This window comes from Coturnix japonica, chromosome 6, assembly GCF_001577835.2.
Source record: "Coturnix japonica isolate 7356 chromosome 6, Coturnix japonica 2.1, whole genome shotgun sequence".
Lineage (NCBI taxonomy): Eukaryota > Metazoa > Chordata > Aves > Galliformes > Phasianidae > Coturnix > Coturnix japonica.
The window spans coordinates 1,523,579-1,595,024 of record NC_029521.1 but is presented as its reverse complement, the minus strand read 5'-3'; the positions used below and the strand labels follow the sequence as shown (position 1 = coordinate 1,595,024).

At 41.4% G+C, this 71,446-nt stretch overlaps 1 protein-coding gene across 3 annotated transcripts; it reads left to right on the top strand.

The window, feature by feature from the left end:
- The first annotated feature begins 11,919 nt into the window (after window positions 1–11,919).
- On the top strand, window positions 11,920–68,213 carry WAPL (WAPL cohesin release factor). Of its 3 annotated transcripts, none has more exons than XM_015866005.2 (19): window positions 11,920–12,249; window positions 15,126–15,649; window positions 28,788–29,837; window positions 33,424–33,542; window positions 44,377–44,472; window positions 47,069–47,221; window positions 47,472–47,608; window positions 49,164–49,275; window positions 53,662–53,889; window positions 57,317–57,428; window positions 58,289–58,386; window positions 59,795–59,871; window positions 60,903–61,078; window positions 61,355–61,470; window positions 62,153–62,314; window positions 63,459–63,666; window positions 64,175–64,263; window positions 65,284–65,379; window positions 65,753–68,213. In XM_015866005.2, the coding sequence occupies exons 2-19, from the start codon at window positions 15,148–15,150 to the stop codon at window positions 65,816–65,818; spliced, it is 3,597 nt and encodes a 1,198-aa protein (XP_015721491.1). In that variant the 5' UTR covers window positions 11,920–12,249; window positions 15,126–15,147; the 3' UTR covers window positions 65,819–68,213. The 3 variants fall into 3 exon arrangements, with proteins under 3 accessions (XP_015721491.1, XP_015721492.1, XP_015721494.1); XM_015866006.2 differs by lacking the exon at window positions 11,920–12,249 and adding an exon at window positions 12,489–12,604; XM_015866008.1 differs by lacking the exons at window positions 11,920–12,249; window positions 47,069–47,221.
- Window positions 68,214–71,446: the final 3,233 nt, after the last annotated feature.

Below are 71,446 nucleotides of genomic sequence, written 5' to 3'. Positions count from 1 at the left end.
TTAAACTTCAAGTCTGTTTCACAAACAACTGTATTCAAGTCTGAAGTATTTTACATGGATAGAGGGAGTAGCTTGTTTTGCGTGAAATAAGTGGGCAGATTATAATTTCTTTATATATGTATTCATTCCATATTTTAAAATGGAAAGCATTGACAAGGGACAGTGCCTTTACTTCCCTACTATTATATCACATGACAAAAGTAGACTGCCTTGTCTTCATTCTTTTTCTGCAGCAAGGCATCCAGTATATGCCTGATACCTCACAGGAAATATCTTTATTTAGTGGAATGAGATTGTTAACTAAGAGCGGATTTCTGATACAGTACAGCAAAGAGTCCAAGGCCTCTGAAAGCCTTTTTGCTCATTTCCTTTTATTTTGCTGTATCCATCTTCTTCTGCATTTCTCTTTCCTTTCTTTATCATCTGTGGTGGAAAAATATACAAAAACTTTCTGTACCTATGGAAAAGTATTTTTCACCTGTTGACTCTTCATAGAGCCCATAAAGGTCCACATTTCTCATATGTCCCTCCCTTAGTTCTATTTCAGAAGTAATATTTGTTGTAATATCAATATTTTACCTCTTAATTCACTTCCTATTGCTTGATCAGAGTAATTCTCAGTGTGAAAAGTAAGATCCTTGGCAATACAGCTTTTATTGTTATGATTAATTATATTGTCTAGTAGACAGTGATTGATTGCTAAGATCTTTAGGAAATGCAGTTTTAAGCAAAGACATAAATATATATATGTAATAAAACAGATGGGGATAATAGCCAAGAATCTCCTGCACATTGTCTCATGGGTTGCCCAGTTGGAGGCATTTTGAAGACCCCTGATTTGAGGAGGACATAGACTTAGCCTAGTCTGCAAGGTGCCACTGGATGTTCTTTGAAGCAGCAGTTGGGAGCAACAGAACTGGCCACACCAATTCAAGCAACACGCAGTGCTCCTGTCATGTTCCAAGCAGTAGCTGAATGGCTGCAAATGAGCACAGTGCGGAGCTGTCACAAGACTGAGAGGAATGTGATCACCTGCTGAGACCTGTGCGGAGCCAGATGTGCAGATAACTGCCTGAAAATTAATCTGTAACAGCAAGGGAGCTTAGGTAGTCCTGTGATATCCATTTGAGGCAATACAGTTCTTCCAAAGTATCTTTGTTTTTTACAAATACAGTGCTTGAAAAACTGGATTCTCTGAAGAATGGTGGTGCTGGGTTTCTTTTGTTTACTGTAAATGAATGAAATGTGACTAACCAACCTTGCCTGGAACCCACATCCTCTGGCCCTCAGCCCAGGAGCTCTCCTTAAACTCTGTTTTAGGTCTTTGTGATCTTTAGGCTTTGTTGCATAAGTGCCGATCTCTGAATCAGTCACAGCCTTCCTGGCTGATCTACAGGGTGACTTTTTATCTTGATTTTGGGTTTTTTCTGTCATCCTGCATCTGCTGGTTACTTACAGAGTTGTGTCTGACTGTGGTTGGTCCCACTGGATTTGACCTGAACTGTAGATTGATCTCTTGGCTTGACCTTGGGCCTGCATCATCACTGCAAGTTGCTGGATAATCTGGATGCTTGATTAAATCAGCTTCTTGTTATTAAGCCTGTCCTGCTCAGGTAATAGGAGGCTAGTGCTTCTAGCCTTGTTAGTATACTTGGTGCTTGTTAAGGAGCAGCTAATCCTTATTGCATGTTGGCAAAATGAAGCTCAGCAGCTATAGAATAACTTGTACGGCTTTCAGGCATCTGCAATTATTGTATTTCAACTTAACGTAAGATCTTAATGCTGTTGTTAACAAGGCTGTATGGCTCACTGAAATCCTTGCACTTGTCTTTTAATTGCCATTCAAGCTATTCTTAGCATTCATTGGTAACGTAATGTGTTTCCACACTGCATCCTAGAAGTGCGGCCCTTCCCTTGCTGTACTAAGGTGGCTATTGCCTGCTTGTCTTGGGGTCTGCCATGAATGGACACACAGCTGTGTGGTAAGTTAACTTCTAATTAAGTACAGGAAGCTGATGGTAGCTGAGCATGAGGGGTGATACGGGCTTATTTAAACAAAACAGAGTAGAGCTATCAACTTTCTAGTAGCTTTCCTCCTGTTTTTTGGGGTCTTCTTTTGTCGCAAGTTGGCTTTTGTTGCTCTTCTGCTGTTTCTGAAAGCAATTGCACAGTAATTGCTACAGCAAAGACTTTAGTGCTTGAGGCAGCCCCTGCTGTCAAACTCTGGTGATAAAATAGTAACAGGACAATACATCAATTAGTATATGCAAGTATTTTGACTTTGTGTTACTTTAAAAATGTGAGAAGGCAGCATTTTGTTATGAATTACAATGTCCAAGCTGCAACTTGAATGTGATAACTCTTGTAGTGTCGGTCAGGTCCTACTACATCATATGAAGGAGGACTGCCAGGCCAGATTCTGTTCTTATAAGGCAGGCTACTGAGGAAGCAAAGGCTGTAACATTCCTTTCTCTCCAGTGCAGCAGTTTTCATCTTGGAATGACAGTTCTTCAGCTAATGGCTGAAGAACTCATCAGGTTGGCATTCCAACCAAGATGGCAGGAGGACAAAAGTAGCATTTTCATTTTCAAGCTCTGAAATGGGATGTGAGGTGGGTAAGGTTTGTACAGGGGTCGTCAGGAAGTCAGTCCTTAGCAGAAGCATGGGCTGTCTGCTTTCCAGCCTTCTTTAGAAGACCTGTCTGTATCCCTTCTTGCAAGCGAGAGAACATACTCCTGGAAAGAAAACAAGTTAATTCTGCCTGATGGCTATTACCAAAGAGGATGCTGGATCTGTATTAGAACCTATATTTATGGATATGAATCACCAGCTTTCGTACCTATGTTAGTCATTTCATTTTGTGTGCGTGCTGTGAGTTAACTGAACATCACGTTGCATTGAATTGTGTTGTGTTGGCAAACTCCATAGTGGAGTGGGATCAGTGGTGCCAATGCAGCCATTCCCAGTCCAACTAAATTTGCCTTCCTTATAATGTGCTGCTGCTGCCTCTGCAGGAATTGGTCTTTTCTATTTTTACACTGTTTCCAAAGTTTGTAGTTAATATTAACTGATGGAGCCAGCTGAGAATCTTGGGATTTTCTATTACGGGTAATTAAGGAAAATACTATTTCATGTACAGACATATGCCTTGTGGTAAATTGCACTACATGAATACCTTCATTGCTAATTCTTATTCCTGCTGATTACTGAATCTGTCTGATACTATGAGGTGCTAGAGGTGTGTAGCAGGCTTTCTATCAAATAGATGCAAAGCACTTTGCTGCTTTCTTTATACGTTTGTTTGTTTTGAAGTCTGACTTTTATTGTCCAGTTTCCTTAGCCCTTTTTGTACCTAAAATATGTAGGAACTTGCATTGTGAGCTTTATTAGTGGAGCTTGGAGAAGGGCTTAAGAGGCTACGGAGGACTTCTGTTCATCAACAACACTTCCAGTTCACTTCAATTATCACCAAATTGTTGTGTGGTTCCATATTAGGTTAGAATCTAGCTTCCTGCTTCTCTCAAAGGAGAGATTACTATCAGAAAACCTCAGGAAGGGACTGTTCAGTAGGGAGATGCTGCCAGGAGCTGAGGAAGGCAGGTGGGAAGCTGGCCTCACCAGCTCACTAGGAGTCACAGTCCCCCAAGATCTATGTAGTAAAAGCAGAGCAGGAGTGGTGATAGTAGCTGTAGTAGTCTGAAGCGATGAGGCATGGATAGTGATATTCCTTGCTGATCACCAGTCAGGCACAGGTTTACCTGCAGCACAGCTCAGGATTAGAGGTTGCTCTTTAGACTTGTTTAACCCCGCTTGAATAGAAAGGCCTGAACTTAAAAGCAGCATAAAACAAAGCAGAGGAAACCCTGAGTGAGGCTTCTCACTGCTCTTTCATATTGCTTGACCAAGTGTTATGGCTGCACCACCACTGGCCTTGAGGCAGTGACAGTGGGGTGGCTGAGCCTGCTGGTGCATTCATGTGGCAGCTATACACTTCTACCTAGACAGGAAGTACCTTATCAAATAGCAGAATTGTAAATTTTGCTTATAACTTAGACAATGACACACGAGGAAGGAGAGCTGTGCTTGACTTTCATCTGCTCAACAGCTTCCCGCAGGAGGGAAATGAAAACATTCACTACAGTTGCACCAGTTTGCTCTCATCTGCCTATGCTGAGGTCCCAGCAACAGGGACACCATGACAGGGCTGGCTCCATCATCCCTCTGTCTGATGAGGAGCAAGCTTAAATGTGGTCAGCCTGCAGACAGTACCTGCAGTACAGGTGTGTCTCCAACCAAGTCAGCTCTTTTATTACAACTGAATCTTATTACAACAGGGAGACTCTGCTGGTGAGTACACTGAGTTGCAGTTCAGTTGTTTAATGGAGAGTGATGTCAGGCACAGAGCACAGTGCTGAGACCTGTGTGTGCCATACGTGAATTGCTGGTGACAGGTGCAGAGGCTGATGTCTGTAAAGTCTGTGTTCCTGTAGGGATGGAGAAGCCCTGCTTGTGCTGTAATTAATTGCTCATGTGCTCAAGGTATGTAACTCAGCCAGGGTTGAGGCTGTTCCAGAAGCAATTCCATTGCATCAGAAGTACCCAAAAGTAAAAGACTTATGAAACTAAATGGTGTAAAAGTACTGGTTTGATCTTCTATAACTTGTTTTCCCAACAAGCTTCATCTTCCTCCTCTGCAATCTAGGCGTGATTTGTGTCTGTATCTGATGCTGCTTGTATCTTTGTCAAGCAGTAAAACCAGCGTGAAATTGATGTGATTTTCTTTCATTGCTGCCCAAAAGGGGCTGAATAGCAGCCCTGGAACAGAGCAGGCTTGTTGACTTCGTTATGCAGCTGCATGACAAATCTGCCTCTCAGCCTGCAGCTTCAAGAAGACAGCACAGCATCTGTTCACATAAACGGTGGCTGGTTGGTTGGTTTTGGTTTTGTTTCTTTGTAAAGGTAAACTATTGAGTTTAAATGGCAACTTAAAAAGAGGTAACTTAGGCTTCCCCAGCTTGCCAAGAAAAGCTTCCCACTTATCCTTCACAACACAGCGAATGGACAATCTTCAACTTAAATATTTTTGCTCCATGTGTAGAGCAATTAATATGTAATTTACAAGAAGCTTAAGTCCTGCTGTAGTAATTTTAACATGTGAATCCATGGATAATCAAGGTGTGGGTACAAAGTCTCTTCAGAAGGTGCTAGTGCATGAAAACTACATTCCTCTCTTTCTGTATGAATTTGTCACCATGACAGCTCCCTGGGAGTTTATCTCTCACTGTGCTCTTCAGCAATTAACCCTGGGCTTGCAAGCACAGTGCCAGGAATAACACCTGGCCATCTGACTTCCACCACTTCACACAGAGTCCTGCTCTGACATCTGATGCATGGTTATTTACTTTTCAAACTCAGAACAAAACCCTCAATCACCGATTTTCTTAAGTAATGCCAGTACACTGCATTAGTTTGTACAGTGGGGCCTAAATGGTGGCTGGAGATACCAGAAATGCTGTGTCCTCTTATTGCATTGAGCCCGTTTGCTCCAGTCAGTAGCTGCTGTGTCTCCAACTGCACATCATGGATAATGCATCTGTTTTCCGAAGCAGCCCAGTAATAAATGTGCAAAGCCCTGCATTGGGGTTTGGAGTTGTGTTAGTGTGAAAGATTGCATGGGAAGATTTTCCTTTCCTAAATAAAGTATCTCAAAGATCTGAAAGGGAGATTTGTTACCTTGGCTGCATTGCCTGATCAGAAAGATAGGTAGAAATGTGACAGCTCTATTTTCACCATGAAGAGAGCTGTTCATTTTGGTCTTTGCTAAGAGACCACTGGAAACATCTTTCTGTAACCGTGATCATAGATCCTGGCAATGGGAAAGGCAAGCAAATCTTTCTTGCCTTACTACTCAAGTATTCCAGGAGCTTTCTGAAATTCCTCAACACAAAATCTCACTCACAGAGTAAGAAAATGAGTTTTGTATCACGTAGAAAAAATTAAACAAGCACAAAGTACTGAGCAGAAACCAGAAAAGTGACTCCCAACTGTCTGTGAGCGAATGTATTGGTGTTCATTCTTTTACGAGTGGTGGCAGAATTGATGCATATACAAAACTAATAGAGCTGTGACAAACCAGTTCAGCACTACAAGTAGCAAGGAACTGTTAGAAGCAAAGGCACAGTCTCATTTGCTTGTGCTGTCAGTGAGGAAATGCTAACTGTTGGAGTCTATGCAGAAACACACAGCTGAGGGCAAGTGAAGAGGTATTAGTTACTTTCTGACAATAGTTCTGTTAATCAAACAAGTAAAGAAATAGTTGGACGGGTCACAGTGTACTCTAAGCCCGGTCTACTTGAATGACCTGCTGTCAGCAGTAAGATGTTTGATAATACCCTTGGTAATGCAATTCCAAGCAGTTAACAGCCAGGTGGAGTCTTTGTTTTGAAAAATAAGTACAGTTCTCCTTTAACCACACCGAATTGTAACGTGATTATCAGCCGGAGCTGCTAAAATGAACGCACTGTGAGTGGGCTGCAGGAAGTAAAGCTTCAGCATTGTCAAGGAATGTGTTTGGTAACCTCTTCGTTTACCAGTAGATGTCACTGGAGTCCAGCAGCGAGCTATCACTGGCTTCAAACGTCTACTTAGTTTAATTTTTATTGCAGACATCACTGTCTACACCCAGTAAAAGTGAAGAACTGCGACCCATGCACTTCCATGTATGGGATTTTGTTTTCCTCTCAGCTACTGGTAACAGTTGAATGATACTTCAATGGCTTTGGAAGTAATTCTGATACGATTATTCTTCTGTTTTTCCCCCTCTGTGCAGCATGCCTGGATCTGGTCCAAACAGATAACGACCAAAGTGATTATTCAGTGCAAAGGGGATGGCAGCAAGCAGTGCCTGTAGGATTACTCAGCCTTTTCTCAATATGCCATCAGCAGGGGGGAAAGACAATGGAAAATCAAGCCAAAAGACTCGGATCTCCCATTTCTTTGGCAGTTGCATTGAAAATGACAAGGCCTGGGAACTGAGTGGGACAGGAAGGGACCTGTACTGTCTGTCACTCACTGAGCATCTCTCTGCAAGCCTTAGATAAAGCATCTGGGGATGAAGCTCCACTTTTGCTGTCTCTAGGTACCTGCCTCTGGAAATAAGCTGAGTGCTTATACTGATGTCCATTTTTCTCCAGACTTAAAGCTAAATTATCTCCAAAGAAAATCTCAGAGGTAAGCTGTGTAACCACCTGTCTCTAGTTTTATGCACTAGTATTTCATCACTGGTATTTTTTGAAGATTTGGATCTCGTATCCTGTAACCTGTATTAGGTGATATGGATCACGGTGCTGATCAAGACTGCTTAGGATTGCACTGAAAAAGACCATGAGTTATCGTTCTTAATTGGATGAGCTGTAGTCCTTTTCTGCTATACCTGTGTGGTGCTGCGTGTATGGGGTTCCTGTGCAACAGGCTAGAAGTATTATAGCTCACTCTCAGTCTGCGCTATAACTGGAATAAAGTGGAAAGTAACTTGCTCAGGGCTGTGCTGCAGCAGGAACAAGCAGTAGCTGCTATGTTTTGTTACCTCCTATCTCTTCAGGAGGAGCTTTTCACACAGTTAGTTTTAAATTGTCATTTGATGTGATGAATTTGCTAGATAATACATTAGTTATGGCATGAGACTCAGGGATGTACATTTGGGCCTCCTTAGTCCTGTGAGTTTACAGTTGTTTGTGAGTTTGTTTTTCAGATGTATTTTGTTTTGTTTCAGAGCTCTTGAAAGCCAATGCATATTTGCCTGGGTGTAGCAGCTTCAGCTTTGAGCTGATGCTGTTATTGCTTGCTACAGAAGTGCAAAGCTACTGGTTGAGTTCTGTTCTTTCAAAAGAGTAGGAAAAAAGTACTTGGAAAATAGAAGGGAAAACAAAAATCTTATTAACATAAAAAGGAACTGAGTGAGTACAGCATCTGTATATAAAGAACCACGCAGAAACATTAAGACAACTGTGAGTACAAAGTGGTGTCGTGCAGAAGTGCAAGTCAGGTATATGCAGGTGATAGAAGCCGAATAAACAACAGGAACGGCTGCTTCTCTACTGCTGGAGAAGGACTGGAACTGGACGCTTGGTCCTATCAAACTCTTTATAAGAAAGGAGATATAAAACACCAACTGCTAGTTGTATTCCCATGCTTTTCTCTCCCCAGCAAGTGCTATTTAGTACATTTTGATGGCTTTCATTATGGGCTACCATCATGAAAACAGAAAAGTTCAATAAACAATGCAAAGTTTAGCCAAGTGAAGACCTAAGTCTTCATTATCTCTTCTAAACTTAGGCTGCATCATCCCTGTAAGGGAGGTGGTTTCTCACAGGCTTATCACCTAGGGAGAAACTAAGAGTTTAGCCTTAGGTGAATGACTGCTGTTGGTTCATCATGTAAAACTCGTATTTCCAGAGGCTTTTACAGACGATGTTCCCTCTCATGTGATTGCAACAAATGGGTGTGCAGGCTGGAGAAGGTGGAGTAGCAGAGCTTCTTTTTTTTCCTGGATAGGTGCCTGGCTTTGATTCATTGACATCAGGGTTGAAGGTGCTCCATTTACCCCTAAAACAAGCCCCTTGCTGCGCTCCTGTAAGCTTCTCTTCCTTCTGTTCAGTAGGGCTTCTTTTAACTTATCTGTGACAAAGAGCAATGCCTTGACTTGGCTGTCTCATAGGATGAGAAAGCTACAACCTGACACAAAGACAGAGAAACATGATCCAGAACTATACCAAGATCTCCTGTTGGAAGCCTTTTGGTCCTTCTTCTCAAGGATCAGTGTCAGAAAAGTAATATGCTATAATACTTGGGAATGCCTGGCTGAGAAAAGCTTTTTATTATCAGAAATCACCCTTGGCACGCTGTGCTTCAAGCCTCCCAGCCCTGCTTCTCCTGCTCCACGGTCTGCCCTGATCTGAGCACTGTGGCTCTCAGCACAGCTGCTTTCATCAATTCCCATGCAGCCACATGTGGTGTTGCTGATCTTCCTCCAGCACACATTAGTAGTGATACTAATGTATAAATAACTATTTTCAGAGCTGTTTCAGGAGGTTGACTAAAGCATGGTAATTAGTTACTTTATGTGGCTCTTCACCTATTTGCAAAGCAAATATGAAGGGGGAAATTCCAGCCCCAGTGAAGTGAAACTGCAAAGCCCTGAGTGCTCTCACCCTGTTGTGCTGGGAGATGCTTGAAGGACAGGAACAGGAGGAGACTGACGTTTCACAAAGAAAAAGCAAAACACACTGTAATGTTTAATGTTTTAAGTGGTGCTAATTGAGACTAAATGAAAGTGCTGCAGCAGTAGTGAGAGCAGCAGGACATCCTCTTCTCTCCTGCCCCTTCCTACCTGGTGAAAAGGCATGGAAAGAACCACCGTAGAAAGCTGGAGATTATGTGGGAGACAAATAGTGGCTAGGTGAGACAGGGAGGGGAGAAAAGGAGGTGGAGAAGGAGAAGATGCTGAGTGGACTGAAGTGCCACTGACTTATAGTTCTGGAGGGAAAGGTCTGTACATGGGGGAGAGCCCACCTGTGAGTTCATGTGTACTTGTTGGCAAGTGGGACAGTGGGTTATTGAATTAATTCTCCTTTGGTGATAGAAGGAATGTAGCAAGGATGTATTTACGGTGTTGCTTTTTTGAACAGTCTGGTTTGTATCTGCACAAAGAGAACTGGGAGAGCTGTAGGGCGTATTATCCAAATTAACTGTTCCCTCCTTCCTAAATGTTCTTCATCCTGTTTCAATTTTCTCTCCCTTATCCCCAGCTTTGAAGCATTTCGACTACACCTTTCAGCGCTTTCTGACTTCACTATAAATAGGAAAGGTGCTAGTTACTTGTGAAGGGGAGAATTATGGAATGAATTAGGAAAGCCTGAAGTTTTAAGACAGAAAAGCCGAATCTATAAGATGGCTGCTTACTTCCCACTGCTTTCCTCGTGGAAGCAAATGCCAAATTGAAGCGTTTTGTCTGGTTTGTTTCTTGTGAATGTTTCTGTGCTGTTTTGGTTTGTTTGATTTATACTTATTATTTTTTTTTGTGAAGGGAGATGGCAACAAAAGGAATAAGATGACTGTGGAATTCCACCCTCTACGAGAACTAAACTTACCTGCTGCTGAAAGAGGATGGGATTTGGTTATCTGCTCTGTCTTGTTGCTTGCACACTTGAGGTAAACCAGATAAAATGTTTCACTTGGTTGGTTTCACTTCCTCGCTCTGACCATCCTGTTCAGTTCTTCTGGTCTCAGGATAACTTTTTTAACGTTGTAAATAACTCCACAGAGACCAAAAGTATTTTGAGCTCTTGTTGTACTGTTTTTTCTCTCTAACAGATCCATTAGTCACCAATTAAGACTTGAGACTCACGCAGTGGACAGCTACACCAGTTTCAATTGTGAGCACTGTTTTACTCCTGCTGATTAAACAAGCTAATTAATAGCTCTGATACAATACTCAGAGGACAAAAATAAATCTTGTTATGCTCAAATGATGTATTTTAATGTTTAACCTACTTTCATTTGCTTTCCAATAACTGAGTGAGTGTTGAAGGTATAAATACTCTTGTAAATTACCTTTGGAATACAGCAGCTGCTTCTGTCCTATTTGAAATCTACTTGAGTTTCTCATCACGAGGCCCAGTTCATTTTAGCTTTGCTCTCTCTAGCAGCAGTTGTACAGTTTCTTAAAGAGCACATTCAGCATATTTGTTGTTTAGATGTTAAACGTAGAAGCCAGCAACACAGCAATGGGTGCCAAGTAGAGGCCCAAAATCCATTTATCATTTTGTTTGGTGTTCCTGTAAATAATCTTGCTTCTCCATACTGTGGGCTAATAATTTGCATTAGATAAAGATTAAGAGAAAGTGAGGTTTCTGAACTAGAATCACAGAATCACAGAATGACCCGGGTTGGAAGGGACCTCAAGGATCATGTAGTTCCAACCCCCCTGCCTGGCAGGGCCACCAAACATACACCTTTACTAGATCAGGTTGCCCAGAGCCCCGTCCAACCTGGTCTTGAACACCTCCAAGGACGGGGCACCCACAACCTCCCTGGGCAGCCTGTTCCAGGGCCTAACCACTCTCCTAGTGAAGAACTTCCCCCTAACATCCAACCTAAATCTTCCCTCTTTTAACTTAAAACCATTTCCCCGTGTCCTGCTATTGTCAGCCCTTCTGAAGAGTTTACTCCCCTCCTGGGAGTAACTTCCCTTCAGGTATTGAAAGGCTGCAATGAGGTCACCCCACAACCTTCTCTTCTCTAGGGAGACAACCCTAAATTCTTCTGTCTGATGAAAGCAGCCTCTTATTTTTCTTCCTGCTTATTACACTCATGTTGTCTGTGGCTGATGTGCTTGAAAACCTTTTATCAGATGAGAGATGTAGCTATTGTGACAGCTGTGTTCTGGGACCACCTTAAGTTCCATGAGGTTGTGGTGGTGGTGGCAACAGCTGTGTTGTGGGACCACCTTAAGGTTGTGGTGGTGGTGGGTTCTTCTGCTTGTTTGCTGTTGAAGGCTTTGTTTTCACTGCCTGTATCACTACTGTCACTCTGAGATGTGCACCAATGTCCCTGCTGGCTGTAGGCCTCATGTTGGGCAGTGCTTGTGGCCACAGTTACACCCACAGTAGCTGTTCTGTGGGACCTCTATGGAGTATTTGCGCTCTGAGTTGATGTTGGGCCCACTGTGATTAGCAGTAAGTAGCCAAGGGGGCTCCTGAGCGAGGCTCTCTATGCGTCTGGCCTACTGCGGCCTACACGCACCGCGTGCCGCCTTCCTCTGCCACAAACTACAGCTCCCGGCGGGCGCCGCTCGGGGAGGGGGCGGAAACGACGGGGCTCTCGCATGCGCGACGGCGACGCCGTCGGTTGATCGAGGCGGGGTGCGATTGGCTGCGGGCGGCGGCCGGGCGTGGGACGCGCAGTGACGGAAGGAGCGGGGCAAATGGCGGAGAGATGGTCCCGGGCCCCGTCCCGAGAGCGGCGATAATTCCGGCGCGGAGGAAGCGGCGCCGGAGGAGGAGGCGCCGGGGGCCCTAACGGTCGCGCCGCCAACGGGAGTCGTGCGGGAGCCGCGGAGGAGTCCGGTCGGGCGGCTCCTCTCGTCGGGCAGCGCCTTTCGTCGGGCGGCGGAGCGGGAGAGGCGGCCGCGTCGGCGGCGCCGCCCGCAGCGCGTCGGGCCCGGGCCCCGCCGCCACCGCCGAGGCCGAGGTACGTGCGGCGCCCGGGAAGGCCTCGGGCTTTAGCGGGCCCCGCACCCGGCGGGGAGGAGCCGGCGGCCCCGTGTCCCTTCCGGGGCGGCCCGGCTGGGTCCCACGGGCAGCGCTCGGGGCCGGGCCGGGCCGGACGGGGGTTGTGGGGGTGGCGGCCGCCTTGGGGCGCGCCGGGTCGGGCCGCGCTGCTCTCGGGGCGGGGGAGGGGGACGACGGGAGGGGAAGTGACATCAGGCGGCGGCGGGGGGGTGACCCGGTTCCGCCGAGCCCCGCGGGGGGAGGAGGGAAGGAGCTGTCACCGTGGGATTTCGTCAGCCGCCTCCCGCGCCCGGCCCGGCTCCGGCCCCGCTTATGTAAGGGTGGGGGCGGTCGGCGGCGCTGCCTGGCGGGGTCCGAGCCCCGCGGGCGGGCGGTGCTGGGCTCTGCGGGCCGCTCGGCTCCTGCACCGCTCCGAGCGGGAGCGACGGTGGGTGGGAGGGCGGGGGTGGGGGGAGGTCGGCCCCGTTCTCACCTCGCAGCGAGCGAGGAGCGGAGGAGGCTGTAACGGGCCGGGAACTCCGCTTTGGCGGCGCTCCGGTACACGGAAGTACGTCGGCGTTTCCTGATCTTTAACCCCAGTCTGAGCCGTGCGGTGTCTGTGTTTCCCCAATACTCATCTGTTAACCTCTTTTCGTTATATAGAGTTTGCGTTTGAGTATTGATCGCTTGATTCAAAACGCCTTGTGAGACGAACTTGTTATTCCCATTAAAGTCGTAATCCGTGTTGTGTAACTCTTCTGAAAACGAGGTCCTCCTGAGTGCTGCAGGCTTCTCCTTGAAACTGCAAACCACAGGCGGCTATTTAAATACATGGCTGTTTTTGCAGGCATTGAAAGTGTCAGGTGCTGGAGATACGTGAGTCAGAGGTTAGGGAGGAACGGGGGCTTTTGGGGAGTGCCGTGACCTTCTGCGTGAGAGTGATAGAGAAATTTGGATGTTACTAGACGGTCTGTTTTGTTTCTGTAGTTTTAAAAGCTGCATAAAATATGTTGGTGTTGCAGTTGTAAGTACTTTCGAACATCAGCAAAGTAAATTTAGCGAGTTTGATTTGTTTTGTTGTTTGCCGATGGGAAGACCTTAGTTTTGCTCTTGATCTGAAAATAGGAATTGAGAGCAATCTGCAGGGGAGTGAAAAATGCTGTGGTTCAGCAGCGATGTTGGGTGCAGCGCACAGCAGCTTGTGGCAATGAGAAAAGGGTGAAGGTGGGCTGAAGAGTCACTGCTGCCAGTGGCGTCAGCCATCCCAATGTGTTCCCAGTAGACACAGGGTAGGTAGGTGGGCACGTGCCCTTATCATCCATCTGCTGAATGGCCAGGAGAAGTTTTCCCTCAGTGATTGTCCTGCACCTTCTGCACTGCAGCACCATTTGGTTCTGAAACTCAGACGTGATGTTCTTTTAGCTCAAAAGATGGCCTTATGAGTTGCTCGGTTCATGTAATAGGGGAAAGTTGACCTGGTAGAAGGAGGCTGTTAGTGAGGCAGTCAATAGAACAATCTGTTAGAGTGATGTTTCTGGAAAATGGTGTGACTTTTTTTGGCAGAAGCTGCTCCGGTACTTCAGGTGGAGATGAGAACATGGTGGAAAGACAGCACAAGGCTTATGCAGGGAAACAGCAATAAGAACGGTTCTCCCTAACAAATTGTTCACATAATAACTTCAGCGGCCTATTTCTCATAGACCTTACAGTAAATGAGGGCAGTTGACACTTTGAAAGTAGGATTTCTTTGATTCTGTGCTTTAAAGATATACCCTCCCCCCTCTCCCCCACTTTTTAGCAGCCTCTTCTCCAGAACGGAGAGTGCTTTCAGACAGAGAGATGTACTCGATTAGATTCAGACTGACTATAAAGAATTCCAATTTCCTATTGATGTGTGGACCAAAATGAGAAGTAAAAAAAGAAACAAATTCTGGTTTACAGAAGTTAGGCTTGTTTTGTGTTACGTTGCTATTTGCCCTATAGCTCAAGTATTTGTTTTGGGGTGGAGGCGAAATGCGACAAACTGGTCCGTCTTCCCTCTTGAGTTGAACAAAAGTAGGAATAGAACACATGCAGGGAACTGTTTAAATTTGTTCCCGTTTAATTTGTTTATATTTAAACTTCATTCTTCTGGCTGAACAAGCTGTGGATCCGGCTGAGGTTCTGACAGCCTGTAGATGGTCGTGGCTCATGCTGTTTCATATAAGCTGGCTCCATGCTCTTGGACAGGGATTTAGAAGGGTCTCCGCATTCCTGTCGATCAAATCAATCTTACTCCAGGGGAATGTTGTGTACCAATGCTGATCAGGAACGTGCATGTCATATCTGCAAATCACGTGCTTGCTATGCGAGCCTGAGTGCAGGAGCAGAACGAGGGGTGAAGTTGTCATCATTATTTGTGGTGAATTCATATCTGAAGGGCTTTAAACGGGAAGAGTCTGTGTGAAAGCATATAGCGTTACTGTATGAGCAGAGAGCTGCACGTTTAGGTGTTTTTTCTCCTGATGTTTCATGAAATCTGTGCCATCTGCGCTTGAAAATACGAAGCTAGAACAAATCAATACCAGAAATAATGTATGGTAGGGGATATTTCATAAGGATTTATTGTGCCGTATCTTGATTAAATACTGCAAATAACTCAGCTTTGAGTGATGCTGGACAACAGACGAGATGCTGCAGAAGCATGGGATGTACAGTGATGATCATATCTAGATGAATTAGTCTGTAGAATGGAGCAAGTGATATTGCGTTGCATGTAGGTGCTTGATGCTCGTAGGCCAAACTAATGGTAGTGTTGCAGTCATTTGTGCTAAAAAGTTTGTGAATTTGTTTTTTTTTTCCTTTATTTTCCAACAGAGAATATGAAACAGGAGCCAAAATGACATCCCGATTTGGAAAGACCTACAGCCGGAAAGGGGGAAACGGCAGTTCCAAGTTTGACGAAGTATTTTCCAACAAACGGACCACCCTTAGCACGAAATGGGGGGAAACCACCTTCATGGCCAAATTGGGACAGAAGAGGCCCAGTGTCAAAGCAGACATTTCCGAAGTTCCTAAGAAACCCCGAATTGAAGATGAGGTAACGGAGGATCCGTTTGGGTTTGACAGTGACGAAGAATCTCTTCCCGTGTCTTCAAAGAATGTGGCACAGGGTAAAAGCTCCTCCCAGCTGGACCCAAATGAAGCTGCTCAGTCTGAGGACTTCGCTTCTCTACTTGAAGCCAACAGCAAAAGTAATCAGCCAGACGGTGGTGAAAACACTGCATCCAGCAAGCAAATACCTGCTGACAGTACTGCTCCTCCTGTAAAAGAAAAGAGCACAAGCAAAAATGCGGAAGACGGAGAATGCAAAGGCAGCAGTGCTAAACCCGCAGCTGCAGGTACGTCCACTCAGCTGTCCAGATAGCTTTGTTATTCAGGTTTTAGCATTGTACGTCTAGAATCAGCGCTTTCTGAAATCATTTATGTGTTCAAACTATAGGGCATCTCATAGGATATGCTATTTAATTAAAAGCACCAATCAACATCTCACATCTTGCTTATTGAGCTGAGTTTGTTGGTACTCTAGTTCTTGCCTCTGCAAGTTCAGATGCGATATGTTAGTCCACCTTGAGGAGAATGGAATAACAACCTCCTGCTTGATAAAAACATTTGCCCTGATCCCAGTGCCTTTGTCTTATTAAGTACGTGATGGGTTGATGGTAGTGCAGAATGCCTTTGTCTGTAGTTACTGGCCCTGGTTTATTGAAGGTACTCAGTCACTTTGCAAGTACAGATGTAGCTCATGGTCTGCCTATGTAATGATTTGTATGGAAAAAGCGGTCTTCTGAACTTCTTGCCTAGAGGTATGTTAATTTTCTTAATTACCACATCTTTATCGACAGGTATGTGAAAAGCTTTGCATCTGTAAAGCAGAATTCTGTTAAGCCTATTTAGGGGCTGTTTCCAGACCCAAACCTTTATGCTTCAGAGAGGGAATTCACAAAACAAGATCACATGTCATTGTATCTCATCAGAAGTTTTCACATAATGGGCTGATTAAACTGTAGCTTCTAAAATTGGGCAGAAGATCACATTAGATGAACCTTGATGAAGCTGACACCTACTGACTTGCTCTGGATTATCATAATCAACTTTAATGAGAAGTACTTATGTAACTTTGAATTCTCAGATACTGTTAACTTATCTTTGGGATCAGAAATTGGAGTTCACTTTGTAATGTAGTAGACAAGGATACCAAATAGAACAAGGTATGCACAGCTCAGTAATTTTGTGAGATAATCTTATTGAAAGAAAACCAAGACATGGTGGTGGAACTTGAGTTTGACAGATGAGTTGGTGGAATATGTAGCTTTACTTCGGTTTTACTCTTAGTTTCCTGCTGAAATATTTCTGGTTTTTGTGTGGTTTTCTGTGGAATGTTAATCCATAAATGTGATGCACTCTCATTTGCTAAATACACTTTGTTTTTCCAAGTTTGAATTCAGAGGTGGCAGAGAGTCATCCCTGGGTATTTATAAGGAGATGAGAGTGCGCTGAGTTTTCCTGGTTGCTGATAGCAGCGCAGGTTGTAGAACTAAATGGCTTCTGTGTAGAAGGCTTGTTTGATAAGTATTTTTCGAGTTTGTAAGCTGTGGAGAGAAACTTCGTGGTGCGTGAAAAGCCAGGAGAACAGACCTTAACAAGCCCTAACTTAGGGGAAGTTGCTTAACAGTTCACTGAGCGTCTGCTCGCCTGGCGTGCTTCACTGACGTGTTTGTTACTGACTGCAGATCAGCCAGAAAGCGCGGGACAAGGCGCATCCTGGCCTGACAATGCTCTTCTTTCAGACTGCGTTCTTGTGAGCAGTTTAATCTTCCCTTCATTGTATGTAGAATCCTATCCCTTCAATCTTTTTCTCGAGAAATGAAGTTCAAATGAAAATGTATTGAAGTAAGTATAAGAAAATCCAGGCTGTAACTTTGATGACAGTGTTTATTTTGGACAGGTAATATAAATGAAACTTGGAGAGTTTAAGCAGATACTGTGCTTGTGTGTAGTAACCAAAATAAACACGTGGTGCCTGAAAATGTCACCGGGAACACTGAGCAATTAGAGATAGTGGCGTAGTCAGCCAGTATAAATATGGCTACTTCAAAAGCTTCTTTGTCATACTGATTATTAAGTGAAGTTTGATGGTACCGGGCTGTCTTTCAGACCTGAAGAGGGTTAATTTTTTTATAGCCCTGTGCTATCCTAAGCTGTGTAGTGCATGTACTTCACTGCTTATGTATCCTTACCTTCTCCATAATCCTTCTCCCCTCCTTGGTGACTCTTGCACTCTACCACATTCAACCAAACTTGTTCAGAGATCTTGTAGGTCCTGGGGGCAGCAAGTTCTACCATTCCTGAAGAGAGAAGAAAAAGAAAGAACAGTGTTAATAATCCCACTGTGAGAGACTGCAATGTGAGCTCAACCTTAACCCACATACTGTGGTGTATATCTAGTATAAGAAACTAGGTTATATAGGTGCTGATGTTCGTGCTGCGCTTGTTTTAAGTGCATTTTACTAGTCCTTGGCATGATATTGAGCTAAGAGATGAGCCGAGGTCTCAGGACTTTCTGATAGAATGTTCTGTCATCGTGTCGTAATCCTTATGCTCGAATAAGGTGAAAACTGTGGCTGTTGGCAAGCTGAGAATTACACTGCAGCCTAACTTTGCTCCAGATGTACTTCCTTGCCTCAACATTAATTTCTTTGTTAAAACAAAAGTGATGCAACATCAGTTAATTTTAACTAATATTTGGTATTAAAAAGGCGATTCTTTTTTTGTTGTTGTTTCAATGGTTGTGCAATTTATTTTGTGATGCGATTGGGGATCTTTATCTTTTATTTCAAGTGGCACGACTGGTCTTTTTTTACCCTAACAGCCCTCGGCTTGGAGTTGTAACAATCTCATTTGAAGGGCTTTGAGAAGTTCTTAAGGTAGAAGGCTTCTCCTAATCTTTCCCTTCTGTTGCTTGATCAGGGCTTAAGGCAGAGTGAGGAATGTCCATCAGTAATCCTGTGTGTAAGAGGCAATTTGCAGATAGTAGTTTAGGTAACTCAGAAATAGCAGAAGAGCGTTCAGTATTAACAGCCACTGTTAGGTCACCTTTGCTAAGGTAGAAGAACATGGTAGCTGGGAAGAGATTTGAGTCATTAGAAAATAATTGAAATGGTAATTGGTCTCAAGCAGAAATGCACCAATACAGCCATTAGCGGGTGAACTTCGTATGAGGGAGGCAGACTTGCAGTGGAACCAGGAGGACAAATGTGGCTGTTGTGTGCTGCAAAGTCCTTATGTGTTTCTCAGGAGTTCGTAATGCCCCTGTTTCTCACTTGGGGCTCATGCACGTACCAGTAGCAAATCTCAATGACAAATACGTTCTTGCTTAATAACTTCAGCTTATGCAATGCAGGAGAATGTGGTACAATTTTGCTTAACCACTTCATGACTTGCCCTGTATAGAGCCTAACTTTACGTAGCCACCCAGAAAGACGAGGGACTGAATAGAGAGGGTAAGGTGCAGAAAAGGGTTGTTCTGAGAGGAAGATAGTGTGAGCCATTGGGTCTGTTCCCTGTGGACTGTCCTGATAGCGCTCTGGTGGATGTGTCTGCAAAGCCCCTGCATCCTGATTGTGTGGGTGGGGTGCCCTATCTTTAGAGCTAAGTTTCAGCCTCTCAAATGCAAGGTTAACAATACTAAAATTACATTGGGCAACAAGATTTGTCAGCGCCTTTGAAATTCTTTCATAGCTTCTATTTTGTGTGTAACAGTGGCACGGTCATTAAAGATAATAGTTAGACTTAGCGATCTTACCTTATCTTCCTTTTGCAGGGTTGTTTCATGTATTTCATTTACTTATTTGGGAAGAATTTCGGTTATGTCGTGTTCTGTCCAAAAACAGAGCAAAAAAGCTGGGGGGAAATGAATGAGGCCTGTGCATTTGGCTGTCTTAGGAGACAGCTGGTAGCAGCCATGATTAAAAAGAACTGCAGCTGTGCTCTGGCTGGCTCAGATCGTTAGGAAACCTATAGCTGGGAGGGGGAAAGGTTGGCAGAAGGTGTGTACCTGTAGAACTTCAGCGTGTCAAAGCTTATTTAGGTGGCTGTGCTTCTACAGAGTGTATAGTCAACTTTCATCCCCCAGCCCTCTCTTGTCTTGTTCTTACGTTTCCTCCTGTTTGAGTTGTCCCTTCTCCTATACATAGGGTTAGTTAAGTTTCAGTATAGTATAGTGATACTTAGTTAAGTATTGTTAAGTTTCAGTGTGTATATTGATTTGCTAAATTAGCAGTGCTTGAGAACATGTTAGTGAAGGAGGCTTCTGGTTGAGTGTTGGAAGGTCCCTGGACACGAGCTTTTCTCATTCTTAAGAAGCTGAACTGTCTGCATTCAGAAGAGTAGGTGGGTGCTCCCAGAAGGAAGAGCCTGCTATGCTAACACACGCACCTCTCCAGCTGGCCTGGCTTGCAGGGGAGTAGGAAGCAGTTGGTGAGGCAGCCATTTCAGGCTCCAACTGCTGAGATCTGTAGTACTGTATTGCTACTGTACCATTAACTGCATGGAAAATGTTATTCAACTCCAAGCTGTTAGTTCATGTTTTCATTTAAGAAACTGCAACTGTATTCGGTAAAAGGTTTCAACTTATTTATGAATGGTGTTTGAAGCCAGACTGTCTTAAAGTCTAAGGATGCATTTTTAATGGTTATTAGTGCTGCTGTATTACGATATGCTTCGTTACTTTGTTTTCAGAAGGGCTTGTAATGGTGGAAACAAGCATTTATTAGCAAGTGCCAGCTACTTGTGATGCTGGTGACACTTTGTCTTGTTTTCCCTGCAAGGGGGAAGCAGTTATGCTGCTGGGTCAGCTTTCTCCTGCTGCTCCGAGTGAGCGCTGCCCTTCTCAGTTACCGGGGAAGAGTAACATGCCAGTTCCACTGCACGTTCCATCAGAGGTGAGGATGTGAGGCTGCTCATTCAGGCTCTGAAATCATATATAAAGTATAGCAAACAGAAAGGATTAATGTGCAAGGGATCATTTGGGGAACTGAATGTGGTTATGTCAGCCCGCCCTTGCTTAGAAAGACTGAAATTTCCAATAAAATGTAAAGATTTTGAAGAAGTTTTGCTCTGGCTGATAGGAGCTCCTGTTTTTATGTTAGCATGTGACAGCTTCTCCAAATGCCTGGCAGTAGTTTGCTTTCCCAGCAGGGACAAATGTCTGTGAGGGTTTACGTCATATGGCATAGACAGATCCAAGGCAAGCAACCATAGTATGGTGCTTGGGATTTGGTTGTCTGCGGGGAGCCCCAGCCTGGGGTGTTGCACCAGCACATGGGCTGGCCTGAGCTTTTCTTACAGAGCCCTGGCAACCTATAGCAATGCACTTGTTTACTTCAGCGTTTATGCAGTGAAGATCTGTGTTCCTATTAGGATTGTGAAGCACGCTGCATGAGGCCTGAGGACGGTTTTGCATCACTAAATGACAGAAACATCGGGCACTATATGATGAGTAGAGGGTTTACAGATGCCAGCACAGGTTCTGTCCAGCTCTGCCAAGTCATGTGCTGGGTGCCTGAGTTAAAGCAGTCACAGAATCACAGAATGACCTGGGTTGGAAGGGACCTCAAGGATCATGTAGTTCCAACCCCCCTGCCTGGCAGGGCCACCAAACATACACCTTTACTAGATCAGGTTGCCCAGGGCCCCGTCCAACCTGGTCTTGAACACCCCCAAGGACGGGGCATCCACAACCTCCCTGGGCAGCCTGTTCCAGGGCCTAACCACTCTCCTAGAACTTCCCCCTAACATCCAACCTAAATCTTCCCTCTTTTAACTTAAAACCATTTCCCCATGTCCTGCTATTGTCAGCCCTTTTGAAGAGTTTACTCCCCTCCTGCGTGTAAGTTCCCTTCAGGTATTGAAGCAATGGCTGTTTAGATACTAAATGCTGTATCACTGAACAGAATGGCTGTATCCAGGTGATATGCAAAGAAACCAGAAGGTGTCTTGTGTCTAACAAGCTGTATGCTTAGAGTAACCAGCTGAAATGAGGAGCTGTAGTGTAATTAAAATAGTAAATTTGGACTTTGCGTATAAATTACTTCAGAATTTTCATGTTCAGGGTGTATGAAAGGGAAAAAAAAACCCAAAATATTTCTAAGGAATGTTGTTTTGTGATAGCAATAAATTAAATCATATTGATTTTGGGTTTTCATGGAACTCTGCAAAATAGTGTAGAACTTAAAACGTCTTCTAGGAAGCAAAACTGTTCAGCCTGAATGTGAACTTAGTGGGGAACTCATTTTGATTCAGAGTGTAGAGAGTGAGCATTACTTAGAATCTTTAATCATAGCTTTGGGAGATGGTGGTTCTGTAATTTTATCTGTTGCAGTGAGTGTCAGCTATGAAACTGGTCTTGAGAGCCTAATCTTTTGAGGCTCTTATGCATCTTATCCTCTGTTTATGCCTGCTAACAGATCTTGCGGGCATCAGTGGATAATGATGTTATCTAAGTGGCAAATTTTGCCCATTTCTTACAATTGTTTATTTTATATGCATAAGCTTTTCATTTTTTTTTTCATTTTTTTTTTTCAGTTTGCCAGCTGTTCAATCATAGGCAGAAGGAATTTAGTCCGTAACCTTTTCTCCTTACCAACCATAATATTTGATTTCCCACGTACGTTAGAAGAAAGAAACTAATGAGTTTCATTTGAATATTTGGAACAAGAAGATGGCTTTTTCTACAGCTAGTAAATCTGTCCAAACCAGTGAAGACACTGTATGTCTTGGTTGGGCTCTCTTCCCAGAAATGAAGAATATGATACAAGTACCGAGTGAAGATTAGTCTTTTCCTTTAGCTTGGCCAGCTTCAAGTTGTAAAGTGATGTAGCTTTATGCTCTGGAAAATTGGTTAGAGTTATAACTAAGCCGTAATAAATGTTCCTGAATATGGAGGAATATCAGGCATTGCTCATAATGAGCTCACAAACTGCTTCCTCCATCTTGTGTCAGTGCTCTGTTCACATACTGGATCCCATTAGTTTGTGTGCCCTCAGTAGTTAGAGATAACAGATAGCCGGGTCCTGGATGCCAGTCTTCACTTTTAATCTTCCTGCCTGCTTTTTTGATGTTTCTTTTTCTTGCTTTTGCCTCTGCCTGGGTGGTCAGACGTCATTTGGAGAGGAATAGAGGAGCATCAAGTTGGATTCATGCCACCTGCCTGCCCTTTGAAAGACGTCATTGCCTTTGACTAACGTTAACATCTATGCATTCAGAATAAATTCTGTGAATTTGTGTGACTAATAATAAAGAAACCTAGTTTAAGTCTGAACATTAGTTTCCTGTGGAGAGCAATTTAATCATGGTCTTTTCAATTTTAAAATGAAGGCTTTTCCAGGTGCCTGCACGGCAGTGAAGGTGCATAAGGTCCCATTCAGTGTAAGAGAAGGAAGGTACGTCTTTCATCCATAGCTTCAGGAAACATGGGTTAGTAGTCACCAAGAACTGGTATAAATGAGAGAAAGCTAACGTAGAAATCAAGTTAGTAGCACTAAACTTTAATATTGTCTGCACTTTGTAGAGTAAACTGAAGAAATAAGCATTATTTTTGCTTATGTATTATCATTTTGACATCTTAGCCTGTTTTAATGTTAGTGTTAAAAAATATAGGTTGTCCTTCTTTTATGTCCTAGTTAGCTGGTTTTGGTTGAATTCCAAATGCTAAGGAGAGATGCTACAGATGCATTGCTATTACAAGTGCTGTGTAGGATGGAGTTGAATTGATTCATTTCTTCCTTCACCTTCTCCTCTTTCTGCACACCTATAGACAACACGCAGTTAGCATTGGGTACCTAATCCTATTTAGAGCAGTGAAGCAGTATGAGTTGCAGGTGGGTCAGTGCTCTGCTACCCTGCAGCTCTTCTGAGCAGCACTTTGCATCAGGAGTCACTGTAGTTACACTGAGAGGCCGGCCTGAGAGTAACTTCTAAACGACAGCAAGGCACTAAAGCTCTGCTGCTTAGTTGTTAACCAAAGGATATAGTGTTTGACTTCAGGCAATTGGTGTTGGACTGGAAATGATGCTTTGATTTCATGGAGTTGCAATTGATGTTTTCAGCCTTGGAGCTAAGCTGCATAGTTTTATAAGTTAATTGGAAATTAGATTGAATTGAAATAGGGGCTGGGGTGGGATTAGTGTATAACCACCGTTTGGTGATGTCTGGTTTGGGTGATGGTATTTTTGCCAACAAGAATGTTAGGTTTCCAAAAGGATTTTTTTCCATCGCCTTTGTTTAGGGTTGTGTGTTAGTGTATGTTGTACGCTGAACACATTGAGGCTGAGAAATCATTGTCTCTTGCAGGTTGTGGAGCTACTGGCAAGACTTGAGCTTTTATCAGAACTTCAGTTTTCCTTGTTGAGTAGGAAATACCTGGTCAAATGCCAGATAGACAGTGAGAAGTGGTGGGAGATGCTATTAGTAATTCCCTTTCTGCATTATCACGCTTAGTGCTTTTAGGCCCTGCCTGGAGCAAATTGTGACCAAGTTGGAATTAGTGCAGCTGTAAACACTGTTTTGGTGTACCATGAGCAGGAACGAGGATGGTGCCATAATTGTACCCTAATGCTGGATGTGTAACACCGGGTTGTTTCAGTACAGTGTTGTTACTGTAAATATTCTGTAGTGTCATAGGAGATATGCGAGCATAGCAGCTGGAGCTGTATGAAAATTCCGATGAAGATCTCTGAAGCTGTCCAAGCAAAAGTCTAAGGAGCTGTAGTTTGTCTTAATGGAACGTGTAGGAAGATGGTAGAAATCTTGGAAACGCTGCAAGCTCCTGAGATGGCTCCTGTCCTCTCCTCTTCTGCCCCCACCTCCTCAGGCACTTCAAGTGGTTTCTGGTGTTCTCCAGCTTCATTGCCTTCCAGAATCACCAGACAGAAAGTTTTGCATGAATGACTCTGATAGTTTTTGAGCCATGTGAACAAAGTGATTTCTCAGTCCTCTTTTTCAGTTGTCTGCCCACGGTAAGACAAGGTCTGTGTTAATACCGGTGGTCCTGCTCAACTGGTCCAGCTTGGCATTTGCTCTGGAAGAGCTACTGGACTTTGTTTTTTGTTCTTTAATCACAGAATTTAAATTAATTTAACTTTAAGACAATATCTAACAAAAGATGGAAGGTAAGAAGCATACTGGAGGTTGTTGTACATGACCTTAAAATGAAAAGACAAGCAGTAGCTCTAGAGCTAGTCACTGTAACTACAAGGCCTTTCCTGTTTGGTTGGATATATGGACTAGCATTTAGGCCATGTGTCTAATAACTGCCTGTTTATGTTAAGCATGTATTTGACAAAGAAACGTGAACAAAATATTCACTTTATATCCATCTAGTCTAAATTATGAAGTTTTAGGTTTGAGTTTGTTCAGTGATTAGAAGTTATTGTTGGAAAAGCTGGAATATTACTGGAATAGCAGTGGGATTTGGAGAACTCGGTTATGTTCACACATCCAGAATGTTTTTGTGTATCTGGAGAAATATAATTCAAATATCTTGCAATACATGAACTTGATTTTTTGTGTCTAGTGATTATCAAAACTGATTGGGACATTAATCACTGTAGTCACATACCTAAAACTGAAGTTGGGTTGTTTGCATCTGACTGAGAACATCTCAGTGTGTTCAGTGAGAAGGAGCAGGAGTTGCACTTCTTATATTCATCGGCAGTTCTTAAGACATCCCTACGTTTCTATACTAGACCATAAAATAAAGCACAGGGTTATATGCGGGGGTATTATTCCTTTATCTTGTAACCTTATTTTGCCCACAGTTGGTTAGATTGGTTCTCTCATGCTCTAGTAATTAAGTTCTAGAGACTTAAACACCAAACAAATGATGATTAGTGCGTTGTTACGGTTCTTAGAAATGAACTAACACCTGGAAGAAAGACCAGTGAATTATATTGTTATGTGATACTGCTGATCCAAAATTACTTGGGAGATTATTTTTCCTGTCACATGAACCCCGAAAGAGCTTAATTGCGGTTAAAATTAGGAGGACAAATTATACTGTCTCTTTTAAACCACAGAGTATCTAATCATACACATTTAATACTCCCAATTTTTTTTCATATCTGTGCATTTTACTTCTGTGGGTAGATTGAAATGCTGCAGTTTCCTGCGGTCCCGCTGGCTTCAGCTGTAATAACCAACACAGATGGAGATGGTAGTTTTTACAATCAGGAGTAGATAATTAGGATCAGTGGTGCTGTGCACCTTTAGCAGTAGGTGAGTGGTTTGCAGTGAATAGTTCCAGGAGCTCGTGCTTGCCTGCTATTGATCTGTGCTGATGAGAGGACCAGCTATCCCTTGAGGAGGTGCTCACCGGAATGTCACCATTCAGTTTTACTCCATTTTGTTCTTAAGAATTTAGAGAACATGTTTGCATATGTGTGTTACAGGGTTGTCATGCTTCTTGGGACTCTGTAGCAGCAGGGAGTTTGTAAAATGACAGATTTGTGTCCATGAGGTTTGTTAGTTTATTTGTAAGCAGATTCCCTGTGTTTTTGTGTTTTCTTTTTCCTTTATTTATTAATTAAAGTATTGGAACTTCAGTAGGTGAGATAAAGATAGATATTTGTTTGGCCTCTTCAGTCTGATTTCCAGGCATGATAATGTACATCCTCCTGAATGAGGAAAGGCAGGGAGACCTGGGATCTTCAGTGTGGCAGAGAAGGCTGAGGGGGGATCTCATCCCTGGTTATGAGTATCTGAAGTGTGGGAATCACGTAGGTAGGCAGGCTCTTTTCAGTGCTGTGCAGCATCAGGACAAGAGGCACTGGGGCAGAAACTGGAACACAAGAAACTCCATGCAAACACGGGGAAGAACTTCACTGTACAAGTGATGGAGCACTGGGACAGGCTGCCCAGAGAGGAAGTGGAGTCTCCTCTGGAGACGTTCAAGATCCATCTGGATGCTGGCCTGTGTGGCCTGCTGTGGGGAACCTGCTTTAGCAGGGGGTGTTGGACTCTATTTGCAGAGGTCCCTTCCAACCCCTGCAGTTCTGGGGTCTTATTTTGTGCTTTATGATGATGTAGACAGTAGCTGTGACGATAATGATGGAAGCCGTCCCAGTTCAGCCAGCACAACCCAACTGTCAAATAATTCAGAATCTGTTTTTAAATGGGGACAGCTGTGGTGTGATGTGTGTGTGCTCATGTGTATTCCATTCCATGGGAAGAATTGATTTGATTTGATCCTGATATGACACGGGATAGAAAAATCACTGCCCTACCAGATAGGTGTACTGAAACTTGTTTGTAGAAATTCAGCAAAACACTGAGTAAGCAAACACTGGCATATGTTAATTGTATGTATTTTCAGTTTTAAAACTGTGGAATAGGAGTGTTAAGACTGCAAATGGAATGTAACTTAATGAGAGACTGAAAATCAAATTCTGGAGGTTGAATTTGCTGGTTTTCATGCCTGTATACTAATGTAGCCTTCAGTTGTGCAGTAAAATGTAACATGGGAGAAAGAACATATTGTATGCTGTCAGGTGCTGTAGTATTGGTTGGGCATGTCAGGTTATCACTAGCGACAAACTGAAATGGGAGTATCAAGATTTCCTGTAATAGGTACTGATAGTGGAAGACCGAGATTGAACAAGATTCCATTGCTGAGCTGGTTAGGATTGATGTTCTTTAGAGAATTTAGTATTCCATTTTATGTACGCTGTGAAGAGGGTTTTTTATTGCTAGCTGGCTGTTGAAGCTTCAATGTCAGACCTGAGGTAAACTCCCAGGAAACTTGGATGCAGTCTGAGATGCTGCTCGTCCTTTATCCCTGAGGAGCTGCACCTGTGGTTAGATCTGTTTCCTGCAAAACTCAACTGGATAGACATTTCTTATAGTACAATTCCTCTCCTTGTGTTTTCAAGTTCTGTTAGTATCAGTATGAGCATGGATGGGCATCTAGATGATGCAATTTTAATTTTAAATGAAGAAAAAAATCCTAGAAAAGTTGCTGATGCTTCCTTTCCTCATTAAGAATGTTGGAACTTTCTGGTCAGTGCAGTGGAATTTATACCGCTTGGGTAAATGGTGTCTGATGAAGTTTAGAGAGGTCAGGACTTGTGCTGAAGGCTGCTGAAGTCTTCATATTAATGGTGAGTTTGGGAAGCATTTGCTACATAACAGAGCGAAAGCTTAGGAGTTTGCTTGCTATGAGTGGAGTGTCCTCCATTACTGTGTCGTTCTGTACCTGTTTCTCTTCTAGCATTTTGTTCTACTCATCCTTGTCAGAGCTCCTTCTGTGTCTATGGTACAGTTTGTCATGGGAGACCAAAAGCAATGGTTTCTTTACTAGAAGTTTTGTCTTTCCTGTCGTTACCGTAGTGTGAGTGTTGGCCAGATTTGACAAAAACTGCTCATGACTGATTTTCTTCTTGACAGTGTAAAATACAGGTGTAGCTGTGGGTCAGACAACTATAAGAACATAGAATCTCAGTATGGCCTGAGTTGAAAAGGACCACAATGACCATCTGGTTCCAACCCCCTGCCATGTGCAGGGTCTCCAACCAGCAGCCCAGGCTGCCCAGAGCCACATCCAGCCTGGCCTTGAATGCCTGCAGGGATGGGGCATTCACAGCCTCCTTGGGCAACTTGTTCCAGTGTGATGAACTTGAAACAGCTGTTCCTTGGATCTATAGAAGTACATGGTAAAAACTGCTCTTGAGAAGTAATTCACTTAACAGTTTGTGATGAGAGTCAGTTGATCTCTTTTTCTTCGGAAGATGTGAATATTTCAGTTGGATGCAGCAAAATGAGATAACAGTTGCTGAGATGTGTGCTGTGCTGTTCAGGGTATGTTGATCAAGACTGTTAAGGTACAAGGTGTAAGGATCTGTAGCATTTTTAGTGCAGGTCTTACTGGATTACTGGTTTCAGTAGCTGTATGGTTAGTGTGGCAGGCAGGGAGTTATACTACAGTTTTCAGGAAATTAACTTAATTGGTATGTGTAGCCAATGCTGATTTCTGTTTCTACTGTTACAATACCTCGCTGCTGCTTAGTTCTTAGATCAGAACGTACAAATGAGTGGCTGTAACCTGCTCCTGCAGCCCCTTTACTGAACATAGTGGGCAACCATAATGTGTCTCGTGGCATTAAAATTGAGCATGTGCAAACTTTGCCAGTCCTCTGATTCTTATGTGTCACATGCTTAGCAGTGATGGATCCTGTGTGCGTTCAGGGCTTGTTTTTCTTCATGATGTATCTGTTTTTAAAGTGAACTTTATTTCAAACTGGGGTGTGTTTTTGGAAGTGGTGAAGATGCCTTATTATAACAGCAGCTGTAAACTGGAAAGCTTAGGAAGCCAAACAGTATAGGTTGGGAGGATCAAAACCCTTTTCCAAGTTTGTTTGCAAGCGTGATTGTTCTTTTAATAGTGCTTTTTAGCAATAATTTTGTCTTCTTTTTTTATGTGTGCAGATAAGATGCAGAATTTGAATGCAGATGATGGGAAGAACAGTCATTTCATCTTTGAGACTGCTGAAGACAGTAACAAAACAAATCCTGAAACTACGGACTCTTCTGGATACAAAATTGAAGCCAAGGACTTGCCTGATTCTTGGGACTCCCATGCTGGGAAACCAACAGACTCTGTATCGGAAGCATCTCAGACGAAGGGGCCTTTAAGAACTCACTTGTATGAATGGGACGATGAACCTGAAGACTCCAGAACTGGAGAGTATGTATTAGATCTTGACAGTGAGCATCACTCAGAGATGAAGAGCAAGGATGAGGAGGGTGATAAAGAAGATGCAGAAAATCCAAAGGAAGCCATTTGTGAAGAACTTGTGCAAACTATTCCTAGGCCAAGCAACTGTAGGACATACTGTAGATCCAACAAAGCAAAACAACAGGGGGCAACAAACTTTGACAAGCTAATGGATGGCACTAGCCAGTCTTTATCCAAAGCAAACAATGAGTCAAATAACGATGGTCTGAACCCAGCTAAAAAAGCTTCTTTAAGTAGTGGGACCAGTCATAGAGGGACGGTTGGACGGACTAGAGACTACACTGTTCTACATCCATCTTGCTTGTCAGTTTGTAACGTTACCATACAGGATACCATGGAACGGATTGACGAATTTACCACAGCAACCCCTGCTGACTTGGGAGAAGCTGGACGTTTAAGGAAAAAAGCAGACATTGCTACTACAAAAACCACAACCAGGTTTCGACCAAGCAATACTAAGTCCAAAAAGGATGTCAAATTAGAGTTTTTTGGGTTTGACGATCAAGATGAGGGAGAGGGAGACGAAGGTGCCTCTAGAAGTTCTGGGAGTTCCAATTACAAAATTAAGTACTTTGGGTTTGATGACTTGAGTGAAAGTGAGGATGAAGATGAAGAGTGGCAGATAGCGGAAAGGAAAGCGAACAAAAAAAGAACTAGAGCTGCACCGTCACCCTCACAACAGCCAACCACTGACAACAGTGAGAACTGTTCCCAGGATAATCAGGTCAATACTAACACAGGTAAGCAGAGCTCTTGTAGAATACACATAAATTACTTAAATTCAGCTGACCTTTATTTTGTTCTTTTTGTAACGTGCTGAAGAGTTTGTGAGATGCTGCCCTCGGCTCAGAAATACAGAAGTGACATCTGCTTATTTTTTGCTGTGGTCTTGCTTGCTGTTTTGCATTTGTCTTGTTATATCCCTTATGTCCCTTAGTGCAATGACAGAGGTCAAAGGATTTTCTTTCTTTAAAGAAGGTTCTTACCTCTTTCCTTACACAGTGCATGCAGTTCTCATGTCTGGAAGGCATCTTTCTCCAGAAGCAAATGCAAAAACTGCTGAGCAGAGAGCAGAAAATTGTGCTTTTTGAATGTATTTGTATGTAGCTGGAACTTTACTCAGGAGAGAAAGGCTGTGGGGCCTTTTGAGAGCATGTCAGCATGGTGGCTTCATGCGTACCTCTGCATGTTGAAGAACTGCAAATTGGATTAATATTGCAGAATCCTGTTCCTTCTCTAGGAACTTAGTGGTCCTTCACTTGGGAGCATGAAGCTGTCACAAAGTTTTTATCCATTCCTTGAAGGGTAAGACTTTGTCTTGAGGAGAGTATTCAAGTCTAGCCTTAGAAATGCTAAAGAAAGTGCTGTTTTACTGTACAATTAGTTTCTACTGAAATAATTGAGAAATGTAAGTTGTTAGGAAAAGGTGTTATTTTCTCTGTTAAAATTACAGTGTTTCCTGAGAACAGGATTGTCTGTAGGACATTTGAAGCAAAGGTAAGTATTAGTGCTGATGATTTTTGTGAACGATAGGAGGAACAACTTGATACAATACAGGAAATGTTTTCAAGACTAAGAGTGTTTCTCTAATTATGGTGAGACACTTGCATTCCAACCTCCTTAAAAAATGGGTTTCACTTACAGGGTCACTTATGAAACGCCCTATATGAGTTCTTCTCTCTGACAAGTCTTTGTTTGGCCATTTATCCCAAGGGAAAAAAGTCTCTCATACAGTTAAGGCAGCTGAGATGCTGATCCTTCAAACAATCCTTTCAGCTGCTGTGCTTTGGAGCCTCAGTGTGTCTCCAGTTGTTTGCATACAGCACTGCAGTCACAAAGGAGAATGTTATGTTCTGGGCTGTTGCAAGTTATTTCAGACATGTTTTGAAGAGGCTGCCTTGGCACAGGTGGATGTAGGTTTGTTTGCTGGAAGTTCATGGCTGGGGGAAAGTAACTGTAGTAATACAAACATGGCCGTTTCTGCAAATCAAGTTATTGGAAGCTCTAATGACCTAACGGACAGTGTTGTTACTGCAAGGGAAGATGCAGAAAAAGTCAATCAAGTTTGTTAGTCTCGGACTGTCTCATTCTAGCCACAGAAGCAGCCCTGGGATGTGAAGGCCTTTGGAATGCCAGGGGCTAAATATGTGAATTGGACCTTGCTAGATCAGGAGCAGTGCCCGTGTCATTCCAGTAGCTGGAATGCAGGATGATTCCAGTAAAGAGAAGCTCTTAATATCAAAGCGACTTAATTGCTTGACTGTGAATCAGTTGGCAGTTGTATCCAAGGGAAATCTGAAGTAATGGTGAAGACAAGGAAGTCTTAACCAAAAATATCTGTTTGAAGCTGCAGCTTTGTATGGCACACCTGCTTCTTTGGGGTGGTGGTATGCTACTGGAATAACTGAGCCAGCAGTTTGTTTTCCACAAAGGACCCTTTCTCCTTGCTCTTTGGTTTAGGTTCGAAAAGCTGGTAGGATGTGTATGCAGTGCTTTATGATATCTAGAAGGCCACTAAGAACATTGCTCCAGTAAAAGCAATCCAGATCACTTTATGAAATTGACCGTAGAAGCATTTGGTATTTGAGCAGCATCCAAAAATGCAGTGTGACTTTATAATAAGTAGAAGTTAAAACCAGTTGAAAAATTGAATACAAATGTATTTAATTTGATTGAATTAACGTCACACAGGAGCGGAATTTCAACAAAAGCTTAAATGATTTAAAAATCGTGGCTTAATCGCTCTAGAGCGCTACTAATCGTTATTGATCACAACAGCAGCTCCAGGTCTTGCAGCAAAGCACAACTGAGGTTGATGAAGTGGATGTAAACACATCCTGCATTTCTAATCACTTCCCTGTTTGCAGTCACTGTGGCCAAGTGAGTTACTGCTTAGCTTTTAATCTGAAATAGAAGGCCGTGTTCCTGGTGGCTTGTTGGGCCTTCTGTGGGGATTGCAGTCAGGGCCTTTCTTCTCTGAAGCGTTTCAGAATGTTAAGGATGCGTGTCTGAGCAGATGGATTTGATTCCTAACTGGTAAGTTCCAGTAAAATACTGAACTGAGTTCTGAGTAGACTTCAGGGTAGTTTTGCATTATTTCAGTTAAAGGCAGTTAGAGCTGCTCTGTAATTATTTCCTCCTTAGACTAAATTTATCCGAACACCTTATAGAAAGTCACAGGTCAAGCTGTGCTGACCCCAACTGAACGGAAAACAGCTGGGCTGAGTGGGCTGGGGCCTCTGCCTTCCCTGCTGTGGGTGTTGCTGGGGCTGTTCAAGTTGACTGATGCAGAATGTTTTGGGGACTTGTTTGCAGAATAGTTCTGTACACTGCACTAGCTAAATGTTGAGTAACTGCAGTTTGACACTCCGTTGCTTGGTTTGCTTTCAGGTACTTCTTTTCCTAGGACTTTGGCTGGTCTTGTTCCTTCAGTGTGCAGAGGATTAGAGTAACTGATCCAGCCTGCTTCTGGTTTTGCAGCGCAAAGCTCAAAAAGCAGCAGCTGCTTCAGAATAGATCAGTTTTCTAAACTGTTCATCAGATGAAACAGTGCTGCTCAGTGGCTCTCTTTATTGCTCTTTTGAAATTTTATGGTAGCTTCGGGTTTATGCCAAGTAAAAGAACCTTAGCTGGTCACCGAGGGATAATGTTTCAAATACAGCAGGAGTTTAAAGAAGAAAGTAGGGCAAGGATTTAATTAGATAGTGAATTACAGGTTTGCAGTCCAGAACTGGGTGATACAAATACTGAGGCCACAGGTACAGAGCATGTTGGCACAGCTTGCAGGGTCACTCTGAGCCTCCTCCTTCCTTGGATGATGGCTGCTGGTTTGTAATGCTGTTTGCAGAAGATGCAAATACAAACAGGTTGCTTTTGTGACAAGCCAACTAAGATCAATTTGTCTTTCCTGCTCTTGCAGTATGAAGTCTTTTAAATCTCATAAGTTTTTGAAGGTCCTCAGCTCTGATTTAGTTTACCTACTGCTGAGATGTGGCTGTAAGCTGCAAATACCCATGTGTGGTGGGTGACCCGGCCTGTATGGGGAAGTCATAACCTGAGGGCCACAGGATAAGGTAGGAAGTGCTATGGTGCTGTGTCTTGTAATGCATCACTGGAGTACTGCAGCATTCCAGTTGGTGAACCTGAGCTGCATGCAGAGCTATGTCTGGCTTGAAAACTGGTTTCATGATAAAGATGGTTGGATTGGTTTCTTACTTCGGAAGCTGTGCTTGTTGAAATGTTAGATGCAAGAAATGCAATTCAGTAGTTCAACAGTAGCAGTTCATCGGCTCTCAGTAAAGGCTGTTCTGTAATTTCCTTTCACAGATCTTCTGGAGTTTTCGGAGGATGCATCTGGTGTGCCTGAAGGCAATAAAAAATCCACAAATAAACAAGGTGATAAATCCAAGGAAAACACCAGGAAGATTTTCAGTGGGCCAAAGCGGGTGAGTAATCGTACCATAAGTCCTTATTTTCATTAACTCTTCATTGTTAGTGTTTCTTCTTGTACATTAAACAGGGCTTTTGTACTAGCTTATACCTGTTCTTGAGGTGATGTTGTCTTTTAACATTGCATTTTAGGCCTAGAAAAGTAAAACCTTGAAGTGAGAACATCCTTGTTAGCGAGTATTTCACTTCTCAGATGCAGCCTGTGCACTGCTAACTCACAGCCTTGATGGGTTCCCCCTAGGTGATGGATAAGGCAATGCACCATTTGATCACATGCATGTTTTTTTCTTGTCTCTTAAGGAATCTCTATCACATTATGGGGCTGAACCCAAAAGCTTAGAATTTACCATTGGTGTAATCTCTCTAAGAACAAGTGCTGTTTAAACATGGAAATGCGAAATGAAATAAAGAAAAAAGACAGGTTCTATGTCCCCACGTACCCCAACTATGTAGCATTTGGTGTCAGTTGTTCATAGTTTCCTATTGTGAACAAAACGTGCTTATTTAACTGATGTTAGTTCTTTTGTCATGCTGCCTGTTTCTATAGGTCCCTCTGTATTTTGAAGCTTTAAAAACATGCATACAGCCAAAAATTGATTGAGCTGTTAGGTGAAAAATTACAGTGGTGGGATCTGTGTAATTATGACCCGATTGTCCAGGACACCCATTTTAGTGCCTTTTAGTATGTTTGTTTCTGCATAGCGTGTTCCCATGTCTGGAATAGAGAGTAGTCATCTCACTATCATTGCAATCCAGAACCAATACACCGGGAGAGCGGAGTCTGGAGATGGAAGTGCTTTTGTATTTAAGGTTTCCTTCTGATTCCTTAAGTTTTCCAAGTCCTGGTGATACTGATTCACTGTTAAATGTTAAAGTATGAACACTTGGATATGCAGAGGAACGTACTGAGTAGTCCAACAATTCAAAGTCATTTTAAAGAAATGATTTTCCCTTGGAATCAGTTTGAAAAGAACAACAGTGGTTTGGTAACACCCTACAACTTATCGTAAAGCTGATTAATCTCTTGTTTCAGTGCAGATATCGATATTACTGGTAGTGCAAAGGAGCTTCATGTGTTACTTTGGTTAAGTCAGGAGGGGTTGGTGTTTTGTTTTTCAGAACTGAATTAGTATTGCTTGAATTGTAAGAGTTCCTCAGTTTGTGCTGATGTGACAATGATTCTCACACAAATCAGCTTTCTCTCAGTGGACGCGTTACAGCAGATTGAAACGTCACTACAGAAAATGTTAATGCAGCCAAACCTGTTTTGCTGTATTTTTCATCAGCGTAAAACATCTGTGGGTGTTCTGGTAAATATGGATTTTGTTGGTTAGTTTTAATATTAATATGCTTCACGTATTTGGTAACAATTGTTTTTTATACTTGAAATCTGTGGGGGTTTGTAGGAGAGCTGTTGAATACATACACTGGAGTTAATGTGGGGTGGGGAAGAATACCAGCCATGTTGTGCTGTATGGAGATAAATAGATTCAACTACGAAGTTCTCAGTTAGGAATAAACTTAATGCAAGTGGGAGATGTGAGAATGAAGCAACCTTTTTGACCTGCAGTGGTATAATAGGCATAGAAGCAGAAACTGCTGTAATTGCAATTTGGATTTTCAAGTGTAATGTTCTCTAATCATATGGCTGTTACATGGAGTTAATAATAATAAAATAAAAAAAGCTTGTGAAGCTTCTGATGGTAATGAGAGGCGCTATAATTATCGCCCTAAATTATACATATAAACTCTTAATCTCTATTCCTTTTTAATGGAATTTTCTTTCTGGGAATGAAAAAAATGAACTCAAAGTTCTAACCTGACCTTAGCAGCCTCATCCTGACTGAAAATGCAGTACAGTGAAGTTATTGCATCCTCACATCATTTCTTTCGTTCTTCCTTTCTTGCTTTTTTCCTTGCAGGAATGAGCAGATTAACTCTTAATTCTTTCCTGCTAGGCAGTGATGTATGAGGTATGACCCTCTGTGGCAGACTTGAGTTGAAAGGCAAACGGCTCTATTACTTGGGAAACAGCAGGTGATATTGTTCAGCTTCAGTAGATCCAGGGAGCTGAAGAGTTCTCCCAGTTTGTGACCAGCAGGGCTGCTGTTAACCTTCATGTTTTTGGAAATTCAGCTGTTCTATTCCAATGTTGAAGTCCAGTTATTGAAAGTTTGAGCTAACAGATATTAATGACTTGCTTCTAACATTAAGAGCAAAGAGCAGGTTTCTGAAAACTGCTTTTAACATAAGGAACTCGCTAAAATAATTGACCATTCATACATACAAAAATGAGCATTGGATTTGAGATAGTTTGTACATTATGTTAGGCATGTGAAGTCCTAACCTGACTTCTGCCTTTAAGTGGTTTAATTCTCTTTATCCCAAGCCTGAGTGACGGGGAATATTATGTTCTGTAGCAACATAATTATGCACTTAGAGTACATAAATACTGGCATTACTTGACTTGCAAATTATGGGTGGGAGCCTTACATGAGTAATATCTGCAAAAGTTTCTTTGCAGCTGTTTACAGTTTTAGTTCAGCTTGTTCAGTAACTCATTCTCCAATTAGGATCTTTTGGGAACTCAACATGGCTGTGATATGCCTGCCTGTATGTCCTGCCTTTCCTCTTCTGGGGATGAAGCTGATAATTAAGCATACACAAGGTTTTTTGTTGCTGTGGTTCAGATCTACTCAAGACTGAAGACTTGAAGATAGGGACTGAATGGTTTTTTTTCCCCTTGGTATTACAGCATTGTGCTTTTTACTGTGTGTCCTTGGTGGAAGTTCTTCCACCAGCACAGAATGCATTGGAGTTCATCTTGTTGTGCATCTCAGACAAAATGGGGAAGAAGAAAAAGACAAATTCAATGAGTGGTTTAGAATGAAAAGGAGGAAAAAGGCTGACAAGTAGTTGGTGAAGCTGACTGTGCTCTCCTTATCCCCCACCTGCTCGCTCCTGACCCTTTGCTCTTTGTCATAAGGCAAGAAACTGAACTGCATTTAAAAATAACTCACGGAAAGGAAACATTTAACACAAATCCTGGTCTGCTTCACCAGGAGACCAAACAATTGTATCTGCTCAGTTAGGGGAACCAAAGAAGAGGAATTAAGTCATCTTTAACCTGGTTAAGTCAACATTGCAACTGAGAAATGCTCACTAAACGCAGCCGGCGTTAGGAGGATTACACACATTGCTTTGATCAAGTGACATTAATAGAGTTAGACATGACTGTAGTGTTGAATACATGAATGAAATCATTGCCAAATGCAGATGTGGCTTAGCCCAAAGACTGCTTCTGAACTGTGAGGCCAAGACAAAGATTCGCTTCAGTCATACATTGTTTTTTCCAGCTTAATGTAGTTTTTATGAGCAGCAGATAGGTTTTGTGTCCAGCTGGGTGCAGAAATGTGCGTTTTCAGAGTGCTTTTGGGGTAGGTTGGTAGGAAGGACCAGTAAATCTCTGCTGTATGAAGAGCACAAATTTCCAGTGAGACTGGTTATCAAACTTCTGCCAATTCAGCACTTCATCGCTTTTTCCTCTTGCATAACTTCAATGTGATCTGCAAATAACACTTTGCTTATTATTTAACTGTATCTTGCCTGTCCTCCGAGGGCTTTTTTTGCCCACAAGTAGGTTGTTTTTATGGAGTTACCATATCCCTCTTTGAGAGTTCAGGCACCCTGAGGAAGCGCCAATCCTTCAAATAAAGGTGTGACTTGTGATCCTCTTGTTCTTAGTAGGGGTTGTGGCAATGCAAGTTGAGGGGCATCACCTAACAGATTTCATGGGCTGATCTGAGCCTTTTCCACTGGCGCTGCATGCTGACTGGAAGCTGGAAATACCAGCTAGAAAGAAGTGCTGTGTCTGGCTTTACTTGCAGCCCGAGATGAAGTGTTTTGAAATTGAAGCAGTAAGAATCCATGCGTGGCTCTGCTTTGGCAGCGCAGTCCGGCTGTGAGCGTGGTGCTGACGTGCGGGAGGGGATGGGCCGGGCTCTGCGCTCAGCTGTAGTTTTCCACTCGGCTCATGTTGCAGTTTGCTGTGGGTACGTATTGGAGATACACTGCAAGGAATATTGGTTTGCTTCCTAGCAAGTGAATCTGCATTTGCACTAATCAAACCGGGGATTTGAAAGATATTTTTTTGGATTTGGTTTTAGTGTGTGTGAAGGTTAAGCGCACAATCTCGGTTAGTCTTGGTTAATTATTTTTCCATGGCTTTATTTCAGCAAGTAGTCTTTCAAAGTTGTGCTCTTTCTGCCACACCCTTTCCATAAGCCTCACCATGTGGCTCTTCTTAGAGAGAACTGCTTGCATTCAGTTTGCACAACCACTGGGAGAAAGGTACGGTGCTCAAAGGACCACCTTTGGTGATTTCAACCAGCTCGCACTGAATGTAATGAACTCTTAGGGCCTTTTTGCATCATAAATTGGGATTTCAGAATACCTTTTGTTGATGGGACAGATGATGAGCTGACATCTGCAGTTCTGACTCTGAGGACTTGAGCTGATGATCCAAATACACTGTAAAACACCCGGCTGCTGTCAGCATGGCGTGGGGCGGCCGTCTGCCCCATCAGCACTTGGACACACAGCAGCAGGCGGCCCTGACAGCCTGTGACAGCAAGCTGCTGCTTCTGCAGTGCATTCCTTCCATCTGCTGGCTGCTGCTTCTGGCACATGCTCTGCCCAGCCCTGAGCTTGAGCGCGTTTGGTTCCTGTGTTTTTTATCCAGTAACTATTAGTGGCAGTGATGAATGACTGGCAAGCTGCTCTAAGCCAATGAGAAGCAATTTGTGTGCCTTGAGCAACTTTTGGATTGCTGGAATAAAAATGGATCTAGAAAAATAGTAGATTTAAAACCTGCTCATTAATGATTTGTTCATGATTTTTTCAAACTAGTCTCATGCTGATACGGTTACTTTACTCTTTTTTTTCTGTAGCTGGTAAACAGGATTCTAATGGAGGCTCTTAGGTGTTCAGATTAGTCACCTAATTTGAAGAGTGAAGCAGCCCTGTAATTCAGCTGTATTGAGCTGGGGCATAACACCTTGGAGCTATCAGCAAAAGCAGATGTAGGAGTCGGTCTGTCATCTCGCAGATAGTCATTAGACTCTGCTCAAGATTGTTTTCTTCCCACTCCTTCATCTTAAGCCCTGGCAGAGATGGGTGTGCCCTTGCAGATGCTGGCTGAGATGCTGCCCTGCTTCCTGGGCTGCCCTCTGTGTGCAGTTTGCCTCTGCAGCGGTGATGCTGACATAAGCACGTCCCTTCTCCCATGCAGTGCTGCAAACAGGGTTACTGGTTGAGACGTAGCTTTGGTTGTGCAGGAGGCAGGGTTGCAGAGTGCAGTGTGAGGATAATTAGGTCCTTGTATAGGGAAGAGGAAGAAACAATTTCTGAGTGTGGAAATGCACCTGGTGTGTACTTTACATGCTCAGGGATATCAAGTTGAGTGGAAATCATTCAGTATCACAGAGGAAGGCCTTGTGTTTTATCCTTACGGCTCCTATTGTTATTAACTCTTCTTAGTCAAGAGCCAAAGATCCACTGAGGTGTTTTGAAATGAGATTCTCTTGCCTCTTTTACAGTATTCCCCACCCCCATCCATCAGTTGTGTAGTTCCCTGTAATTAACTCAGTGTTCCAGTAATTAGGCAACACAGGATAACAGTAGGATAAATGCTGTGTTGCACAAGGCTTCAGTGCTGCAGAGAATTCTGAAATGCCTAAATACTGAAAGAGAGCAAAATAGAGCAGTTTAAATTGCCTGCAGAAGCTTAACTTATGTGCAGTTGAAATGAACGAATAAACATGAAACTGTTTTCACAGCTCGCATGTGCTGTATGAGCATGGCCTGTTCACTCAGCTCTGTTGGTGACCATACTTACATGAGGTGCGACATGAGCAGATACTGAGGGTGAAAGAGTTGGTGTTGAGGGTCTGGAGTGTGTGCATATAGCGATGATGTGGGCAGAAATTCTGTCTGGCTGATAGTTGTTCTGCTGTCTTGATTTGAAGTGATATGTTTCCAAGTATTGTGATGATGTGTCTAAACTGTTGTGCCCTCTCCCTTTTAATTAGAATTAGTGTATGCTTCAGGCCACACCACTGACAGTAGCCATATGGCTTCTGCTTCAGAGCTGACCAGCTCTGATTACGCTCAGTGTAAGTAGCATACAGAGCACCATTATTTGTGTTAAAGAATTAATCTCAAGTTGACCAAACGATCCCATTTCTTCAGGTTAAATTTTCATGTTCTATTTGGCTGTCGTCCATCTTGTCGTTCCCAATAGGTCTCCTTTGGAGCTTGAAGGATGACTTTCCTTTTGCAGTTCTTCAGAAGTCTGGAGCAAAGAAAGCTTCAGTGACTTTGGTTTCTGCTGCTGGAAGTCTTCAGCCTAGTCTGACAGCAGCCAGCTTATAGCTGCTAAGCCATGTGCATGCACAGTGGTTTTTCATGTCCTGCCTGTATGTAGGGAGAACAGTGACAAGGAAGATGCTTATAGGGAAGATGGAGAAAGGGGAGAAAACACAGCCTAAAGTAGACTGTTGTCTGGCTCTTGGTCTTGCTCCTTGGGGTATTTTCACCCCACCATTCGACTTCCTTTTCTTTCAGCCTCTTTAGAACCACCAACTGTATGCCCAGTCTAAGTACTTGTTCTTTGTCATTTTATTTCTAAGGGCTATTTCTACAGGATCATGTAGTCCATTTCTGTAGTGAGCTGCATTTGGTGGTTCTAACACCTGGCTGTATAGCCAGCGAGTCTGTAGTAACTTTCCAATGAATGGCATCTATGTCAGGTGGGTTTGCTTCCCTCAGGTGCAATATTTGGGTCACCTTCCCAAATATGATTAGTACGTAACAAAAATCAGTTAGCAAATAACTGTTTCGATGTAGGGACGTTCTCTGAGAAAATATTAGAGATCTTTTGCACTGCAGTGAAATGTCTTTTATAAGAATGTTATTGGAACTCCTTTCTGTTTAACAGGAGTAAAACAATTGGCTGCAGCAGTATTTGTGGTACCAGTGCTTTGGGGTACTGTAAAAGAGCACTGTCTAGATGTTGAAGATGTTTTTACTGCCTGACTCAAAATAATCCTTATATGAAGAAATGCAAAGATAAGTGTCAGCTTTGCAGGCGTTATTGAAAATGATGGGGTTCTGACCTGGATTTTACTAAGATGTGTCTACAGAGCTATTAGAAGTAACTCAGATTTCCCATTCGTATGGTGAAACCCAGCAGCTGTTCTATGCTTGCAAACAGAAGAGCATAATTCCCATCCTGGAAGGATGCAATAAAAGCTCAAGATCCAGATTCCAGCTGCATAAGTATTTCTGTAGATAGGGTTAAAACAAACCTAACTTTGCTTGTTGCCCTGAGTGGTCTAGCAGCTCATGATGGAGTGTTGCAGCACCCAGAGGTGATCTGTTGGCATTCATCTGCTGCTGTGATTGAGGGGATGCAGCTCACATTTGAACACTGAATGATACAACTTAGGTTCTGATCTACTTCTGATTTTTAACTGCTTGAAACTGCTGTCCCATCAGAAGTCCACAGATATTTGTCTGCTTTATGAACCTGTGCTGAACTGATATCCCATCTTCTCGTTTCAAAGCATAGGTTCTGTTTCTTCGCTCCAAACAGACATTCATTCCTTTCCCTTTCGGAAGATACAGTCAGTTATGAATAGCTTTGTTGCATAATGTATTTGTTACGTTTTTTGCCTTCTCAAAGACAGACAGAGAAGTGCTCTCAAGGATTATAAACCCTTAGTGATAAATAATAAAATAGTTCAATGTATTCAGAGGTTTTTTCAATTTATCTGTAGTTTTGACAGGTATCTGCTGCACCATCTTAATGAATGCCCTTCAAATATAAATAATGCATTTTTCAGGATATCTGTTAAAAATGTGGGTGTTTTTTGTTGTTGTTGTTCTTCTTTATTCCCTTTGACTTCTACCTAGGAAAGCGTTCTGCCTGCCAATAGCTGCTGTCTGTCTTGTTTTGCTAGCATTTTCAGCGTGACTCATGTTCCTGGCTCTTACTTTCTGCTATTCTTACATCTGTGAACGGCAGGCAGTGCTGTATCAGTACTCGTGGTGTGCCAGCTCTTGCTTTGAGGCTTGCAGGGAGGAGAGGTTAAGCCTGACCCATGGTTTATGTTGTTTGGAGATGGTTGTATGACGCTGACACTCCTGTGCATCCCTTCTATACCAATAAAGAACAGGTAGGGCTTGGATCTAGGAGCAGGGAATAGGACTACAGTTACGGGCCAGAGCTGATGTTCTGTAGGAGCTGGAACCATTGTTACCACTTTCAGCTGGTGTTCTGTTCAAACATAAGTGAAGAATTTTTTGCTGGCACTGCTTGATTTCTCTGGTGAAACGCAGCTTTCTTCTGCATTGCTCTGTTAGTACCAGAGCAAGCTGTGAAGTGCCATGTCACAGCACACTTTGGGATGCCCCAGTTTTGGGTTTAGAAAGGATTTAAGGAAAATCATGGGAGGAAAGCTCATTTTTTGATGACTAAATAAGACAACAGCTCTAACTTGGGGAGCCCTGGAACCTGACATGTTGAGGAGCTGTCTCTTTGTCCCTTGAACTCTTTCCCCTGTGTCTGCTGCATGCAGAAAAAGTAGGATGGGTGCTCTCCCCTTGCAGGAGGATGGCAGGATGCACACACAACAGTGGAGCCCAGCTTGGTCAGTGCTGCCATTGTATCTGTATCAGCCTGGCAGGTGGGCACAGCCCTGGGGTGCTGCTGTGCTCTGGCACGGGCTGCTTCTCCCCATGGCATCTCCCTGACAGGCGCCAGGCCTGGCCCTGCTGTGACAGAGATCTGACAAGCTGCCATGCTGCACGTAGCTGCCAGACAGGAAATTCAGGAACGTTACTGTGTTTGTATCCTTTAAGCATGAGTATCTGAAGTTTTATCAGAGATCTGAGGGTACTGATAAAGAATAACCTATGTTATTAGGACCTTAGCACCTGTAGTGCAGTACACAGCTGTCTGAATTGTAGTAGTTAAGCTTACCTTAAAGTTAATGAGAATTGTGCATCGTCATCTCATGAACAGTCATAGGAAGCTGAGGCCAGTGCTAAATACTTTTCTTACTTTCATGCTATTATTTCTTCGAGCTGCTCTTTACATCAGGGTGCTGCACACTGTAACCTCTTCCCAGAATAGTGTGCACTGAGGTAATGTGTGGAACAGCTGTGAATAGCAAATAAATAAAGTGACTGTGGAGGAAATACTCAGCGGTTGGTTATCATCATACCTTTCTTGATTTAAGGGAGCATCTTTCCTACTCAGTTTCATTTGTTCATCACAAATCCTTACTGAATTTCAGGGTAAGAACTTGCTACTCAGAAATATGTGGGAGAAGGAGTTAACTCCTTACCATTTTGTCAGCAGTTAACTGTGTTTGAATAAGGATCTATACAGCATGGTTTCCTAGTTTTAGGCAGGTCTGCTGTTGTAACTGCATTCCGTGTGAACTCTTAAGTTTCTCAGTTGAACTTTCTGAGCCTGGTGTGTTTGTTAGGAAACTGTGTGAGTTGGTGCTTCAGCCTCTTGAGAAAGCTCTGAATGGAAACTGTAGGAAAACCTTTAGTTATTTCTGTGTACACTCCTCGTGGCTTCATGTGGCTGCTCTGAGACTTGTTTAGAAGAGCTGCTTTGGGAATAGGGATGAAACCATTGTATGCTTGCAGCTGTTTGTTAGAGGAGCACGGCTGTAAAAACATGAGAAATAAATCAAAATTGAACTAAGGTAAGTTTCTTACAACTACATCAGAGCACACTTTGCACTTTGTAAAGAACAGAAGGGTGTGTAGCACAATGGAGTTTGTACCTCAGGAGTTTCTACGCTGCTGTCAAGTTTGCCTTCCAAAGCCTTACCATGTTTCATAGGATTGTGAAATCCATGCAGATGGTTCTGCTGGTTTGCCGCGCATAGCTTCTCTTGGGCTCTTTGAGCAATAACTTGTTTTAAGTAGCTGATGTGTTGTATTTTGGCAGAAAAGATTTTTTAATACCCACAATTTTAAATGAATTTTCCATGCTTAAAATGTTGTATAGGTGCAGGTGAGGTGTTAAGCTATTAAAGAACATATGCAGTGTATGGCATGCTGAGAAACAGTGAAAATTGAACTGACGTGTTAGTCTGAAATGTTTTTATGCAACTAGACTGGCAGGCTCTCATGCCGGAATACAGTTCATTTAGCTTCCTTCAGAGAACTGGATTGCATTTCCCCCTAGAATCATGGAGTATGTTTTCTGATTCAGCTTTGAGTTGCCTTGGCACATCTCTGGGAAGGAAAAATAAGCTTAATGTATTAATGTGGATTAAGACATTTCATTTGAGTATTTTCTATTTCTCCAAGCATCAGGATCCGTATCAAATTCCTATTTTGATTCCGAACTGTTGGTGTTTCCTACAGTCGTGTTCTTGGCTAACAGCTTTTTGCCTGTAGCTGTTTTTGTCTGTAGGAACGTTGCAGATCTTTTGTGTCCTAATAAATCTTATAAGGATGGATTAAAAGAAAAGGGAAAAATTGTTGATCTACTTGGGTGTAGTGTCTTTTGCCAGTTATCTTTAGACCTGTAAGATACTTCAAAGCCTTGTGTTATGTACAGTGTGGAGATTTTAAATGAAAACTTATGCTGCTGGGAAGCCAGAAGGGAAAGAGAGAAGTTCATTTTACTTGCAGCTTTGTTGGCTCTTCTTGGTACAGCTGTTTTGGAAATATAAAGTAGCTATTGGTGAATTTGCATTTTAGAAAGAAACAAAAATCAACAACTTGATTTTTATTTTGCAGTCTCCCACAAAAGCTGTATATAATGCTAGACACTGGAACCAGCCGGAATCAGAGGTTCTGCCAGCACCACCGGTCTTGAAAACTCCCAGTGTCCCGGTAAGTAGACTGTTCTTAGTGTGTATCTGCTGAGTTTCAGTGCTGTCTTTTGAACCTGATAAAAGTTAGTGCTATTTGGTTATGTCACAGGCATTCAGAATGCATTCAGAATGAAGTCTGCTTTGTGAGATGAGCCACTGATTTGGCAGGAAAGAGTTTGTCAGTGGAAATAACCTGGAGTGAGATCTTCCATATCGTTTCTGTTTGCAGATAGTTGTGTTCCCTGGTGTGCAGAAGTTAAGCTTTCTAACAGTGGACTCCATTTTATCTTCTGTGAACCCTGAGAATTAAGCTGCTAATACCCATAAAAAAACAGCAATTTGTAGGTAGAAAAGGAAAACTTCTTAAAGATATTTGCATTACTTTTCCTCCATAAGAACGAAGTATTGCAAATCGGTGATGGGAATCTATGGGCAAGGTGGAAGAAACAATTTTCTTTCTGTGCCTGGAAGGACCAATATTATAGGAGGGTGTATGCAAGAAGTTAGTAAGAGGTGGAAACAATACTTAAAGAAATCTGTTCAAAAAGTGTTTGATCAGAGCTTTAAGGTAGTCATCTTTGAATGCATTTAGACTCTGAGAAACCAGCATCTGTGCTTATATGCGTGCACAAGTAGTTATGGATTATGCCGGAAGGGCATTGTACATCGTCAATAAACTTTATTTCATTTGGTGAGGAACTGATTTCATATCTGAGAAGAGAAAATGGAAGTGAGGTTATTCTAGCACTGCTACACAAACACAGTGTTTGTGTTTCTTTTATTCCACCCCTGTGCGTGGCTTCTGTTCTGATGACAGCTCTTTGATTTACGCCTCTTTTGTTTGTCATCACCTCATTCACGATGGCCTTCCTTTGCTGTTAACCATGCTGCCTGAGAGCGCAGATGACTTGGACTGAAATAACTGTTTGCACTAGCTTTCAAGAGAGCACATTTTTCACCCTGAGTTTTTCCTTTAAACAAATGATTAAAAGTTCTTAAACCCTTTTCTCGATTTCAAGTGTGTAGGTTTGAACTGAAGCTTTTATTGCTTGCTTAATCTTTCTGTCAATACTCTTTTGCATGAAAGACTCTGATAGCCAGCTGCAAGACAGATTTTCTCTGTGTCTCCTCAAGTGGTCTTGGAGCAGAGACTCTTCAGGTTAGGAGAGTGTTGGGATCAACCATCCAAACAGGCCATTTTGTCTTCTGTCAAGCTTCCACTTTGGAGCCATTCATGTATTAATTCAACATGGCAGAGGTTTGACTGACACAACTTGCTAGCAGAAGCTGTAGGCGCTTCTGATGTTATAAAGTATACCTGAAGTTACTTCAAGTCATGTTTTTTAACCTTGATTCCTGTGTTTGATCAAGATACAAGAGTAGTAAGAAATAAGCCTTATTCCACATTCCTGAACAGGTGATCCTGCAGATACAGACATATTTGTTTTAAACTTACAGCAGATAACATGCAAACTGCTTATGTCAAGTACTTTCTTATGGCTTCTGTAACTCTCTTGGAATCCCTTTTGAAGGGGAAGCTGTCAACCAAGACTTGGATGAGTCTGTTTTGCTTAGGCAGATCTCCTGCTTTCCAAAGCCAATTAAGATCACAGTCTTCCAATAAATACTTTCCAGGATGGCATATTATCCTTCTACCACTGGAGCCTAAGCAAGCAAACACTGAAGTTCTGCACACTGGTAAAGGCAGTGTGTAAGGAATACTGTGTTTCATCTTGTGTTTTAATTTTGACTGTTGATGCACAAGAAGAAAGCTTTCTTTCCTCATATCCTCTGCAGCATGTAACAGCTAATACATGCCCTGTCTGCATCAAGTTCTTTACCACCTTATGCTTATTCCAGATTGGTTCGTGCTGTAGCATGTTGTTCCTGGAAAATATCAGCAACACAAGTATGCACGTGGCCAGCGTGTGGAGGAAACCTTATTAGAGCATACCCTATCGGTTTCAGGCTTTCATGTTTCATTAATAGCATGTTTTAATCATACTAAGAAATTTGTATTGGTAGTCTCCTACCTGGAGTCATTCTGGAGTGTGTTAGGTTGGTGAGCTCAGTTTCTGGTTGCACTCCCTGAGCACAGTAGTGCGGTGGACTCCAGTAGGTAGGAATGAGAGCAGTGGGCACAAAGTTTTTCAGTTCCAGCTGTTCTGAAGCAGTGATTGCTCAGTGCTGTGACCGTATCATTGCTTCATGATGGTTCAGTATAGCTACCGGCTGTACTGTCAGTCCTGGAAGCTCCAGTGAAAGGGGGGTAAAATACATCTAAGTATCAACAAATACTTGCTTTTAAGCCCTTGAATGTTTTACTTACCCTAAAGCTTAAGGGATTTTTTTCAGTTTTGGAATTCACTGGAGTGTTCCTGACTAATTAAAACTGTTTTTAATACTTTAAAATGCATGCAATTTCTGTTTTGATTTATTTTTAAGAGTAGGTACATTATCACACAGTTTAGGTACATCTCGGTAGCTTGAGGGAAGGGCTAAATTGTCCCAAAATGTGAGTTTGACAATTGCACACCTGTACTGTTTCCTGATGTATTCAGTGTATGTTTACATGCTCAAAACATCTGCCCATTTTAGCACTTTCTTATTAATAGGTAAGGCTATCTTCAAAGGAGGCAATTCATAAAGATGATGGAGTTTTTAAGGCTCCTGCACCACCTCCCAAAGTGATTAAAACTGTGACAATACCTACTCAGCCCTATCAAGAGATAGTAACTGCATTGAAATGTAGGAAAGAAGACAAAGAAGTAAGTATTTTTGACACATTTTTAAAATAAAGAATTGTTGCTAATTCTAAGTCCTGAAGGAGCACTATCAAAAAGAGATTTGGCTTTCCTCTTAAAGATAATACTCGTTACTTATATAGTTGAATGGCCTTTGTTGACTACGTAAATGTTTCCTTGCACTCAAAACTGAATAGATTTTAAACTGTACTTGCTAAGGTTATAATCAGTCCCAAGAGCAACTTACCTAGGTCGAAATATTTGTCTCTTCCAGTTGTACACTGTTGTTCAGCATGTAAAGCACTTCAATGATGTAGTGGAATTTGGTGAAAATCAAGAGTTCACAGATGATATTGAGTACTTGCTAAGTGGATTGAAGAGCAATCAGCCCCTAAACACACGTTGCCTTAGGTAAGATACCTTAATATCAAACATCAATCTGGTTTGTCAAAGTGCAATTGAATTAAATAAAGAACCTATTAAAGAATTGGCCAAACTTTAAAATGCCATTTGGTAGTTACCCAGTGCTGCTTTTGTAAAGAATGAGGTTTGAAAATAGTCTTGAGGCTACACTGTGAGTAATCAGCAGCAGTACAGAGGAGAGAAGATGAAATAAAAAGTGGAGCAGTATGGTACATCTTCAGAACTTGTTTGCCCCGCTGTAAACTAAGGAAGTCATTCTTCACTCTGATTTTAAATGAGATGTCAATTGGGTTTTTCTTTAAAGCAGAAGGTTAACTCTAAAATGAGATCTGTAAGAGTTCAGTTGTGTTGGCTACAATATCAGGCTGATTTTGATGGTGATACTGCTGAATTTCCACTGGAAGTGTTGCAGCCACGGTGCTTGTTGTGAGCTTTCCTATGTTGTCTTTAAGTACTGACAGTGCTTCTAATGTTCAGTTTACATGCTGTTTCAAAGTTAAGATCCAAAAAGTTATAGTCATACTTTGATAAAGTTTACTCACAACAGCAGTACTGGTTTCTATTGTCTGAACATCAGATTAATTGGAATGATGTTCTGTAGCCACATAATAGTTTATCCCATCTTCATACTTGTAAAATTTCCTGTTTGCCACAACTGAAATGCTAGAGAAAGGAGCAACGTGATTCCACAGGCACAGCTGATAAGGATGCTTGGAGATTTGTCTGCAGATGAGAAAGAGCTTTACGCTGGCAGGGGAGCTATTACAAACAGGATTTATTCTTCTTGTTCCCCGAGAACAGTAATGAATATTGTTGGTTTAGCATGAGCCCAAGTAATCTGCTTTCCTGTTTCTGGGCACATTATTGTGAAAATAAATGAGTACGTCAGTGGTACTTCTGGAGTGTCTTTCACATCAAGTGCCCCTGCTTATATTGCAAGCATCCTAAGGCTTTCAGTTGACTTCTGACTTGGCATGTTTATATCAAGGAGTTCAGTGTTCCTTATTAGTCATAGGAGAGTTGTTTGCAGTATCGTTCCCACATCACTCCACACTGAAAAGCAGTGTATTTTGAAGCAGTCTCTGTGCTGGGCTGTGCTGGGAACAGCAAGGCAACTTTATTAACAAAAATATGGGAGAAACTTCCGTCTATTACCACGGAGCTGGTATTCTTTTTGATTAGACTAATGTATTGACTCTGTAGTGTTTCCGTCAACTCTAAACGTAGCAATAAGTATCAGATGATTGTGTTCGGTTGTTTGTTTCTTTTTAATCAGTCAATTAAACAGATAGGGATTGGATAGTGATGGAAGCTCATGTTCATAATTCTGGAGTATTCCTCGATCCACAGTGAGCTCTCCGCTACCTCTAACTCAGTTTCGCGTTCAATCTATGAACACTTTATTTTCAGTGTAATTTTTTCAGATTTTGTTTGAAAGAAGCAAGTTGAGGCTACTCTTTCAAATTGGTTTCTTAGACTTGTTTCAACACAGTTCTTGTGGATGTGGTGATTTCAGTTCTAATCCAGAATGAATTCTCTCTAGTGTAATCAGCCTGGCGACCAAGTGCGCCATGCCCAGCTTCCGAATGCACCTGAGAGCACATGGGATGGTCGCCATGGTTTTCAAAACACTGGATGACTCGCAGCACCATCAGGTATGTATCCACTGTGTGTTTCATTGCAGTTTGGCTTTATTGGTTTTCTAATAGCTATCACAGAATGACAGAAGTTGCAGTAGAAAATTGTAGGCATAAATGTTTAAGAGATGGTATTTGACATCTTACAGTGCAGGGGGGTGGAAGGAGGAGTGTGAGGTGAGGAGAAGAGCTGTGGAGCTCTTAAGTAGCTAATTTTAGGATAATAGTTTATTTTCTCGCTTCCTGGCAAATTAGTAATGGCTGACTGTAAGACACACAAACCAGACTCAACGTATTCATTGTTCTGTGAGTGGCTGAAATAGTGCTGAGTGATGCTAGCAATAAATATAGCCACACTATTTAAGATGGATGCCACCACTGAGTTGCAGGAGATCTGCAGAGGACAGCTATGGTTACTTGGAAGATATACAAGCTTGCTGAGTATATTTTAGGCTGTCACTTAACAGTCCCCATTATTCCTTCGTTTTCAAAAGAACTGGCACATGCAGTTCAAAAGGAAATTGCATGCTATTATTAGTCCACAGTAGCAAGAAGCATCGACTCTATTCACTCCTTTCTGCCTGTTCTTCTGATGCTCCCTTCTGTCTGGGGGGGGAAAAATGGAAGTTAACTGTATTTAACATTTTAAGGTATATTTCTTGGTATATATTATACACCATTACAAAATCACTGATAATAAATTCTGAAATATGTGCTCTAAATACTGTCAGTGTATGTTTCATCCACTAAAACTGTAACTTGTTTAACATCAGAAGGAATTTCTCCACTAAATGGTAGTGTGAGGTAACTCAGTAATAAATCGTGTTACGCTGAACCTTGGTGGCTCACATTAATTTAACACAAATAGGGTCTGTGCGGAAAAGAGAACAATTAGTTTGTTGATCCCTTTGGTACAGTGTTTTGGGTGTGAGAGAGTACTGTCATAACAGTACAGCTTGGGTGTATCCTGCATTCACTTGTACTGCACAGTGGAATAGAGTGAGTGCAGAAGACTTGCTGATTTCCATAAGGGTGTAAAATAAGTAGATGCAGAGCAATTTTTCAATCAGCAAAGGAAGCAACGTAGCTTGTTATCTTCTTGAGCTGTGCCCCCAGAATACTTACGAGTACTTGTTGGATGTGGTTTGCTTACAGATTTATCTGCTGAGCTGCAATTTGATTTATTTAATTATTTATATTTATGTTGACTTTGTCTCTTTAGCCCCCATTTCAAAGTTAGAATTCTATATATGGTAGTTAATGAGGTTGCTCTTTACTAGGAGAGTGGTTAGGCCCTGGAACAAGCTGCCCGGGGAGGTTGTGGATGCCCCGTCCTTGGAGGTGTTCAAGACCAGGTTGGACGGGGCCCTGTGCAACCTGATCTAGTAAAGGTGTATGTTTGGTGGCCCTGCCAGGCAGGGGGGTTGGAACTACATGATCCTTGAGGTCCCTTCCAACCCGGGTCATTCTGTGTCTGAACCCTGTGTAATTAACTGCCCCGAACACATAACTCATCAGAGCAAGATCTTTTGAATTCAAGAGTTAAGGTTATTTAAGATTAAGCCCACCTGTCTGTAAGCAAACCGACTTTGAGGAAACTGTATCAGTAATACAACACATAGCTGAAGCAGATTTGTTCTGCAGGGTGACTATCTGAAATCGTTACTTATTTTGCAACATGGTCATTTTCCTCTTGCAGTTGAGCATTTGGGAGCTTGTTGGCCCAGTTGTCTTCGGTTTTTCCTTGTTGCAGGAATCTAGTTCTTGTTATACATACCTACTCCTCTCCTTTTTGCAATCTGGCAGTCCTCCTGTAGCCTGAAACCTTCCATGTAATATCCTGGCCCCCACCCTGATTCCTTCATAATCTGAGCAAGTTAAAACCTGGGTAGGAAAGTCTGAAGGGAAGTGGTGACAGGTGCTTACACGGAAGAAAAGCGGTTTCTCGCTGTGTAATAGAAAGTCAGCTGGATTGCAAAGAAGGAAGTCTGAGAGAAGCAAGATTTTGGTACACTTTACAGAGTTAGTCTGACTGCCCTTATCAGGCTTGTTAGTGTCTGTAAAGCAGAGTGTTCTAAGCAGTGATCCAAGAGTAGGCTGTGGCTATTTGAAATGCCTACGTGTTAGTAGGTCCATATCGTAAATTCTGCAGCTTCTCTCAACTACTGCATAGATTTCACTTGTCAGAAACTAAATGTCCTTTGGGGGTTTGAGCAGCTGGGTAGTGCTGTTCACTGGAGGGCGGTTCAGTCTGTTCTAAGAACTGCCATTCCGAAGGAACAAAAAGTGCAGTCACCTTCTGGTAAGCTGACATTTCTTACAGTTTAAACCAAATAGGATTTCTATAATTTAAATGAAAAAATTACAAGTTTACTGGGTAGAAAGTAGAAATTAAAGTAATGTCCGTCTAGGCAAGCTGTGTGTACTGCTTCCTGCCTTACATGGCCCAGCTGACAAAGCTGGAATAGGGATATTCACAGCTAAGCTTCATTTCTTAAAAGCAATCCTGTGCCTCGAGGTCATACTGTGAAAGAAGATGTAGATTTAAAAACTCCTGCTTCCTTCAGTATTCCAGATGCATTTTATTCACCTCTGCCCTCAAGGGTTTCCCTGTCTCAGCCAAGAAGGCATCTTAGCATACTTTTTGATAGACTGTCAGCTGCCTGATCCTGCTTTGGAAATGCTGGTACTGCCTGGTATGACCAGGTATGATTATTGCTTGCTTCTAAGATAGAGGCAGCTAATTATGGCTTTGATAGTTGGCTGAACTGTTAACAAAATGTTAATCTAGAAATTCAGCTCTATCCTGTTGAGCCGTACAGCATTCCCAGACTTCATTGTGTGATGTGAATTTAACTTTCCTGTATTTTAAATTTGCCAGTCATGCAAAAAAGAATTGAAATACATGCATGCAGCATATTGACTCTTCTTTCTGAATTGAGTTCAACCAGTTACTCCAAAGAAAAATGATAGATTCCCCCCTCCCCCCCCCAGATGTCTGAAAAGGTTTATGGAAGTACTGTGCCCTGCACAGCTCAATTCTCCATGTACATTTTTACTCTTTATTGTTGCTTGGAGCTCGTCTGGATAGATGTGTCTCTTGGCACCAGTACTGTGCTTGCCAGCCCTAGCGACAGATAGCTTTGGTCTGAGCTCTTTGCTCTTACAGTCATTTGTCTTTTCCTGACAGCCCCCTTCTGCTTTTGCTTTTCTGGATCCTCATGAGGATGAGTTGCAGCTCCTTGAAGAAGGTTTAGGTATTCTTTAGCCAATAAGAGGTCCTTATAGGCCATTTCTGTTAAATCTATGTAGGATAGGAATGGTTGAGCTAATAGCTTTTTCTAGTTGAAAAACTGCCGTGGGAGAAAGGACTCATTTGGTTTGTGCTCTCTCTGCTTCTAAAAAGCAAAATTCCCATGGAAATGATGTGTTCGTGCAGGAATGGTTTGGGTAGGCTACTGACTGATAGACCTGCTTGGCAGAACTGGAGCGTATGGCACCAGGTGCTTTTTTGTCTTCCTTTCCCATCCTTATGATCTTTCTGATGACTTCTGTCACTAGCTGAACCTACCTAACTTGAACGTTCACCAGCATTGGCACACTCCATGCTCTTTTTGCTTTGTTCCTCTGCCATCTGTCTCTTCCATACTTCTGTTACTGGAGATATCATTATTCAGCTTCAGCAATGAATCTCTCATGAGCAGAAAAACCTGCTTTTCAACCTGAGCTTTATGAATATATTGAATTACTTGTCTCATTCCTGTGGGTTAGTAACTACCTACAATGAATCCATTTATGTACCAGAATAAATTCTCATGCAAGTGCTAGTGGAGGTGGGGACGTGTCGGGTGTTTTCTGTTGTGTAGATAGGTGAATGCTGATGGCCTGGCAGTAGAGCTGGAACCTTTTCCCCAGCATTCTGTTCCATGTTGTTGTGGTGTGACAGATGGCAGCAGAGGGGCACTATGGGATGGTACCTGACATGGAAGTATGTGTGATGCAAAGGTGTGTCACTGCATTCCTTCATGCGGAAACAGTGGCACCCATTGACATTCATCAACACTTCCTGGATGTTTATGGGAACCACCAAGTCTCTGCAAGTGAGGCAGTGGGTGGTGCATTTCAGCAGTAGCAGCCATGGCTCACCTCCTCTTGGACAGATGTTTATGAGCACGGCATGCAGCTCTTGTTCATTGCTGGACAAATTCATTCGCTGGTGGTATTATATTGCCCGCTCTCTAAGTAGTGTTAGTGTGTTCTTTGTACCTGTGGTAGTGTCTATGGAAATAAATAGGTCAGAATGACCTACATACGTTCTCATCTCATTAAAAATCGTATAACTTGTTTAATGTGATTATTAAAAATGTTTTTCTTTTTCTTTTTTCTTTCCTTTCCCAACCCAAGAATTTATCCCTTTGTACAGCAGCTCTAATGTACATCTTGAGCAGGGATCGTTTGAACATGGATCTAGACAGAGCCAGTTTAGATCTGATGATACGGCTGTTGGAATTGGAACAAGATGCTTCCTCTGCCAAGCTGCTGAACGAGAAAGACATGAATAAAATCAAGGAAAAAATTCGGAGACTGTGTGAAACTGTTCACAATAAACATCTTGATCTCGAGAACATCACGGTGGGTATCGTGCTTTTGGTTTGAAACCTTGACAATAGTGAAATGCTTAATGAAATGGAATTGATAACACCAACCTTCATTTCCTATCTCATAACTCACAAGTCATGGCGCTATCGAATTTCTCTGTATATGTGATTGCACTGCAAGTACCTTCTGAGTTTAAAATTTCCGTTATGAAAGATTTTCAGAGGGATAAAGTTGTGTTTTTCAGCTGTCTGATTCACCATTGGCTATTGGTAGGAGTGTAGCTCATCACGGGTAGCCATTAAAAAACAATAAGATTTGAAATAATTATGTTCCAAGATTACATTTAGTTTATTTGAATTTCTTTGCTTAAATGTTTGTCTGTGTACATCTACAAACAGGGCTGTAACATAAGAGAGTTGTGTGCTAAACTGAGGAAGTGGTGCAAGTACCTGCATTTAAAAGTGAATAAACAAAGCTGTCTTTCAGAAACCAGTTTCTCTCTGCTGGAAGTGCAGCAGCAGACATATCGATAATGTGAAGTTTGGATGAGGGCTGTTTATTTTATGCTACCTTTCTCAAGCCTGCTGATGCTTTGTGTATCTTTAGCATCTGCAGAGCGAGCACATTTTTGTCTAAAAAGAGATTTGACCCTGATTTGATGCTGGTGTCGAGCTAGTCTGAAAAATAAAATGCAAGTTGCATGTCTTTTTGAAAGAGCGTGTGTAAAGAATGGGTAACAGATTGACTCGATGTGTGCTCAAAGAAGGCACGAATTACTGATGCTTTCTTGGTTTCACCCTATCTCAGTATAACAGATGTTAGTATGATCTCAGTATCTTCTTATAAGTTCTTTAATGTTTCAGAGGTCAGTATTATGTCAAGTTAGGAGGAGTTGAGATTTAAGGAAGGAAGGATAATCTTGATATAATCCTTAACCTTGGTAAGTGATTTATGTTGACAAACGATAATTGCTCCTGTATTTATTTGTTAGGCTTCTTTCCTACAAACTTAGAAGATGTAGAGGCAAGGAACTCACTGATCTTTTTGGCCTTTGAAGTTAGCAAAAAGGCAGAATACAACTGAGTCAATTTTCTCTGCTTGCAGCTTGCTCTAGTAATTTATATGATATAATCTTAAGGTACCAACAGAGCAAACTGTGCTTTCAGAGTGATGTTGAGCAAGGAATGGGTATGAACAGTGTCTCACCCTGGAGAAGACTCACACAGTGCACGATATGCTGGATCTTTTGCATTATAAAATGTAAGACAGCTCCATTTATCAAGCACAGAACAGCTGCTTACGGGTTTGTGATTGCTAAAGCATGAAGCAACACAGGCTACAGTCTTCTATGAAACTTTTCTCGTATTCATAATCTGAGCTGGCCCAAGTTTTAAAAGGGAGAGGGTGTAGTAAGAGCAACTCTGTTCTGCAGGGAAATTGTCCGTGAATAAAGAAAAATATTCTTTAAAAATCCAGGCTTGCTTTTTTTTTCCTGAGACATCTTTATTTTTTGAAACCATATTGAGCTGTAAATGTGTTAAATGCTGCAGTACCTCACAGATGGAAACTGGTTTCCTCCCTGCTGCACCATCTAGAAGTAGGCTGTGCAGTGTTGAGAGAATATTTGCAAGCCGAATGATGTGAATAGATTCTCTGCCAGTTTGTGACGGTAGCAGTGGTAAGTGGAGACAATAATGAATTTCATGTGCAGAGGATAAACTATTTTCAAGTGAATCTCTGTCAGGAGATATAAGAAGTAACCTCCATTTTGTACCAGGTGACAGACTGGCAGAAAATGCTGACAGAAAATGCAGGCCTTCTCGAGTTACAGCAAAGATGTGTGTTTTTTCTAACTTGGATGTGACCACTGAAAAACAGAAGGATTGCAACAGATGTTTTGATAGCTCCAGTTTGTGCTTTACCAACTGCACGTTACGTTTTTGAATCTCATTTGGATCAAATGAAGGTGATCGATCCAGCCCCCGCCTGTATCTTCATGCAGAACATGCTTGTGTGACTCTAACTGGAAATGAGGTTGGGCTAATTTTTGAGTACTCAGAAATGGATGCAGAGGGCTCAGCTTTCCGGCCCACTCTCAACACTGAAGAATGGAAAGCCAGAAACTGAGAAGGAATTTTTTGTGAATTGAATTTATTTTGGGCTTTTTCTGGTGTGGGAGGAGATCAAACCTGCAGAACTTGGCCGTCCTGTTAGAGAAGGGCAGTTTGCCTTTAGTGTAGCCGAGTATATGTGATACTTGAAGGTAGATCTTAACTGTAATTAAACCATCCAGAGCGGGTTCTCTTTTCAGCTGGTGACGTGTTACTGTGAGGGAACATACATAAAACAGAACAGAATACATGACTGCTCAAAAAGAAGAGTTAAGATCTGAATCATCAAAATCCACATGAGAATGATCTTTGTCCTTATGGCTGTTGACAACTAAAGACAGTTAGCTGGTGCCTGAGTGATGAAACAGCTGCAGGAGAATGGCTAGTTGTTGTTGTTTCCTCTGTGATGGAGAATTAAGAGGCTACTGGCTCAGTGATAAATGACCTGTAGTAGATTTGCTGCTGCCTGTGCTCTCCCCCCACAACACCCTCCTCAGAAGCATTACAAAGCAGACGTGTCAGTGAAGGAAGGTAGCTTGCAAGTGGTTAAATTCAGCTCACCTTAAGGAAGCCTTACAGCTTTTTCTCTAGCTGTTCATGGTTGAATTTGTGGCACAGGAAATTATGAGGTGTATCGTAGCCCAGATTTACCTGCTGTTTCTTTGGAGATTACAGAAGTTGATGCAGTTCTTTGTAGGTATAAATCTTATACATACATATGTATATGTCTAATATGTGTATAATATCTTTTATTATTACATTTGCCTGTTATACAGGCTTTTAGAAAAGCAACCTAAATAGTAATGCCGTCATTAATGGGGGGAGCTTGGTTTAAAAAAAGCTTGCAGAGGATTAACTAAGGTAATAACCTTAATCTGTTCAACTGAAGTCTGCAGGAAACAGAGTTACCATCAGTGCTGTTGAATTTAGATCTGTGTTCCTCCTAGAGAAAAGAATTCACTGAAGTAAGATGCTTTTATCAGCATTTTAGTTTCATTGTTGTCATCAGTACATTTAAAATAAAACCACACAAACACAGAAAGCCACTGTTGGAGGCAAATGAATTCTCCAAGCAGCAAAGGCATTGTGTCAGGGAATAAGGGAAGCAGTAAGCAGGTTGATTTGCTGTCTGGCTAGAAATGCAAAGAGATCTTTTTTCATCAGTAGCAAGTCCTTTTAAAAAAATCAAAAGAGAAGCTGTTTCTGTCTGTTCTTGCTCCCTCTGGTGGTTTTTCTGCTCAGAACCTCCAACTTCGCTTAAATGGCTTTTCTATGAAGTGTATTTATATGATCTGCTATATTGGCTACAGCTGCATGTGATGATTTCACTAATCCTGGAACTCTTTCAGACCGGGCATTTGGCAATGGAGACGTTGCTGTCTCTCACCTCGAAGCGAGCCGGGGACTGGTTTAAAGAAGAACTGCGTCTCCTAGGAGGCCTCGATCATATTGTAGATAAAGGTATGCTGGGGATTCTGCTTTGGTGTTTGGGGCAGTTAGTAAAAGCTCTTGGCTTTTTTTTAGTACCCATTTTCTATTGTTAAGAATTTGAAAAAGCCAATTCTAAAAATAGCGGGTTCTGTGTCATGCTTTTAGAAAACATTAATGGCATTCGTTTCTTCTTTGTGGGACTGAAAGTAGCTTTAAGGTTAAGCAGAATGTGGATAATATTGTCTGCAGTGTAAGACTAAAAATGGATTAGGTTTAGACAGAGCATCATCTGTGTGCAGCATATTGCAGTGTACGTGTCATATCTGCTGTACGGTTGTGTAGCATTGTTTTCAGGCCTGGTGATGTGTTTTTTTTTATGTGGTTTGGTTTTGAGTTTTGGTTGTTCCTACTGAAAGAAAGGAAAGTGAACTTGGTAAAAATGAATTCCTGAGCATTTTGGTTCTAAGTAAGCAGAGAGGAGGACAAAGGAAGGATTGAGGAGATGAGTGTTCATCTTGCATGTGGCTTCAGGCTTGCAATGTGTGGGGAGAGCATTCCTGTTGTATGTTTTTCTTCCCCTCTTCCACAGAACAATGCATTTTTAAGAGGCCTGGCCATATTTATGGTTAAGAAACAGAATCCTGTGCTGCATGGCATCTTCTTTGGTGTTACAAAATAAAATGTCCATGGAAATAGAACATTTTGAAATGCTGATAACATCTTTAGGATGGTTTCCTAGTATTACAGTTTCATAAAGCGTAACACATGGTTCGTAACAACTCCCTGAATAGTTAATAAACGCTTGTAATTAATAATATTTAGGTAATTTTTATGTATGGCTTTTGAAGACTTCATCTTAATTGTAGAAAATGTTATTTTTTTCCCTTTAGTTAAAGAATGTGTGGATCACCTCAGCAGCGACGAAAATGAAGAGAAATTAGTTGCTTCATTATGGGGTGCAGAAAGATGTTTACGGGTCTTAGAAAGTGTAAGTAATAAGTGACATAAGTAACAATATAATGCTTTTCTGTTCGGTTGGGCTTTTTTGGTTGTTGTTGTTGTTTGGTTTTAATAAAAGAAGGCTACTGGCATTGGAACGTTTATCAGGGTTCCTGGAACGCTTGTTGAAAATTCTGTTGTTCTTTACGAGAACATAATATTGGATATTGCAAATGTACTGCTGTTAAGAATAGCTGAATGTAATTGGACGCTTCTTCTGAAGTTCCTTAAGAAATTAAAACTTGCTGTCCATAGTTATTGTTTTCCTAGCGTGAGTTTGCATTTGTAATTTCTGGTAATAGCACATCATAACTGTGTTTTCTTAATGGCAACAAAGTGATGTATATGACGAGGATTACTGCATTCAAACATGAGCTAACTGCCTAGAAGAGAACTAGTCATGAAGTGAGCCAGTCATGGATACTTAGACAGTAAATGTATTTCAGTGAAAACTTCTAACAGAATCAAAATAATACTGTAGAGCTTAATTGACAAGAACTGTCGATTGAGGTGTGGTAAGCAAACAGAAGACGTGTAGTGGTGTTTTAGAATTGCTCCTTTACACATCAGAAAGTGGCATGCAGGTTCAAAGTATGGGGCAGCATCCGTAAACCTGAGGGTTAATAGCTGCTGTGGCTTTTTCCTCAGTAAAATAGCAACATAAAGGTACTGTAATGGTAAGTTAAAAACTGAGAAAGATGAACAAACATAAGGGTTGCTAATTAAAAGTTATGGCACTTCTCTCTTTTACTTGGATCTTGAGAAACTTCCAGATCCAGTTTCTGGTTTTATATTCAATGGATGGAATTGCCAAGCATAGTGGAGAGGCTTGCCTAGTAGCAGAATATTCATGTATGAATCTGAGGATGGCTTCTGTGTAATTGGATCTTTATGAATTTTGGGAAAGAAGACAAAAATCAACATGCCAGACAATGCGAGTTAAACATTTTCTGTTTCTGTAAATTGATTCTGTATGCCAGTCAGGAGAATCAAGGGAAAACTGGATGTTGCATAATAAGCTCTCAGAAGTGGAGCTGACATCAAGTTTTAAATAGCAAAGTATTTGCATGTGTGCATGCCCGTATGCATGCACTGGGACTGCTGAGTCCCAGGATATGGAATCAGGGTTCTGCTGTGGCTGAGCATCTTACCACAGAGTTTCTGTCTGCCATGTATCTGGGAGTAGATTCAATATGATGGTCTTGTGCTATTAATTATTAGCTGGAAACTCCAAGGAAGTATGGGTACAATATACCAACGTGTTGGTAAGTGGGAGTTTATGCTGGATAATAACCATGAAACATGGAACTGAATAAACTGGGGTAGTGATGGAAGGGAATATTACTTCAAAGGACAAGAAGAATGCCATTTTTAATATGACTTTATCCTATTTGCAGGTAACTGTGCATAATCCAGAAAATCAGAGCTACCTGATAGCGTACAAAGACTCACAACTCATAGTCTCCTCAGCTAAGTAAGTTGTAAAAAAAAAAACCAACATTTTATCACAGCTCTGAACATGATATGAAGGAATGGTATATAAAGAGAAAAATTCTAGGGGGTACATACGTAACTTATATATTGCTTTTCATTAAGTAATGTTAAAATAAGTGTTGTTACCATTGTTTTAGGTGAGGGTGTCACTAACTTCTTGAGTAGTAACAAGATTTGGTGCTGTTACTGTTGGTTCTGTTAAGGTTGCACTGGATTAAGCTCTTTCAGTGCCAAGATGAGCAATAGGAAAGTTTCTTTTTGTTTGTAGTATTGTGTTACTCATAAGTGTTTACTGAAACAAAGCAGTTTCAGCAGGCAGTTGACAGACTACCAAACGATAGAAGAATTTTGTGCTGCTTTGTACTCACTAGGCCACTTGGCAGTTGGGCTGAAGTCTCTGTTGACTGGCAGAGATGACGTCCCTCTTGTGTTACCTTGGTGGTTCACGAGAATGCAAGTTGAGCTGAAAAAAACTCTGCTGGCTTCACTGGAAAAAGAAAGTTATGATTGCAGGCCAGATGTTTTGACCAGTATATTTTTGACATCTTTAGTTTTGTTTGTAACTGATATCAGTGTTGCCACTTCAGTGTCAGATGAATGTAATGTAGTAGGCTCATAGAATGATTGAGATTGGAAATAACCATCTAGTCCAGCTGTCAACCCATTGCCACCATACCCACTAAACCATGTTCCCCAGAACAAGCTTTAAAACCAAGGCAGTTTGAGTTTCAGGCAACTAAAAATATTCACAGGCTTCTAAGCATTTGCTAATGCTTTCATTTGCTAAGCTTTCATGTTTTTTATTTCACAGTTTTACTTAAGCTTACAGAATACCTCATAGGTGTGGATATGGATAGTATGTGGATTAACGATAGTTAATCGTTTCTTCCTGCGCACTTGAATAAAACAATTCTGTGTTAAGTTCTATGTTTGTAGTTTTCCTGATGAAATATAAGATGAAAGATTCAGTACGTTGTCCAGGTAATTGTGTTCTGTATCTTCTCTTTGCAGAGCATTGCAGCATTGTGAGGAATTAATCCAGAGATACAACCGTGCTGAAGACAGTATCTGTTTACCAGACAATAAGCCCCTGCATCACCAGAATGTAACTAACCACGTGGGTAAAGCAGTGGAAGACTGCATGAGAGCCATCATTGGTGTCTTGCTCAACCTAACAAATGATAACGGTAAAGCAAATAAGTTCAGATTCTGTTACAGCATCAGATAATATATTAATGTAAACCTTTTTCTTATGTATGCATGGTGGGTGCTTGCTTTACAGCAATAAGTTAGTTATCTTTCAGAATGGGATGAATAATTGCAGGTATTAAGTGTTAAAAAGATCTCTGCTTTGGCCAGGAGGGCACAGCTCATCTAGAGGGCCAAAAGGTTTTATCCATCAGCTTACAGTAATGAAAAGCAGTATATTCTAAATCGAGCCCTGGAACTCTTTCTATTTACAGAATGGGGTAGTACAAAAACAGGTGAACAAGATGGTCTGATAGGCACGGCTATGAATTGTGTGCTTCATGTTCCGAAGTTCCTACCTCAAGAACAGAGATTTGACATTCGGGTGCTGGTAAGCTCTTGTATTTGTTACATTAGCATAAGATGTTCTGCTGTTTGACTGTGCCTTCAGCTGCTTCAGTTCCAAATTAAGGAGCCGTCTGTACAGTCTCCATTGACTGTACTCTTAGTGAGGTTCTTATAGAAGGTCTCTGTGCAGCCCAGGGAAAAGCTGCTGAAGGATTTGAGCCGATTTTCTATGTGTTTTATAGGAAAAGTAGATGAATTGAGAGACCTAGGTTAATAAGACTGTGTAATATCTCATTGTCAGATGTCACTTTTAAAAGCACTATGCTTGTTATGTTTTTAGTACAATTTTATCTGATTTACCTCAGTGGGCATAAAGTAGGTCTTTGTGTCCTAAGTAATAACACTAAACATGTGTATGTGAAGGACCTTTTAAAAATAGACGCTGAAGGTTGGACCCCTGTATTTCTTAATCAAGAAATGCAACTTCACCTTTAAGAATGTGTGGAATGATTACAGTTCAGAACTGCAAGATCTGGAACTTGTATGCATGATTCTCATTCTTGGCTCATATTGCTCTAAATCCTGATCCCTCAGTCTATCAAGCTGTTCTATAGACGTGTGCTAGTAAGTTATGTATACTCAAGAGATAAAGCCTGAAGAAGACATTGATCTGGATGGATATTTTGTTAGGGTTTTTTTCACGTGTGACTGTGCAATTCTTTCAGGGACTGGGTCTGCTGATCAATCTAGTAGAATACAGCGCTCGGAACAGGCACTGTCTTGTCAATATGGAAACATCCTGTTCTTTTGACTCATTCTGTTCGGGAGAAGGAGATGATAGCCTAAAGATAACTGGACAGATTGATGCTGTTCAGGCTTTAGTGCAGGTAAGAAAAGACCCAAAAATGTGCTTTTTATTATCAGAAATTCAAGGAAGAAGGAAGAACTCAGCAGTGAAGATTTTTGTCAGAATTTTCTTCTGTTGTGCATTCTGAGAATGTAAAACATTGTAGAGGGAGGAGGGGAGCTGCTCACAACGTGGGTTTTTCAGTACTGACCTTTACAGAAACAGCTTCCTAGGTAAAAGAAGGTGATGTCTTATACAGACTTTCAGAAGCTGCTCTGTTAAGCTTTCTCACTCCTGTGGGGTTTATTTCTTGTTGCGCTTTTAAACAGCTGTAAGAATTGTAAGTTGTGTTATCTGCTTTGCTTCCAAAGATTTTTCTAAGTGTCATTTTTAAGAGAGTTTCAGACCGTTTTTAAAAATCACGCTGCATCAATATTCCCATAAGAGCAATGAATATGAATCTAACAAACATGAATGTGGAGCAGCATTCTTTGATGCTATATTGACTTGCTTGTCAAAATATAAATCAACCAATGTGAATGAGTTCCGATGTGCTAAGTAAAACAAAAGGAAAGAAGAATTCTGATTTACCTCCTTTTTACCAAGTGGTGATAAGTTTATGGATGCTTTTAGCAGTTATGCCATTGAACTGTGTGAAATAACTGCCCAGCAGCAGAGGAAAAAGAGCAATAATCAAGATATTAATATTAAATATATTAATGTGCGCAGCTCTGCAAAGTCATAATTAGAATTGATGGTTATATGGTGTGGGAAGTAGTTTGTAAGATGTAAGTGCGAAGTATGAGAACACGTTGAGTTACATTCGCCTTAAAATGGCTCCAGTCATTTTAAATGACTTCAGAATTCCGGCTTTTTACCTATCTTGGCAATTTTTAGTCTTCAAGTGGCGTCTCAAAGAAAATGATGAAGCATTTATGGCAGCCAAGAGAAGCCTGGCAATTGGTTCAATGCTGGGGAGGGTGGGAAGTCTCTTCTGCAGAGCACAGCATTAGTGTGATAAATCAGATTATCCTTTGAAGAAGAAAAGGCTTTCGCGAAGAATAGTATTGAAGGCTAACTGTATTAAAGGGGTGAATTGTGAAGGGGAAATAAACTTTCAAGTCAGTTTAATGTGTTTAGGGTTTAATTTATAATAGAAGTTCTTTTGATGTTTTCCCCATCAGCTATTTCTTGAGCGTGAGCGAGCGGCACAGCTGGCTGAGAGCCAGACAGATAAACTGATTAAAGAAGCTCCTACCGCTCAGCATGATAAGAGTGGAGAGTGGCAAGAAACAAGTGGGGAGATACAGTGGGTCTCCACAGAAAAGTCGGATAGTACTGAAGAGAAAGATAAGAAGGAAGAAGATGATGAAGAACTTGATCTTAATAAAGGTATGTTGTGTAGTTTTGATGAGCTCAGAAATGATAGATAAGTCTCTTTTGGCATAAATTCCTAATTTATCTTCTGCCTCCTGTCTGCTGTCCACTGGGTTGAGATTTCAGCATATTCTCTTGTGAAACTATTACGGAGCGTGGGTGGGAGCAGCTCGGAGATGAAGCATGAGAAATAGATGCACCGATGCTACTATCTTATTGGCTTATAGCATTACAGGAAGCGTAATTTTATTTTGTTGTGTTGAACATGCAGTTTGTGCATTGCAGTAATAAAAGTACAATGCAATGACTTGAAAGGGAACAAGCACTGTTTTCCTGTCAGAGAATGTGTGTTGCTAAGTTAGTAAGGAAGGAGTTTGATTCTTGCTGCTGAAATCTCAAAGCAAAAAGTCATTTTGTTTGAGGAAATCGAATTCTGGAAAGTGATGATGAAAGATTTTATTTAAAGCAGTAGAAGATATCAGCTGCTTAGAGGATACAATACATGAGTTGTCTCTTTTTACAGCTCTTCAGCATGCTGGGAAGCACATGGAAGACTGCATTGTGGCCTCGTACACAGCATTGCTTCTAGGCTGTCTCTGCCAAGAGAGTCCAGTAAGGGAATAAGTCAATAACTCACTCTTTAACTCCAGTAGATTTTTTAATGAAGTAATAATTTGCATTACCAAAATGGGTTCATTAAATTAGGGTTCAGCGAGTGCACTTACTCGGCTACAGTGATGTATGTAGTTCTGTGGAAAGTTGCCAGAGGTGTTCCATACAGTACGAGTATTCTGAGTGTTAGTATATTTATCAAAGGAGACTGGATTTGAGTCTTTAATCTTTCTGTGCCTCTCTCTCATTTATTGTTAGTCTTAGACCACAAATGAGCTTACTTTGGGAAGGCAAATTGGCTTGCCTGCAACTTTTTTAACTAAAAGCTTGCTTTGTTTTTTCAGTAATTTCACTGAGTGAGTTAATGTCGTCCTGTTAGTTTATTTCATCCTAGTCTGATTTTTATTTCCAGTGAAGTTGTATGAAATTGTGCAGGTCCACAAAAGCTGAAGGTGATTACCTCAGATTGGAAATGCGTAGTAGGAAGTTGAATGTAATACTGAAGTATGGAACTCTGGCAACTGCAAACTTCAAACTGTGGCATTAGATAGACATTCAAATGAGAATGAGGCTCAGACCTGCCTTCTGGGTAGTTTCAACTGAAGGGATATATTCTTCTGCATGCTATTCTGTACATCCTACTTGCTTCTTGATTACCTTTACATGAATATAGTGTGTAGGGTCATACTGATGTTAAGTGTTGAGATTTATTTAGCTTATTAATTGTAAAGGGATCTTCTCTGTGTGTCAGGAGAATAACCCAGTCATTTTTTTTCAGTTCTTGGTAACCTGGTTAGGCCATGGGGAGATTTGGTGGTAATAATCTTTAATCCAGAAAAGGTTGCAGGAATTGCTGTATCCTAGAAATAAACTCTGTAAATGTAAAGAGCCTTGAATCACAGAGATGATAGCAAAGTGCCATCTTAATTATGCTATAAATACAATTGTCTTGCTGCTTCTCACATGGCTCTCAGTGTTGGGAAAATATTTCCCAATTTAAAATAGTTCTGTTTTTCCTAGATCAACGTGACTACTGTGAGGGAATACTTACCTGAAGGAGATTTCTCAATAATGACTGAAATGCTCAAAAAATTTCTCAGTTTTATGAATCTTACCGTAAGTACTACCTATTTTAGATATATGAAAATAGAGATTACTGTAGTTTTGTCATCTGCTATAATAGCCCATACGTTTTTAGAAGCTTTTATGATTCTTTCAGTGGGCTTCAGAAGAGCTTGGAGTCATTTTCCATGTTTGCAATTATTGAAGATCTATTTCTGTGTCTTTTATTTGTCTATTGTATTAATTAGGAGCTACTTTCATTCCGCTTGAATGTTACTCATCAGGAAGATGCTCGAGTCCTCTTTCTGACTGTTTTTACTGCTATCTCTAAGTCCTATAATTCTGAAACGAGCGTAGCCCTAGAATGTTTTCAGGCGGTGCTATCTAAATGCTCACTTGGTGCTTTGTCTTCTGTCACATTTTCCAGTGTGCTGTTGGAACAACAGGCCAGAAATCCATCTCTAGGGTGATTGAATACTTGGAACACTGCTAGATACTTAACTTCCGCTGCAAGCACTCTAATGCTGGAGCTACCCTTAGACAAAAGAAGTCATGAAAGAAGTCCTTGAAGGATATACCGAGAGCATTCATCTATGTCATTCGTGTTCGGATTTTTAAGGCTACCTGGTCTCTTAACCATGCATTCAGCATTTTCTAAAAGACAGTTACTACATCAATCTGCAACTATCAAAAATGAGGGGAAAAAGGTTCTGAGGAAAGTAAATAAAGAAACCATGCTGTTTATGATGCAGTGCAGTATTTAAATATTTTTGGCAGGGTTTATCCTCCCTATCTTTTTTCTTGCTTTGTTCGTGACCAGTTTCAAGGGGAAAACTTGCTGCTGATAGTGCAACTGCTGTTTACTGTTGAGCCACTGTTTCATGCCAGCCAGGTGCAAAGGCAGCTTAGCTACTGAGGTATCAAATGTTCTAATAAAGAAGTTCTGGACAGCAGCACCGCTCCTATTTGAGTTTAATTTGCTCTTGCTTTTTTATTACTAGATTATTCCAAAATCGTAAAATATAAATTTTTAAATACTTTTGTGATTTTAACTACTGTCTATATTTAAAATTTGTTGGAATCCAAAGAGGTGAGGATTGGATAGTTTATTTTTTATACTGTTTTGATTGAAATTAGGTCGTTGAACTATTTCTCAGTTCTAAAACTGTCATGGCCCATGTACTGTAACCTAGTAAGACCATAACACTTTGTAATTCCAAGATGCATGCAAACCCATAAATACATAAAGCCATTTGAGAGGGTGTGTTATCCACAAAGGAAATAAAAATTGTGCCCTGTTTAAGGAAAAAAAAAAGAAGGGGGGGTGGGACTGGGGTTGGGTGGGGGGAGGGAAATCTTCATTCCCAGGGCAGTTTACACTTCTAACAAGCGGAAACTGAAATGCTGTTTAGATTAGTTTCAAGGAAGTGCTCGAGATGTATTTTGTAATGCTTGATACAAAGAATTTGGATGTTGTAGGGGGAAGGATTTTGAAGAGGCTAAAACACCAATGGGGATTAATGTTTCCAGCTGACATAATCTTTCTATTTCATCCTTCTGTAGTATGTCAAAGTTTAAATGCATACAACGCAAAGCCTTAAATTGCTGATATAGCTAAGATTTTGTTCAGTCTGAGGTCTAGTTCACAGCAGAGCATTGTGTTTGAAGACTTAAATGGAACAAGAAATCCCAGAAAATACATTACTTGTGTTTCTTTAATATTTTTTTCTTGCACTCGTTATTCAGACCAACAGAATTGGTAATTATTTTTATTAAGCTGGTCTTGAATACTTGCAGACTGTTCTGAGATCTGCTTCATCACATTTTTAAATACCTGTATAGATAGTTAAATCATGTTATTCCATTGAATTTGTAAAACTTGAAGCCATAAAAATATTAGTTCTATGTATAATGAGGGGGAAGTAACAGGAAATCTAACCTGCTTTTAGATCTTGTTATCTCCGTGTATAAAGTTACGAACTTGTGCTTTTGTATCAGTGCCAGCTGTAAATTTTTTACATACAGTGGCTGCCTTCTATGTCTTCCTATTTTTGATAATGCAGATTGTTGAGAATTCTGTAAGGAAGTAACTGATTAGCGGCACAATTCCTATGTTGGTCATACTTTTTGCGTTTTCTCTCATCACCTTCTAAAATTTAGCGTATCAGTGTAACTCAGAAAAGACTTTGAGGTTGTGTTCCCTTGGCTTTAAAAACAAAGCTGAACCTAAACAATTGAGTACCGAGAGGCAAAAGCTGTATGTAAACCATCCGTATTGAGAGGAAGCTCGTGAATATTTTGTCCATCCATCCTTCTGATTTAAGAACTTCTCATTTGAAGTGGGATTTCAAAACGATTATAGAGTTTCCGTGGGGTGAGAGCAACATATGTGGTGAAGGGGAAATCAGGGACAACTGCCTTTCTTTGTTACACTGGTAACCTTTTGGGAATTGATTTACCTCAGTGTTTAACAGGTTTTTTTTTAATGTAACTAATTGTCAAGCACTGACAAATGCAGATTTCTTGGTTTTTTTTTTCTCTTTGAGGGTGGGGGGAGAAATCACCCTGTGAACTGCAGTGCATTTTTGTGTGTTAGACCCTCAAATAACTCTGCGTTAAAGGGTACTTGAGGCCAACTTGCAAATTAAAGTTTTAAAGTAACTTTTTTTCCATTGTAAATATTTGTGTAAATAATCTCAATTGGAAATTAGAACGGTAGAGTACTTTTCTGAATCCAATCCTATTTTTATTTTATACAGTATTTCTCAGCTGTGATCTTTGGAGCAAAAGCCAACGGCAGGAAAAATAGTTTGTACCAGTTTCATGAAGTATGTCTTTGGGTTTTTGTAAATAATTTTAACTCAAATAAAATTGCTACTTTCAATACATATCTTGTCTTTTAACATGTAATAAAGCACTCCCCTGAGTGACTGCAGAAAGAAGGCAGCAGCAGGTAAATTGTCAAATGCAAAGCATGCAGTAAGTAGAGGAGTGCATTGTTTCACGTTGGTGTGATGGGATGTCAGAATTCAGTGCCTGGACCCCCACGCTCTGATTTATCGAACCAGCCGAGCTTGAACTGTTCTGGAGAAGCTGTACTGAATCTTGAGGCGTTATTGGAGATCTCCACACAAGTTGCTATTGATCTTTCAGCTGAAGGGACATGGCAGTTCTGAAGAGCTGTAATTAGAGTAACAAAAATGTACAGAGAAATCGAGCAGGTCTTGTTGTAGTGATACTTCTTACATTATGAAGGATGTAAATGGCTCTTTTCTTCAGCACAAAAGCAGTTGAATTGAGTTGTTCTGTACATCAATCTGAATGATGCTTTAATTTGTTAAGGATGGAGTTTTTTTTCTATGGATTTTTATTAACTGATACGATACAAGAATGAGGTGCAGAAAGTCCTGAGCTGTAGAAAAGATGATTTAGATTTGTGCCATCTCATTGCTGCTGTTAATGAGCATCAGCATAATGGAATTGAATTGCTGCGCTGTAAAGGGATCCTGCTGGAGGTTGAGATCTGGAAGAGGATGTTACTAGAATGTGCCACTGTTAATAGTAGATAAAGCTTTACATAGACAAGGGTTTAAAAATAATAATAATAATAATTGTAACCTCTAGTGAAATCAATATTTCCTCTGGGTTTTGTCACTAGGTGTGAAATGGAGATGTTACATGTGGGTGCTTTGCGAAGACATCCGCTGAGGCTTCTATAGATTTGGGAGTAATCTGTTCACATAGATTATTTAGCTTTCAGACTGTTGTAAAATGCAAGGTTTTTGCATAATGACTCAGGCTGGCATGATCTGTGCAGCACCAATTTATTGTAAGCTTAATGTAAAAGCAGGCTGTAGTGCTGGAGATAATTTCTCAAGCTGCCCTAATGGAGTAGGTTTTGCGCTGGCAGCAGATTGATTCTAAGTAGAAGATTGGACAGTGATCACAAAGGTATAAAAGCTTTGTTCTTGTTCTCAAAGCTGAGCACCTGTGCCAAGTGCACAGCTGGAATACTGCGGTTCTACAGGACTGTGTCATTGCTATATGGCTGCTTCCATGTGGATAAAATGATGGTGGGACCTGCCATAGGATATCCTAACAGACTTTTTTTTGCCATGAGTGATGTTTTCATTCTCAAATACTTCAATGACTCGATATGGATATTTTTGGTATCAGATCCTCCAGCAAGTACAGTGTCTTCCCTCATTTTCTCTTTTTGGACATCAGCAATTACTTGGAGTAAGGAAGTCAAAACATATTTAGTCAGTGGGACTGTTACCAGGCAAACCCATGTGCCTCTTTCAGCGGACGGTTTGTTGCTTTCCTTATTCAAGCCTTTACCTTATTCAAGGGAAACAGACACGTACTTGAGTTCAAAAGGTAAAGGAAAAAAGTTGCTGCATCAGGGTTTTCCTTGCAAGATAATACTTCAAAAACTTGTTAACTGCTTCATTTTTAAAGACGATGAAGCTGGAATTTGCCCTGAATCTATTTGCTAAATGTTTTCAAAACCAGGCCAATGTAATTCTTGCTTACTGCTGCTTCACCTTTCTGTGTGATATTTTATTTCACCTTTGGATAAAAGGGTTCTTTTAGCTACACGGGACAGAAGCCCTTCACACATTCTATTCTTCCTGTCCTGCAGGTCCCATGTCCAAGGAACTCTGGTTTATTAAGACATTAGCAGCATCAATAGGTGTAGATAGTCTTACTGTAAGTGAGAGTGAAACCTTTATAAATAATGCAACAACTGCTTTAAGTCCTTATCCAAAGGTAGATTGATTTACTAATGCCACAGAGATCTTAATTCCAGCTGTGGAAACTGACCTTGAGTTAGTGCTGTAGGTTAAGTTTCAGGCTGCCAAGCTTGGTATGACACCTGTCTGTGACAGTGGGCACTACCTGGTGATGCAGAGGATGTTGCAAGGAGTCATTCAGACTCGGTGGGAGCAAAGAACTGTATTAGAGAAAATGCCTTAACTTTGGAAGGAACATACGTTAATATCTTTCAACTCCTGTTGTCCAAGCCGTCTCACTAAGCCTCCAACCCCTGATTAAATGTTGAATTTGTATTTCACCTGCTTGGAAGTAAAGGCCAAAGAATTACTTGAAATGTGCTTTTGAAAGCCAGGTTACTAAGAAATAAAAGAGCTGCTTAGACAACAGAACATATTTCCATTGACACTCACTACATAGTCTTAAAGTTTTAATCTCTGAGGTGATGTGAAGATACTGAGAAGATTCAGTGCTGGATGAACACAAATAGTAAGTTTAGCAGTGTAACACCTAGTGATGCAGCACTGATGGCTTCTTTATTTTTGGAGTAATTGAAAGAACTAGGAGTTGTATTTAGATTTGCTGTTCAATGTAGGAATTATTGATCAATATTCTGCGTTATAAGATTTAGTTGTCTCTGCATTTAATATTTATCCTAAGTGAGGAGGAAGAGCGTTCACCTGGAGTATGGAATGGATTAAGCGATTCCCATTCTAACTGCAAAGCTGACCCTGCGGTTGTGTCCTAACACAGCAGTACAGTGCTGATTGGGTGAGTGAGTTCACACATTTGTTCCTGTTCTAGAACTTTCTATCACTTTTAAAGGGATTGAATGTCTTCTTCACACTGAAAATAAGGAATAAAGACTGTGAGAAAGGATGCTGTACTAGGAAAAAAGATTTGAGCCAAAGGTGCACCAAAGAGTTTGTGTTTAATTGTGGAGCTGCCACTTGGATAAATATCTCAACTTGGATTTTCTTTTTCAACTTCACTAGTGTTCAATCAATCCAATAGAAATCAAAGGTGAAAAGTTAAAATGGCTGTAATTTGAAGGGAAAAACCCCACATGCATAAAATGATATACTTTTCTTCCAGCCAGTGATTGGGTTCCTTTCTCACTGCAGCATTGCGTTTGGTTAACAGAAAGCCTGCCATGCAGTATAAGTAATTTGAATTACGAGGCTGAGCAAGCCTTGATGCAGAATACATAGGAATGTATGTATGTGTATAGACACACTCACACATCCTTCTATATATATGTTGCTTTTTTGCTATTACCAGTATCTAGCAGAACTAATGCCTGAAAATCAAATTGAAGGACATTTCTGAGTGAGAAAGGAATTCA

What these genes read in the sequence shown, in the direction of transcription:
- WAPL (XM_015866005.2), top strand. Translation starts at nt 15,148, where the DNA reads ATGACATCCCGATTTGGAAAGACCTACAGCCGGAAAGGGGGAAACGGC. An exon ending in TTTTCAGTGGGCCAAAGCGG is followed by an intron (nt 33,543 to 44,376) that starts GTGAGTAATCGT and finishes TTTATTTTGCAG; the next exon opens with TCTCCCACAAAAGCTGTATA. An exon ending in GATTTGACATTCGGGTGCTG is followed by an intron (nt 61,471 to 62,152) that starts GTAAGCTCTTGT and finishes CAATTCTTTCAG; the next exon opens with GGACTGGGTCTGCTGATCAA.